At 42.3% G+C, this 72,089-nt stretch overlaps 1 protein-coding gene and 1 long non-coding RNA gene across 2 annotated transcripts in view; both read left to right on the top strand.

Moving 5' to 3' along the window:
- The window catches only part of LOC126267047 (uncharacterized), a 21,836-nt gene extending 6,580 nt beyond the window's left edge, over window positions 1–15,256 (top strand). Inside the window, exons 2-3 of the mRNA XM_049971876.1 lie at window positions 9,525–10,171; window positions 15,034–15,256. Of these exons, the coding sequence (XP_049827833.1) occupies window positions 9,525–10,171; window positions 15,034–15,057 (671 nt within the window). The 3' untranslated portion in view covers window positions 15,058–15,256. The remainder of the gene's footprint in view (window positions 1–9,524; window positions 10,172–15,033) is intronic.
- Window positions 15,257–32,070: 16,814 nt separating this feature from the next.
- On the top strand, window positions 32,071–59,409 carry LOC126267426 (uncharacterized). The gene is made up of 3 exons (XR_007549003.1): window positions 32,071–32,168; window positions 44,866–45,281; window positions 59,272–59,409. It is a non-coding gene; the product is annotated as an uncharacterized LOC126267426 (long non-coding RNA).
- Window positions 59,410–72,089: the final 12,680 nt, after the last annotated feature.

Raw genomic sequence — 72,089 nt, forward strand, 5'->3', positions numbered from 1 at the left:
GTAGCAGAATTTTTTAACATTAGTGATTCACAATTCTGACGTTAAGTTCCTCGCTGTTCTCATTTGTGCAGCTTTTCATTACTTTCACCTTTCTTCGATTTACTCTCAGTCTATATTCGGTACTTATTAATTGTTTATCTCATTCAGCAGATCATGTATTATTCTTCACGTTCACTGAGGAAAGCAAAGTCATGAGCGAATCTTATCTTTGATATCCTTCCATCTTGAATTTTAATTCCACTTTTGAACCTTTCCTTTTTTAATTTCAGTTACTGCTTCTTCGATGTATAAATTGAACAGTAGGGCCGAACGACTACGTCCCAGTCTCGGGCTCTTTTAATCCGAGCAATTCACGCATTGTCTAACACTCTCTTGTTTCGTCTTGGCTCCAGTACGTACTGCATATTACCCGTCTCTCCCTATAGCTTTCCGCTGTTCCCTGTAGCTTGCCCTATTTTTTCTCACCGAGTTTAATAACCTCCGCGAATATTTAACCGTTAAGCTAGTGTCTTGCAGTATTGAATCTAGATTTTCCACGCATAATTTTCAGCTTGTCCGCGACTTCAGTCACGCTTTGTTTCGTTGTTTCGCCTGTTAATCTTTGCTTCCACTCTTCTCAGAATAAGAAACGATAATTGATTGAAGGATCATGATGCTACTTCAGGTTGCGAAACCCGCGGCTTATATATATATATATATATATATATATATATATATGTATATATATATATATATATATGTGTGTGTGTGTGTGTGTGTGTGTGTGTGTGTGTGTGTAGTTAACTGTAGCTAAAGTAATCGTGACTCCGACACAAAGACCCAGTAGCTGCTGGTAAACGTTTCGGGACGTCCTCAGATACGCTCCTCCGCTGAATCTTGCCGACTGACCGGTCGGACGTCCGAGAGCGACATAAATACTATAGGAAAGGGGGCGTGGTCAAAGTAACACGTGATGGGCAGAGATAATCGTTGTCAGAGATAAAACTTAACTATCGATTGTCATCTTGTCAAAGATAAAACTGTCTAGCAATTCTGTAAAGCTACTGGCCATATGTCGCTAAGTTTCATTGCTTCCTCTTTCCTATTAAAATTATCCTGCTGCACATAAATTTCAATAGCTTAACTACATAGTCAGGGATAATAATTTGACGTTGTAGATAAAATTTCTGTTCCAAAGAGCTTCACTTCGTAGTTTCCTGACTGAAGATCATGCTCTGCTACAGCTGATGTGTCTATTTTTCCTAGTCGGCAAGGACTTTTGTGTTCTTTCAGCCGTGTATTTATGCTCCTCTTGGTAGTTCCAATATAAACTTTACTACACGTACACGGAATTTTGTATACACCACACGTCCACAGAGCAGTACCTGAATTATGTTTTTTTGGTCTAAAGACCGGTCTGATGTCATGTGTCTGGAAAATCTTACCGATCTGATCCATTACATTTTTAATAAAAGGGAGAGAAACTGTATTTTTCCGTCATTTTGGTCCATCCCTGTCCTTCGGTCTTCTGTTCCTTGGTCGCAAAATTCTCTTTACCTCTTTCCCTGAGTAGCTATTTTTCTCGAAAGCCTTCTTCAGATGTATTACTGCAGCGTCCAGGTGTTCCGATGTGCGTACCCGTTCGGCTCTATCGATAACACTTTTAATGACACCTCTGTTATGTTGTGGATGGCTATTGGAGCTTATATGCAAACATCTGTCTGTATGTGTTACTTTCTGAAAAACTTTGTTCCAAGCTTCCATCGGACTGTCACATAACTAAAGATTTTCCATTTTCATGGTGAACTGGATTTTTGGATTAATTTTATTTAGATGATCAAATCATTCGCTCAAAGCCTTCCTACCATGGGACCAAATCACAAATATCTACAAATCGGTACCAGCGAGATGGTTTCTTATTTGATTTGTCCAGTGCCGATTGTTCGAATTTTTCCGTATAGAAATTGGCGACTCCAGGACCTAATGGGGTACCCATTGCTACACCACCAAGTTGCTCATAAAATTCATCGTCCCATTGGAAATGACTCGAAGTAAGGCAATGTCTAAAAAATGCAGTCAAATCTCCTGGAGAAATACCCGTTATAAAAATCATAACTTCTTTAACTGAAATCATAGTGAATAAGGACACTATGTCAAAACTTACAAGAATATCTGCAGGGGCCAGATTATCCCTTCAAGTTTCTCAATAAAATGACGCGATTCCGTTATTACATGAGTCAGTTTTCCCAATATTTGGTTGTAAACGAGTTGCCAGATATCTGGTCATGTCATATATGGGTGAACTGATGGGTCTGAAACGAAAACCTGTTTCATGAATTTTGGGTACACCATCCAGTCCAGGACACATAGCTTAACTCTTCAGCAAAGCTCTTTTATCTTCTTTTTGAATAGAGGGAGATGACTTAACCAGATTATTTGTTTTCTCCAGTACGCTGGCTGTAGGGTTCTTCGTCAGTTTTTTGTTCTGTCCTTACGTTAAAAGGTTCAAAATTTTGCTGCGATAATCCTCTGTATTCATAAGAACAGTAGCATTCCCTCTATCAGCAGGAAGAACCACTGTCTCTTCATCTGCATGTAAACCTCTGAGAGCCTGCCTCTCGCCTTTCGTTAAATTGCTTTCCAGAGGTTTACTGTGGCTTAAGGCCCTGTTGATTTCACTTCGAATTGCATTTGCAGTTTCCTTGGGGATATTTCGAGTACCTGCTACTATATTCGTGATAATATTCTCAACTGGTATTCTCATAGGTGTCATAGCGTAATTTCCTCCTTTAGCAAGGACGGAAATCTAATCTTGAGATAATACTCTCTCCGACTTGTTAATAACAGTATCAGACATCACCGTATGGCTTATAGTTGCTACATTAGATTGTAAGCTTCCGAACTTTTTCTTATGTCTACTATCAGTCCTTTCCCTCATAGATTCCATAGATGTAAACGTAAGGTAATCTATTTTATTCCATAGATCTATCTGTACCTTACTAGCAAGGAATAAATGCAGTTTCAGTAACTTAGGGGCAACAGAATCCGTTTCTCGTCTTGTATGATGTATCCTTTCTCGGAGTAGTGCTCTTTTTATACAATTATAAATCCAATGCATCCGGAAGATCTTCTTCAGCTTTAAAAAGTTCAGTATGGAAGACGAGTCTCTACAACGTAACAAGAAGGTTAAAGTACAAATTAAATGTGCTCTCTTATTACGCAAGAATTCCAAACGTCTGACTGATTTTGAGAATCCTCCCCGTAGAGTCTTTCTTGGACTACGACCTGAGGTTAACCAGCAGTTACGTCATCCGGTCGTGAACCTCTTTATTCTATGGCAAATACACAGTTCTGGAATAAATGTAAGCAATGGAATGATTAAATCTCTGAAAGATCGCGGCTATGGCTGAGAAAGAGCAAGCATCTGAATGTGCAATGAAATGACGAAAATTACAAATGTGGAGTTGTGACAAGTAGATAAGTGAACTATCGGTTTGCAAAATTACTTGGTGCTTGTCGCAGTTAGGTACTAGGCATCTACATGAGTTTGTGAAATTTAACTGTACCTTTCTACACATCAGTTACAGTGATTGTTTGTCTGACCGGAGAAACCCAGACGTCCTTGCAACTGAGAATGCGCTGACGAACGTGGGAAAATGAACCCGAACAGGAGTCTGAATTTCTCGTTCGCATGGCCCTAACACGCCGAAGTTGCACGCTATGATAAGCATCATCGTCGGTGCAGTATGAGCAGATCGGTGGCACCACGTCTGGGTTCCATCACGTATGTCGATAGAACCACTCTGCTGAGAACTCAATCATTGGTCCCCACTCTGCTTCCAGTTGGCAGAGAGGGCAGCAGAGTTCTGACACGTTCAGCGCCAAGTACAGAAACGAAGTCCTTAATTTCTAGTCAGTAAAGAACTCACAGCTCACTTATTCCCACCAAGAATCTCGGCAATGATTCCTCTCACACTGGTCCGCCAATGGCGTAATTCTTTCCTTGTAACGAAATCGCCCATAAGAAGAGAAGAAACATTAAAAACCAGTAATCTCAATTTGCTCTCCACTTTTGCTTATTGCTATGCTGTATGTTACATGCTTCTGATGTCACACGAATCTCGCTAATTGATGCCCCTTCAAACAGTAGCTAGCCTCGCATCACAGTGCATGGGAAAAGCTGTGCTTTCAGTTCATTCTGCGGTATCTTCTGAACATGTAGTATGGCAGAGCTCTTTCGCCAATCTTTTTATTTGCTTGACTTATCACGGTCCGGACGCTCACCTCAGAGTTCCGTCGTCCAGGACTAATACTTTCAGCTAGGTCGTCCAAAGTGTATACGTGCAATAAGCTGCACAATAGGGTGAGCGGCTATACGACTAGCCGAGGCCACTTTTCGCAAGGCACACGTTTTTAGCTTTTCCCATAACCTGTGATGTGTGGCTAGCTGCTTATTGAAAGGGCACCAATTAGTGAAAGTCGTCTGACGTCAGATGGCCCTAATGCAAAGATAACATCTAGCGGTCGACCCCAGCTAGCAGTTGTGCAAAGGACGTACTCTGTTGGCCTGAAGGGGGTCAGTTTTGGTATCCCACTTCTGCAGTTATCCTGTCTCCTGTCCTGTATCTCCTGCTCATCTCAATGCTAAAGATCACCCACAAAAACAGCTGATATAGCCAGCACTAGGATAAATTAAAGTATGATAAAAAGAGGAGATAAAATCAGCGCATACGAATACTTTAATGGCACGGTTTTATCAGACTCCGTCTAATTCAACTCGAGTGCACTCGAAATATTTATCGCCCAACAATTTCTAAATTTATGTTACCCCCAAAATCAGCCTGATAGCACCACAGATTATACGGAGTGACGTGGTGTCTGACTCAAATTTATCCCAGCTTTATTGGTGGAGATTCCTGTTTTACCCACTGTCATGTCACTAGGTACTGAATTTACAAAATGTGGATTGCTTTAACAACTTATATAAATCACGTAAAATATAGCACTTCATTTATTTCGTGCACGGTTCCAGATATGCAAATGTGGTTTTTGGAAAATTTGACAGTGCAATAAGAAGGCTGATAAAGCGTCTTAACTCTTGAGCAAGTACGGTTTTTTAAATAGAATGATGTACTTTCTTTAACAGCATTACCGGCTTATGTGGCCGAGCTGTTCTAGGCGCTACTGTCTGGAACCACGCGACCGCTACGGTCTCAGGTTCGAATCCTGCCTCTGGCACGGATGTGTGTGATGTCCTTAGTTAGGTTAGGTTTAAGTAGTTCTAAGTTCAAGGGGACTGATGACCTCAGATGTTAAGTCCCATAGTGTTCAGAGCCATTTGAACCATTTTTAACCTCATGCAGTAATATAATGCTTGTTATTTTTGAGGTTGATGGTCCTCGAGGACGAGCCCGAGAAATATTCTGAAACTGAAAGGCATCTCAGATGGAATCGGTTATTGCTTATAAATACGCACCTACCAGGCTACGTTGTTGTGTCAAGCGTTTCGACTGTCTACTTGCCTGCACAACAGAACTAGCAAAAACAATACCGTCTGTCAGCAGGTAATTAGTGCTACAATATTCTCTGCGTGCGGACGTGAACACCAAAGAGGAGAAGTTAGAGAAGCTACTTTTGTATAGGGAATGTCAAAGGAATGCTACGGTCGCAGGTTCAAATCCTGCCTTGGGCATGGATGTGTGTGATGTCCTTAGGTTAGGTAGATTTAAGTAGTTCTAAGCTCTAGGCGACGGATGACCTCAGAAGTCAAGTCCCATAGTGCTCAGAGCCATTTGAACCTTCTTCGCACTGGACACTTGATAGAATTATTATGTCACTATAAGTTTGAATTTCTTTAATAGCAGTAAGAGGAAGTATTCTACCTCAGGATTCAAGACCGTTTGATATCATTCTGCACTACCGTTAGTTGAAGTATATACGGCTGAAATGGAAGAACTTTCAGTATATTCTTTTTCTCTTCTCTTGTGCATTACAGGTAACAAATATGTCAAACCTGAATTACAAATAAAAACGGTCAAATTAAAATCTAATTTACTCTTAGTTTTTTTTTTTCAAACATTTCAGAGAAATATTCTGAAGTTGAACGGCAGGTCGGCTGGAATCGTGCTGTCCCAAGACGTCGACATCTAGCACAATAAATTTGATCAGCTTGATCGTGTTCACACGGGTGGTCAACCTTTCTTACCTACAGTCTACTTTGGCGTCTGTGTTAACCCTAAAATTCCGTAACTCCCCACCGATTCTTCAGTAATGATGATTTTTAAAGTAGGGAAGTAACTTTACTTCACAAAATTTATAAAGCAGTTCAAAGCATGCAATAATAATTACTTAGCTTGCACTTTATGCCAAACTTTTATGAAAACATACTGACAATGTTTTAATAACGTTACAGCCTACCGGCTACAATGAAAGCTGGAACCCCCACTAGCGGGCGGTAGGTGAGAGGTTGACTACAGCTGACGTTCACTATCTGTTCAAAAGTATCCGGACTCCACTTAGAGGACATTAATATGGCGTGTGTCCGTCCTTTACCTTTATGACGTACTGAACTCTACAGGGGACACTTCCAGTGAGGTATCCGAATGTCTGTGTGATGAATGACAGCCCATCCTTCCTCAAGAGCCGAAGCCAGTGAAGTTAATGATCCTGGACGCTGGAGTCTGGGGTGAAGTCAATGTAGTGACTCATCCCCAGGGTTTACCATTGTGTACAACTACACAGGCCAGTTGCTATGACTCTAATGCAGTTGGTCATAGAGGCGAGCTGAGCATCGACCTCCTCCAGTTCTGTACCACATGTATCAATAACAGTGACTAGCAAATGGTGATGTGCCACTCAGACTACAGCTGATCACCATATATTTTCAGTGGGCGAGAGATTTGGAGTTCTTGGCCTGGCAAATAGTCGAATATCTTCTGTTTCGATTTAGTTCAGGAAAGAAGGAACATTTGATCTTGCGTTATTTTGTTGAAACATAACATGATGAAGAGCTCGAAGAGCACATGGCTCCCGGCCTATACATGTCAGAAATACGGGGAGCAGGTGTATACGGCCAGATTTTTTTAAATGGTGAACTAAGAGCAGTGTACTGAACAACATTACATCAGTATTTGCTTCGTTTGCAGCTTAATAATTGTAGCTATTAGGAGTAGAATGCTTTTAGGTTGGTTAGTACCTCCAATGGCCGACGGCCTTGCCACAGTGGTAACGCCGGTTCCCGTCAGATCACCGAAGTTAAACGCTGTCGGGCCGGGATGGGTGATCACCAGGTCTGCTGGGCGGGGGTGCATTCAGCCCTTGTGAGGTAAACTGAGGAGCTACTTGACTGAGAAGTTGCGGATCCGGGTTAGTGTTGTGCTGTCCACATGCCCCTCCATATCTGCATCCAGTGACGCCTATGGGCTGAGAATGACACGGCGGCCGGTCAGTACTTTGGGCCTTCATGGCCTGTTCGGGAGGAGGAGAGTTAGTACCTCCTAGTAGATGTGGCAACAGCAAGCCATTAATGCTTATTTTCCCCTGGGAAGGAGGTGAGGTGTTGAATTGTGGACACAAAACTGTTAGCCTGTAGTGACAGGCACAGTCCACTTAGTGGTGAAGTTGCGACAGTGCAGCAAACATCATGTTGTAAAGTGTGTGAAGTATTTGTCGGAAGAATGTTCGGCAGAGAGAAAAAAAACAACCAACATACTGATGTGTGTACCACATATAATAACGTCTGCACTTACATCCGTTACACCCCATGCAATGCCGGCTGCCAGATTACCAGCTAAGCATACCAGAGGTAATCTTATTCTGTATCCACGCCATCATGCCAATTGGTGGGTCGTTGAGATCCAGCACGGCGTTGAGTATCCTCCTCCTGGGCCCACCGAATATGCACATGATGTCTCAACCAGCGTGAGCAGTAATATGGTGGAACGAAAGACACTGCAGTCTCCATACGTTGTAATGCTGCTGCTATCGAATTCTGACACATTCTGGAAGACGTTTCTCCTTCTTACACGAGGCGTAAAGACATCTGACAGACGACTAACGTTAAACTGCGGCTTCTGAATGGTTGTGCGTGCGTAGTCGCTGGAATAGCATCATAGCAGGTTCTCCTTCTACTTCTGCCACAATAATCCTGTTTTCTGCTTGAAAACTATTTTGCAAGTTCATTGGGACTATTTATGGGACTGCATTGCACATGATGTGTTATGCCCTTTCTTCGACCTGTGGTTCTTTGTCACCGTCCTCAAGGTCGAACCTGATGCTGTGGTAATGCAGCTTTCACTTGGTGTGGCGCTATTATCCTGGTTGCACACGCACATTCTTCAACACAGCGGACATGTTTACATATTTCACGATGACTAGGGCGTCATTATTCACTACCAAGCTGCTATGGTGATACTGTGCGCGACAGGAGGTATTTTGTAATTTTCACATCCTGGCGGATTTATCTTTTTCGTGCTGGAAAATGGTGTTTGCGACATTATCTACAACGCCTCCATCATTAGTAATTTTTTACAAATTCTTAGGCTGGTTGGTTCCCTAATTCTGTTGCTGGCGTCGTATCCGTAGAAACTTCCTGGCAAATTAAAACTGTGTGCCGGCCAAGACTCAAACTCGGGACCTTTGCCTTTCGAGGGCAAGAGCTCTGCCAACTGAGCTACCCAAGCACGACACACGTCCCATCCTCACAGCTTTACTTCCGCCAGTTCTGCAAGGTTGGCAGGAGAGCTGTGAAGTTTGGAAAGTAGGAGACGAGGTACTGCTGGAAGTAAAGTTTTGAGGACGGGGAGTGAGTCGTACTTGGGTAGCTCAGTTGGTAGAGCACTTGCCCCCAAAAGGCAGAGGTCCCGAGTTAGAGTCTCGGTCCGACACGCAGTTTTAATCTGGCAAGAAGTTTCATATCAGCGCACACTCCACTGCAGAGTGAAAATCTCATTCTGGTATCGTGTCTGTTGATGATATGACTGCATGTCCACATTGTCACACTGACAGATGTAATTGTCTTTCTCATTGAACCTGTACAGGTAAAAAATATTACGATGGTAATAAACCGTCCCAAATTAAATTTACTTCCTAGCAGCTAAATGAGTGTTGTCGGCAACATAGGCATCATCAAAACATTTGGTAACACCAACTAACGAACCATGTAATTAATTACAAATACTACTACACATTTGGTTTATCTTTTGCAGCCTATGTTAAAATTAGACCCAAAATGATCACATAAAAAATAAAAATGTTTCCTTATAAGTTTAAGCAGATCTGCCACCAAAAACTGTCTAGAACCGTTCACGCTGTTCATTTTACTTACAAGCTTAAAGCACAGCCAATTTACCAGCATGTTCACGACAGGGAAATGTCCCTGTAGCGCACTTTCCTAATACAGTACTTATCTGACATGCAGAGTTAGCTACTTACGAATTGATATTCGATGTGTAACAACAGGTGATAAGAGAGGCTGACTGGTGCTATTGCTTGACATTCACTACAATTAAAGTGAAAGCTGATGCACACACTTATTTCTGTTTCAGCGCTGGTAGCTTCAGTGCTGCTCACAAGCGGCTACAGCTTGCCAGTGGACCATTATGTAGCGGAAGGCTTGCGTCCAGGCTACGGCGTAGACTGGGCCGACGTTCCGTACAAAGGTCTGGAACGTAAGGGCTGGGGGACAGACTACGGCAGAAAGATTGGCGACTGGGAGTCAAAACGGGTGTGGGACAAAGAGCCAGAAAAAATCTGGCGCGGAGAGGCTCTCTCAGAAGTTAAAGGATTCCTGTCAGACTACGGGACAAAGGGAGCAGACTGGGCCCATAAAGGCTGGGATCGCAAAGAGTGGGACCGAAAAGACTGGGATGGAAAAGACTGGGATGGAAAAGACTGGGACAGAAAAGACTGGGAAAGAAAAGACTGGGACGGAAAAGACTGGGAAAGAAAAGACTGGGACAGAAAAGACTGGGACAGAAAAGACTGGGACAGAAAAGACTGGGAAAGAAAAGGCTGGGACAGAAAAGATTGGGATCCAAAGGACTGGGATCGAAAGGACTGGGATCGAAAGGACTGGGATAGAAAAGACTGGGGTAGAAAAGACTCGTGGAGCAAGTCACCGCTGGACAACTGGCATAAGGATGGTATATTGAAAGATGGATGGAACAACCCAGGATTTGACGTGTGGGATGAGGTAAGTCAACAGACCTAAAGCATTAAAAGACAACATGTAAAATGCCATTTAAATTTAATATTACAGACGAAATGCCACAATATCAGAAATTTAACTGGTCTCGTACAGATATGATTTTATGTATACATACTGAGGTGGTGAATGAAAATTTTCAACCAAGGGCGGGAATCGAATGTGTGTCTCCTGCTTACTGCGAAAATTCGCTAGCGAACCACTCTGGCATGCCCCACTTCTCAATTCAAAATCTCTGTGAAGTTGTTCGGACTGCTCTGCCAAGGTGGATTGGTGGCTAGAGCACATGCCTAGCAAGCAGGAGACCCGGGTACGATTCTTGGCCTTGGTATAAAATTTCACTCTCCTCTTCAGTGCATAAACAAAGAAATTTACTATTCGTCATAAATTAAAATTGCGGGTTGTCGCGTGATGTGCTTTTTGTAGGATGTACTGGCACTGATGTACAGGCAGAAGCACATTAACTGCGCACATGGTGTGCCCCACAGGTTCCAGTGGTAGAGAACATTTTTAACTCCTCAAAAATGACCAGTTCAACGTGTATTCTGCCAGGAGTGAAAAAGTATTACCTTCCAGTTATTTAATACTTACATCAACGTTGTTACACGAGTTGTTTCATTGTTTTTTAATTTGTTCACTTTCAGGCCGTACCCACACAATCAACTCAAACGTGGAATGACAGTTATAACGATACAAACTTAAGGACAACTTAACACCCACTCACCGAGTAGAGAAAATATTCGAACTAACTGGGAATCGAAACAGGCCCCATTGATTTACAGTACACCACACTGAACGCTCAACTTCCGACGCGGGCGAGTTGTTTCATTAACTGACCAAAGTGTCATTGTGGTACCTTAAGCTGATAATCACTTACTCGCTTCTACAAATGTGGACAGAGTTCGTATAGAGTGAAACCCAGAACTACACCGACAAAATTTTAAAGATTGTTCACAGATTTTTTTATGAGTAAATATAAAAGGTACTACTGGTCACCAGTGACTCGTTACGAAATAATAATATAACTGTGATTTATTCTGTTTACCAATGCAGTTACCTTCGTTTACGTGAAAATACTTTGTCAGTAGTGGAAATGACCAAAATAAGAAATCAGTAAGACATATGACAAAAAATACATAGTAAGGCAACGACCATCGTACAGTGATGTGGAAACAGCTCAACATGCCATTGTTTCACCGCTCTTTGATTGCGGTCGGTGAAGCTAACTCTTCAACAGTAAACCTATCCAGAGTACTGCTGTGTATCACTGTTAACGTATAAGTAACACTGCTGTAAATGCTAGTCAGGGACAGACAGAACATTACTGAACGCAATTTTGAGGGCTAAGAGTAAAGTGGCTCTTACTGTTGTCAGTAGCGAGTGCTGTGAGTGAAAGGAGTACGTTTCGAAATATGTGCGGTACCTGACAAGTCCGAAAGAACACACAAAATTCGAGATACCACAGCCTTATACAGGGTGTATCATAATTAATGGCGTAAGCGCATATAGTTGAATGTACGAGTACATGACACTAGAAACAGAAAAGGCTCAGTAAACATAGGGTCGAAAATGCATACCTTAAGAGGTACGATCAATTTTTCATCTTCGATACTGTGAAGTAAATCCCTTCTACTGCAAGCTCTTTGCTTTCCATATTTAGGGAAATGGTAATGTGGACAAAAACAAGAACAAAATGTCCAGTAAACATGTGCTCTAAAATGCATACTTTAAGAATTATGAGCACGTGCTCATCTTCGTTACTTGGAAACTCAACTCTTTTAATGAACAATTGCTCATAACTTTTCAGGCATGCACTTTGGAGCAAATGTTTACTGGACATTTTTTCTTCTTTTGGTCCACACTACAACTTCCCAAAACGTGGAAAGCAAAGAGGCTGAACTAGAAGACATTTGCTTCACGGTACAGAAGATGAAAAATTGCTCGTAACTCTTAAGATATGAATTTTAGACCCTATGTTTAATGAGACTTTTTTGCTTCTAGTATTGTGTACTTTCAACTGTATGCGTTTACGCCATTAATTATGATACATCCTGTATATACATAACGAAGGGAAAATTCCAACATCGGCTTCAGTCGGTCATTGAAATAAATCCAGTTGCTACAAGTGCCGGACAAGGACTTAAACCTAGATTTCTCGTTTATCGCGAGCGGACGCCTTAAGCACTTTGGACAGGTGTAGAAGAGAAACGCACTGAGGAGTTGGTGCTGAAATGCAGTTCCATGTGTCGCCAATATTTCGGCACAAGTCTCCCAGACATAGAGACATACAAGGTGAGCCAGCTACCACTGCCGCTTTCGTATTGTGGAGCCCGCAGTGTAATATCTGGCCTTGAAAAACCACGAACGACATTTTCATATTCTCTCACTCGCTACACGCAAACTACTAGTCCTACAGAAGACAACTAACAGGACCCTTTTGTAGGAAATTTAATCTAGTTAAATTTTGTACTGTTTTTCTTTTTCGCTGGAGGCTACTGTTTTCGAATTATTCACGAACAAAAGTGACCTTCAAACGCACCTCCACCCCCACTTCAGTCAGGTTTTCTAGTATGTTGTTTCTGACACTCCGTCCTACCACAGTACAGAATCTTCGGACTGCTCGAACTATTTCCGACATTCGACCTTTCTTTAGTCACTGTTGACTGGGTTATTACGCCACTAACATAGTCGGCTAATTCGTTAACATTACTAATTAGAGCCTTCTGATGAGGGTAATAAATGACTTAACGTTACGCTAACACAAATTTCACTGACATCTCGATCCATACTTAATCCTTAGAAGCACAGTAGTTTCGTAGCCAGAAAGTCTGACGAATACAGCGATGTAATTGTTTATTTTATGCGGTGAAAATTCACTAAATTGTTCGGTAAAATTTACACAAATGTCTGTTTTACAATTTATAGTTGTTCGACGAAGCCGGTGACGAAATAAAGTCAGTTCAAATAGCTCTGAGCACTATGGGACTTAACATCCGAGGTCATCAGTCCCCTAGAACTTAGAACTACTTAAACCTAACTAACCTAAGGACATCACACACATCCATGCCCGAGGCAGGATTCAAACCTGCGACCGTAGCGGTCACGCGGTTTCAGACTGTAGCGCCTAGAACCGCTCCCCCACACCGGCCGGCAATAAAGTCAGTCAGTGAAGACTAAAAAAGGTCGAATGTGGGAAATAATTCCTGCAGTCGCATATATTTGTACAGTAGTTGCAGGGAGTGCCATGAACAACAAACTAGAAATCCTGGCCGTTGTGTGTGGAGTGTGGGAGTGGCGGTGCGTTTGAAGTTCAGTTTTGTGCTTTTTTTTCTTGAAAATCTAAGAAAGGACTGGCTCTAGAAAAAAAAAAGTTTCCCAATACACCATTTAACTAGATTAAATTTCCTACAAAAAGGTCTTGTTAATTTTTTCTCGTGTAGCGAGCAAGAGAGTATGAATATCAAGTTTATGAAGGACGGCTGTAACATTGCGCGTTGCATAAAACGATAGCGATAGGGGCAGCTGAATCACCCTCTATTTGCGCGTGCAGCACTTGGGAAGACGTTGAGTTTCCGGCGGGAGCTATGTCATTCTGTCATGTCGGTGACTTAGTATTTGAACTGCTTACAACTGATAGGTTCCCGTGTTGTATTATCAACTGTACCCTTAGGTTCCACAGCGTTCGTGAGTCACTGATGGTGAGTGGTTACGAAACCAACTGCCCAAATTCACGGAGCATCAACAGTGTTCAGTCGACACACTTAACCCCACAACAGAAATACGTGAACAGTGAAAACACGGTTGTCGGAGAGTATCCAGTTTATCTTATACCCTGTGTCTAAGCCCCGTGTTGCCGCAGTACGAATTGTGGTGCGGATCCAAACCGTTTCTACGGACATACAACCCACAAACGCTGTCCAAACACTAAGCCACGCTCAGTTTTTACGGTTTTCACACTCACCTCGTGATGTTTCCAGTCGATAGGACGCTGTAATACCGGCACACCACTTGCCTTGTTGGCGACGACGGGAACAGAGGGTGTGCGTCTGAACAACGATTAATCAACAATACAATCTGCTGGACTACTTTACGAAAATGAGCACATATACGTAGTACTGCATTTTTATAATAGTACTGATTGCTATTGAACGTCTCATTATTGACGCAACAGTTTACAGGCACCACAAAATTGCACGTATGCGATTCGAAATGAATGACCAGTCATCGGAACCACTGCCTAATGTCAAGTTGGAAATGAGTGATCTATCATCAGAACCATCGCCTACAGTAATTTGTGATATTACAAGAAGTAATAATGCTGTCTTTACGTAAAAGAGGTGCATAAAATGCCAGTAGAGTGCACGTTAGTAAACGTACAGTTACTTACTACGAAAACACCCACTGCATTATGAAATTGTCCACTAACGTAGGCTGAATAGAGGATCAAACAGTGTTCAAATTTAATGTGATAGTAAAATACTAGATGTGGTGGCAAGGCTTATCTTTTCACTGTCTAGAATTTATACTTCGCCGTAAATTCTACAAGTGAGAATCGTAATAAAGTCCATATTTGTGATATCTTATTCTGCAGAGATGTATCACTAACAATGAGCATCTAGACAAAATACGACTAATGGAAATTTGTCTGTAATGATGACACCATACATCATTCGTAAACGATGGATGTTCTACCATTTGACTGCATAAGATTGATGAGTTTCACGTAAAATTATTTTCTATTCTTACTTTTACGTGGTTATATTGCTTGCATGCATACTTCAAATATTTTTTGTTTCCTATTTTTGTGACATTTTTGAATGACAGTAACGACTAAGATGTTTCTGTTTCAGCATGGCTACGCGGAGCACTACTAACTCATGGAACCCTCTAAAAGATGGCAATCTTTCCCTGGAATGCTGATGTCCAGGCAACAGCCTTACAATTTGTAATTATCCAAACAGAACAGCAGCCTAATAAAAAAAATTAAGCAAATACGTTTTATTCTCCTGCCCCACAGCTCCGTGTAATTCTGTCTCTCCAAACATAAGAAAGGAATAAACAGTAACTACTAAAGCCCGTTGTGCACTCATTTTGACAAAAATAACACTTCTTTTCCTCATCTTCCTCTGCCTACATTTCACCAAAAGTTGTGGTCAACATGCTGTTCTAAAGAAGTCCTGGAAGATAGCTATTAAAATGTTTGGTGATCTATTTCTCTCAAATTACTTTATAAATTATAGTATTGTGGAGCGTAGAGTTCTACATCAGAATAATTGTGGGTGTGTACTGTTCCCTTTTTGCACAGGTAAGGCAGCCCGCTCCAAAAATACCTAAGGGGTAATTATATCGAGGTGATATTTTAGCTAAGTTGTGGGAGATAATATGCCGAGGTATAGAAGTAATTTTTGACGTTTATAGCTGCCGAATTATGACATCGAATTTTATATACCTGCTTAAGTGGCACTAGAAAGATTGTTCGTAGAATACTTTGTAGCGTGCGCGTGGGACACACAATACTCCGTAAAGCCTGTACTATCTTAAGTGAACGGGCTTCACCTTATGAGAATAGATTTTCGTATAGATATCGACCGCGTGTACCTGAATGGTGGCAAATCAAACTTACACCCACTCTGTAATAACAATGATACGTCACGTAAGTTCGAAATGCAACTACACGTCTGGATGGACCGAAAGCAACACAGAAGATGCTACCAATTTGTTAATAATACGGTCGCCAGCCTAATTAGGCATTAACTGAGTTTCTTCCCTGTACAAGTTGGCAGATATTCGTGCAAAGCAACAAGTAGTAACACTGCATAATATAGTAGAATTTTAGAACCAGAAAATCTATTGAACTGATTGTTTCACGTTCTGTAGTGATATGGAAAAACCATGAATACATAACACTACACCATAATGTATACTATAAAACTTCGTACTGTCTATTGATCTGATTAAAACCCGGCATAGATTACCCTAGAAATAGCACTTTCGAGCCACACACAAAGTGTCAATTTTGATAAAGATAAAACACTGATAAATTTTGACTTATATATTGACTTTAATTTTTGCTGGTCAAACCAATGTGGAACACTTCAGAATTCAAGTGAGTAAAGGGGGGGGGGGGCCTGAAACTGTTATGATCACCATATAAAAAATTGATTACTGACATTATCATGCATTCAAGATTTCCAGTATATGAGTTACTACTCATTTTATCATATTTACTTCTCATTTAAATATCTTTATATATCTGTCTCGAAATAATTAAACTTCATTATTATATCAATATTAAAGTTAACTAACTTCTAACTTCGTTAGACCTTCGTTATTCATTTACTGGTTCATTAACAAAACAGTTCTTTAAACACCATTCTAACATAACTAGGTCTGCAAGTAATTATTATTAACACAAAATTTAATTTTTCATTTCGGGACACTCGGATTGCACAACATTTGAAAAGAACCTTCTCTAGGTTAGTTGTGAGGATAATTAAATGAGGGGAAAGTTCTGGTAAAATTTAGGTTATTATTGAACAGTTCACTCTATGGTCCATACGAATACAGTACTAAAAGTTTCAACCGGCTTGTGTAGATGCGGCTGTTGGCGGGCAGCGAGATGGCGAGGCACAGAGCAAACATATAACCACAGCTATGGCTCTTGACGTATCGGCACTTTAATTCTTCTTTGCGTCGCAATACTTTTCCATTTAGTGCCTATGGACTTTTGCCATGCTGTGTGGGCTTTGGAACGGCAGACCCGAGGCTCAATGAAACTACATCTTCCAGGAGAGACTCCTCGCTCCAGAAGGTGTTGCTCACACCAATGCCAAACTCCAACTACTACTGCTGAGCCCGTTGTGCCGTGCAGTGACCGTGTGCATTTTCCCGCGCTCGCCTGCCCTCCACCTTTTACCGCTCCCTTAGGGTATTCACGCGAGGTTTTACATTCTACATATCCTAACGCATTGCCTACGTATGGACCAGACGCACAGTTACAATTTTAAACATCTTACAACAGTTTCAAAATTTGTTACATTTCAATTCTATCACAATATTACTTGATATTTGACATAAACATTAATCTCCACATTGAAACTTGTTTACAGTTTTCTTAACACAATGACATGGAACAAAAAACAAATGAAATCAGAACATCAATTACACTAGTTTATCGAAAAATCAGATGGAAAAAAATTACTTCTATGTACAATAGTAGAGCGTCGTTGTTGTTACAACTTCAGTGACATAACATGTCTAAATCTTAATCAAATAGCAACAGGACACAGCAAACTAGATAAAGAGGTGTTACGGTCCTGCCTCAATGAGGAACTTCGAACCTTCAGCTCTGGGCAAGATCATGTAGAGTGTAGATGAAATACAGAATAATAATTGACTAAGTACGGGGTGGATATGTCCCTAGTAGTACAGTTAATAATGAGAGGGACCCTCCATGATAAACAGTCTATATAAAACAGCCTGCAAAGTAACAGCGACTATAGCGAAATAGGTGTACGACAAAGGATAGAGCTGTAGGCAGACAAACGCTAAAAGAAATGCGTTTGAAAGGGACTGAATTTGGGGGTAGCAAAGGTAAAGCTAAAATGCTATATTATGTTTTCAAATGTTCCCTTACAAAAGAAATTCGACTAATGCAGCAGTGTAATCGGCGGAGCACTGAATCCGTCAGTGAGATATACGAGTATATTAGTCACAACTGCGTTGAGTAGCTGCTGAAGTACCTAAAAATGAACAAATCTCTATTTCCTGACGCAATCCCTATCAGATTCTATGCCGAATTTTAAGCTGAGGTGGCGCCTCTTTTAATCATAAAATGTCGTAGACCCGTAAACTGTTCCCAGAGGTTAGTGAAAAGTGCAAGCCGTAGCTGTCTACAAGAAGGTTTGGAGAAGTGATCCACAAAACTACCGTCTAATACCAGTGGCACCCATCTGTCGTAGAATCTTAGTACATATTCTCCGCTCCCACGTTATGAGATATCACAAACAAGAAGGAACTTCCCAACGCTAATGGATATGAAGTGAAAACCAATCACGATCAAGTAAAAAGCTGAATATGTACCACTTATCGTGCTCATTCGGATCACGAAGAAGCGCTCAAAGTATCATTAACGCGATCATTATTTCCGGTGTCCATTCGCGAATGGAACGGGTAGGATCTCCCATAAGTATTAAAAAGGTAGGTACCCACTGCAGAACGTGGAGCCAGATGCATACAACAGCCCCGCAAACAACAGTCCCTCTGGCAAGAGGTGTTCCCTAGACACCTACCCTGCCCCACTGTACAAATCATAAGCAGACACGTAAATCAAGTGTAGTTCGTGAATTTACCTGCGCACTTGAATCCCATACGATTACGTTCTGCTCTTCCAGCGATCGCTCAACTTCGAGCCCTCATGATCAGTCCTTGGAAACACTACACAAACATTTCATGACAAAGGAGGCTTGAGGAATGAAATACAACAACGAAGCAGAACATCAGATGATGAGAGAAACGCAACCAGCACTTTAGTTGCTTTAATACACATATCACATGCCACAATGAGGCAGCTTTACTGTCTTGATCGGATCAACCATCGGATTATTCTGCTAATACACCCCAGCGAATTTCATCCATTCCACATTTTGTTTACAAATGAAACGTTCTTTACAATGTTCGCAATATGCACTGATGGTCAGTAAACAATCCACGCTGGTTGGCAGAAGAGGACAATTTCCTCAGTATGACAAAGTATGATGTGAGCTCTTTAAAAAAAAAAAAAAATAAAAAAAAGTTATGTGGGCCAAACTGCTGAAGTCATCGGTCCCTAAGATTACACACTACTTAATCTAACTTAAACTAACTTACGCTAAGGGCAACACACACACCCATGCCCGACGGAGGACTCGAACCTTTGTAGGGGGAGCCGCGCGGACCGTTACAAGAGCCAATAGACTGCGCGGCTATTCCGCGCGGCTGCGAGCTCTTTAAGAATATCATCATCGGTCCCCACTTTTGTTACTGAAACTCTAAATAGCCACAAGTATCTACAGGTCGCAACAGATATGCTGCTACAGTTGTTGGAAGATATCCAGCTGAAGGTAAGGGAATTTATGCGGTACCAAACGACCGACGTCCCGACCATTCTGCACAGACACTTACAGAGCTTCAGAACAAAATACGTGGAGATTGTAGGACCGATAGTTCAGGAAAAACTAAACAGCCTGCAAACACGTTATGAATAACAGCAATGAACTTCTGTATACGGGAAAAATTAGAATAAGAGGTCTACAACGAAGCGCCGACAACTCGCGAAAACATCTAATGCCGTATTAACACGGCCTGCGCTGTGATAAGTCCAGATGAATTTCAACATCCATCAGCGTGTGCCCAGAATCGCTTTATGGCATGTAGCAATACTCAGGACCAACTTTTCGAGAACTTGATATGACATTCATAATACACTGCTCGCATAACAAGTGAAGCACCTTGAGAAGAGGAGGAAACGAAATAGAATTTCACTGGTTGAGAACAAGTGTAATGTTCCCACAATGAGTTTTTCACTCTGCAGCGGAGTGTGCGCTGATATTAAACTTGCCCGCGAAAGGCAAAGGTCCCGAGTTCGAGTCTCGGTCCGGCACACAGTTTTAATCTGCCAGGAAGTTTAAAATGTAATGTTATTTCAGAAAATAAAGTATCGAGTCAAATGTACGACGGCAGATCGGAAAGTCTTTGTCCCTATTTTTTTCACCTAAATTACTGCTGTAAATGCGAAGTCGTCATATCCAGTCGAAGCGTTGGACCCTTCCTGGTTCGTGCAGACCTTATTATCCGGTAGCTCCGCCGCATGGCGCTGCTGTTAACTGTTAAAGATGGCGGTTGTGGTTCACAACGCCTGTGGCCTTGAAGCAACGAAGTGCGATACGTTTTCTATGGAACAGGCGACTAACGCCAATCGAGATCTTCAGGGAAGTGCAGTCCTCATTTGGGAAAATCTGTCTCACACCACCACAAGTTTGTGTGAGTCTTGTGTGACAACGAGCGGCCCTTGCTGACTGACGACAACATTTCCCGCGTGGATGCAGATCGGCACGTGCGCATCACAATCATTTCCCAGTAACCTGGCATATCATACAGGAGCGGTTATGACATCGTTCACGGTTAGGGTACCGGAAGGTATGATGTCTGTTGGTGCTTAAGCGGTTGGATGAAAGATGGAAGGCAAGAAAATGATGTCTTCACTGAATCATTTGGAACGGTACTCTAAATGGAAGGGAAGGTGTGAAGGTTTCCCAGACTGCATTGTTACTGGTGATGGAACGTGGCTACTGCAATCCAAGCCGGAATCCAAACAGCAGAGCGTGGTGTGGAAACATCTGGCTTCGTCTGTGACAAAAAAATCCATTCAGTACCATTTATTGGAAAAGTAATGTTAACGGCTCTGTGATAGCCGTGGTCCGCTCCTGCCGGATTTCATGCCACGAGGTTAAACCAGCAATGTCGACAGTTATTGTTCCACACTGTCGCGTCTGAAGGTTGACATCAGGCGAAGGCGGCGAGGGATTCCCGATGTGGACAATGTGATTCTGCTCCACGAGAATGTGAGGGTATATGTTCCATCAGAACAGCCGTAAAGCTCTGGCCATTTCACTGGGAAATTCTGGACTACCCACCATACACTCCAGACCATGCCCCTCCTGATTGCCACGTTTTCTGACAGCTGAAGAAGTTTTGGCAGCACAACGATTCACAAGTAACGACGAAGACAAAAGTCCGACGGTGTCGACGGTGGTTCGATAGTCAGCTGGACGAACTCTACCGCAGGAGCATCTCATTTAGAGCTGTTATGAGACAAATGAGTGAACCAGTGTTGGGACTACGTGGAAAAATAGTGTAAGGTACGAAGAATAGGACGTATATTTGTCATTACCTCTATGCACTTACTTTGGCTTATAAAAAATTGGAGCAAAGACTTTCTGATTTCCCCTCGTACAAATAACATTACGAGACCGCTTGTCAGTGTGCCATTGCACTGATGCATGCAGTGCTCTCCCGCAACAAGCTGGCTCACAAATGTGGTTACCGGTCCATGATACCTGGATACTGGAAATGGGGTTGTGTTGACGTCCGAGCTGGTGTCACATAGGTCCTATCTCGGACAGATAGGGGAGTGTTGCTGGTCACCAGATCACCTTAGTGTCATGCAGGCAGTTCATAGAAAGATTTGCATTGTCCTACTAAAGAGAGACACCAGGATACAGTCGCATTAGAGGAATACCTGAGGATGCAGGACGCCCGTGACGTACCATTATGACGTCAGCGTCTCCCCAGTCGCTACCATACGTGAACTGAACTCATACCCGATTACTTCCCAAACCATGATACCTGAAGTAACACCGCTGTGCCTCTCCAAGACACTGGAAGAATGGGGCCTCTCCCCAGGTCGCTGCCGTTCCGCCGACGATGGTCATCCAGGACAGTGCTGAACCGGAATTCATCACAATGAGGCACCATTCATTAGCAACCCATACATCCCGGTTTATGGAATCATTCCAGACGCCATTGTTTGTGTTGTGATGTTAACAACAACCTTCGAATGCAACGATAATTCCCTTAATCGGCTACTGTTAGTCTCTGACCAATGCTGCAGGATGGCACCAAATATTTACGTTTATACCATTTGTAGATTTAGAAACAGTTTTTGATGATGTTGACTGGAATATAGACTTCGAATTTTTCTTGTCTTTTCTTTTTTTTGTTTTTTGTTTTTTGGTATCAGGAGAGACATGAAACACAACCATTAGTTACGAAAATAGTGAGACTCGCTTGTAATCTACCTCCTCTTGTTATTCAAGTTGTACACAAGCACGTAGTAAAGGAAAGTAAACAGAAATGTGGGAAGCGAATCAAGATTCAGGGAGAAGGAATAAAAGCTTCGAGTTTTGTCAATGAGATAGTAATGGTGTCAGAGAGGGCAACGGGAATGGAAGAGGAATTGGAAGGAATTAATAATTTCTTGAAAAGAGGTTGTATGATGAATATCGACAAAATAAAAGAAGCGTGATTGAATTTAGACAGATTAGATCAAGCCATAGTGACACAATTAGGTTAGGAAATGCAACACTAAAAGAAGTAGATCAGTTTAGCTATTTGGGTAACAAATAACTGATGATGGCCGAATTTGAGAAGACTTAAATGCAGATTGTTAGGAAGTATTTTTCTGAAGGTATTTGCATGGAGTGAAATGCAGATGATAACCAGTTCAGAGCAAAAGAGAAAGTAAACTTTTGAAAAGCAGAATTCCGAAAAATAGGTAGGTAGAGCGAATAATTGGTGAGGAGCAACCGAATGGAATCGCAGAGAAAAGAAACTGATGGCACAATTTGATTAAAAGAAGAGATTATTTGGTAGAACACATCCTGAGGTATCGGGAAATAGTCAATTTGGTAACGGAAGGAAGTGTAGGGAGTAAAAATTGTAGAGAGAGATCTAGACATGAATACAGTAAGCATTGTAGATGGATGTTCGTTGCAATAGTTATTCAAAGATGAAGGTGTCTGCACAGTATAGACTAGCATGGAAAGTGCTTGAAACTTGTCTTCTGTCTGAGACCACAACCACGACAGTACAGCTATGTCATTTTTATTGTCCTCTCACAAGAAATTCCAAACAGCGAAGGTATAGTACTTCATAATCATTTAGGAGCAACGACTTTTAACTTTAAAAGCAAACTACAAACATAATGTGAATGGAACGTTGCTTTGCTTTGAGCATCTGTGGAAAGTAAGGGGTTCAGAAAGAGCCTCTGATATGACTGAAGTTACTGGGGATAACGCAACAAAGTGATACGAAGTAGAACGAACACGTGAATTCAGTAGGACGGAAAACGAACGAAAGATAGTTTGGTTAAGAGAACTGTGCAAAAGCGTAGCGCATGTGTTAGGGAAGTCATGTAAAGACCGTAGTGCGACCTATTCCAGAGTACTGCTCTAGTATTTGTGCCCTTGCTGAGTTTGTAGTACAGCAGACGTCGATGTAAATCAGATGTGTACTGTTATGTTGTGAACAATTTGCTTTGTGCCCATAGAAAACCAACCTGGGATGCACAGAAACTTAAATGAGAATTTTGAAATAAGCCGGTCGGTGTGGCCGTCCTGTTCTAGGCGCGTCAGTAAGGTACCACGTGACCGCTACGGCCGCAGGTTCGAATCCTGCCTCGGGCTGTCCTTAGGTTAGTTAGGTTTAAGTAGTTCTAAGTTCTAGGGGACTGATGACCACAGATCTTAAGTTCCATCGTGCTCAGAGCCATTTGAACCATTTCGAAATAAGATCTTTCATTTATTGTAGCCACACAGTTGTGTATAAATTTAGATTACTGGTATTCTGAGTAAAATTTGCTACAATTCTTTTTTATTCCTTGTATATCACGCAAAGGGATCATGAGAATAAAGTCAGGCAAAATTACCACATATTCTAAGGCATACAGTCAGTTATACGTGGTTTTGTCTCGACTACACTATTTGAAATTCTGAGCGTAGCAGGGATAAAATACAGGGAGCGAAAAGTTACATACATTATGCACGGAAACTAGACTGCTGTTACAGATACCTAAAGCCTCAAACGAGGACCAGAAATTGGGACAGGAGTGTGATAGGTGTGTTTTCTATACCTTATGTTCACTACTGTACACTGAGAAAGGAAACCAGTTTGGAAAAGGAATCTAAGTTCATGGAGAAGAAGTAAAAATTTTGAGGTTCATCGGCGATGTAGTTCTGTCACGGACGACAAAGGACTTGTAAAAGAAGATGAACGGAGGGGATAAGGTACTGAAAAGACGTTATAAGTCTAATTTTAACAAACTTAAAAGAAAGCTAATGATTGTAGTCGAATTAAATCAGGTGATGTTGGTACAATTACATAAGGATACTACACAGTAAGTAGTATTCAAGTTTTGCTATCGAGCCGACCAAATAACTTATGATTTGAGTAGAGAGGACACAAAACGTGGAATGGCAGTAGCGACAAACCCTTAGTATGAAGCAGAAATTTATTAGCATCTAATTTAAATGTAAATATTAGAAAGTCTTTTCTGCAAATAATTATCAGTAGTGCAGCTTTGTACGCAAGTGAAAGACGGACGATAATCAGTTGAGACAAGAAGAGAATAGAGGCTTTTGAAATGTCGAACTATAGAAGAATTCTGAAGGTTAAATCAGTGGATCAAATAACTAACGAAGTGGTACTGAATCTAAGTACAGAAAAAAATAATTTAAGCCACAACTTTACTAATGGAAGGGGTAGGTTGGTAGGACATTCCTGAGGCAACAGGGAATCGTCACTTAAGAAAGGGAAGGAATTGTGTGGGGCAAAAGCTGTAGAGAAAGACCAAGGCTCGAATACAGTAAATAGGTTGAGACAGACGTAGGTGGCAGCACGTATGTAGAGATGAAGAAACTTGCACAGGGTAGGCTAGCAAGGAGACCAGTATCAAATCAGTCATTAGACTGACGATAACAACAAAAGATAGACAATAAAATTTGATTGAGGGAGACTAATTGTGAAACAAAGTATCCTCCACAATGTGGCTACTGGAGTTCATGTGAACATACAGAAGTGGTGTTCATAGTTCGTTTGAAAACTACATTTACACTATGTGATCAAAAGTATGCGGACACCCCTAAAAGCATACGTTTTTCATATTAGGTGCGTTATGCTGCCATCCACAGTCAGGTACTCCATATCACCGACCTCAGTAGTCATTAGACATCGTGAGACAGCAGAATGGGGCGCTACGCGGAATTCAAGGACTTAGAACGTCGTCAGAAGACAGGGTGTCACTTGTGTCATACGTCTGTACGCGAGATTTCCGCACTCCTAAGCATCCCTAGATCTACTACTTCCGGTGTGATAGTGAAGTGGAAACGTGAAGGGACACGAACAGCACAAAAGCGTACAGGCCGACTTCCTCTGTTGACTGACAGAGACCGCCGACAGTTGGAGAAGGCCGTAATGTGTAGTAGGTAGACATTTATCCAGACCATCACATAGGAATTCCAAATTGCATCAGGATCCACTGCAAATACTATGACAATTAGGCAAGAGATGAGAAAACTTGGATTTCATGGTCGAGCGGCTGTTCATAACCACATCACGCCGGTAAATGCCAAACGACGCCTCGCTTGGTGTAAGAAACGTAACCATTGGATGATTGAACTTTTGAACAACGTACAGAGTTACAAATCACGGTACACAATATGGCGATCCGACGGTAGGGTGTGGGTATGGTGAATGGCCAGTGAACGTCATCTGCCAGCGTGTGTAGTGCCACCAGTAAAATTCGGAGGCGGTGGTGTTAAAATGTGGTCGTGTTGTCCATGGAGGGGGCTTGTACACGCTTTTGTTTTGCGTCTCACTACCACAGCACAGGCCTACATTGATGTTTTAAACACTTTTTTGCTTCCCATGTTGAAGAGCAATTCGGGGATGGCGATTGCACCTTTCAACGCGATCGAGTCGAGCACCTATTCATAATGCACGGCCTGTGGCGGAGTGGTTACACGACAATAACATCCCTCTAATAGACGGGCCTGCACAGAATCCTGACCTACAGAATACCTTTGGGATGTTTTGGAACATCGACTTCGTGCCAGGCCTCACCGACCGACATCGATACCTCTCCTCAGTGCAGCACTCCGTGAAGAATGGGCTGCCATTCCTCAAGAAACCTTCCAGCACCTGATTGACGTATGCCTGCGAGAGTGGAAGCTGTCATCATGGCTGAGGGTGGGGGAACACTATATTGAATTCCAGTATTACCGATGGAGGGCGCTATGAGCTTGTAAGTCATTTTCAGCGAGGTGTCCAGATACTTTTGATCACGCAGTGTATTTTCTTGAGTTGTTCACACTGCATGTGGAATCACTCTGTTTTCCTTGTGATAGAACCTCTGTTTTAATGAATCCATGTTGCTGTTCTCCAGTTTATCACAAAATTGTGTACTGTTTCAACTTTTGTCCACTAAATATTGGAGGCTTAACATATAAGTGTGTACAGATATGATTAGGCTATCTCAAATGCTCTATGTAAGAAAGGATTTGTCACAATAGCTAAATAACGAGCTGGTTGGCTGTTAAAAAGAAACTCTGTTTAAAACGAAGCGTAGAGACTCCATAAAGCCACTCGATACTTAAAATCAGTTCCACTACAGCAGTTATGCGTTCCAATAAATCAGAGAAATCTAAATCGACCATAATAACGCCTTGGCAAGAAGGCAGTTTTCTGCACATGCTTTTTTCAACACTACTAAGGCACCATAAATTCATGTATCTTGTTAAACGATTTACAGACCAAATGTGCTGTAGATAATGAAGTGTTTATCTGCTATTCAAGGCCTTCTCATTGGCTGCAGATAAGAACTTTCTGCAACTAGTTAAAAGCATTGAACATCGTTTCTCGCAAAATAAATCTCAACTTGAAGCACTTATTTTCTGAAGATACTAACAGCAATCACTCGGCGATTATCGATCGGAAATTGTCATCAAGACGACGCAAACTCTAAGCGTTAGCTCGTTGAAGGGTTATTTGTGAGCTGCATAGGTCTTGCTGCATAGCTGTGAATACCTTTATGTCATCAAGGTGAGGGATCTTTACGTCGACAGCAACTTATATCCCGCCCTCGTCGTGAAGCCATGTACCAGATACCCATACAGTTATTTCTCGCCTCACAATAATTTTTACGCTAATAGTATTTTAATTATTTAACCTGATGGTGTTAGAGCCTTTCGGAACTCCCGAATGTCGGACGAGAGTTTTACATGTTTACTTGTACTGAAAACTCATAATATGCTCTCTCTCTCTCTCTCTCTCTCTCTCTCTCTCTCTCTCTCTCTCTCTCTCTCTCTCTTGGTATATATAATGTCCAGCCTCTCCTCTCGATCGATTTCAGGGGAGAGGTGAGGAGGAGGAGAAAAAGGAGGAGGAGTTGAGTAAGCAGAGGATGGATGCAGGAGATGGACAGAGGGACAAAGAGATGGGGATGGAAAGAGAGGGGGAGGATGCTAGGAAGAGGGAGTAGGGAGAGGAAATGGACAGAGAGAGTGGGGAGAAGAAAATGGACGGATTGAGGGGGGAGGAAGGACAGATGAGGGAGGCAAGTGGAAGGTGCAGAGAGGTAGTGGGTTGGGGGAAAAGGAAAACAGGAACGAGGAGATGGACAGGGGTTGATTGTGGACAGATGGAATCGAAATCAAGATATGCTGAGAGGGAGAGACCAGAAGAGATGGAAAAAGAGAGAGGGAGGAAGAGATGGAGAGACAAAGAGAATGGGGATGAGGTAATGACCAGATAGTAGTGGGATCAAGCGGTGGCCAGAGAGAAAGGGACTACAAAGTTTATCTGGAAAAACAAAATTAGTGATTGATTTGAAATAGACACTAGGGAAGGTCAAAACTGCCAATAACAAAATGTTCTATCTTAAATAACTTTAACATTTAGGGGAAAGGTTTACTGAAAATAAGACTGGGGAAACCCAACTCCTGGAAATACAAACGGCATTTCAGTTAACAAAAAGATGTTTATAACAAGCCGATGGCAGTTCCAACAAAGAACATCAAAAGACGGACAATTTGTGAGGACTTGAATTAATATCACTGTAGTATTTCTGCGAGGTGGCCTTGCAGTCTTTCAGCACATGTCAAGGCCGGCGTGTGGTACACTGGTGGTCAGCTGCTGGCTGCATTCTAACACTCAGCAACGATGATCAATGAGTGCCCCGGTTAATGTGCTGTGTAACTACAGCATGAAGAAGGATCGTGACTGGTTTCATTGTAGATATCTGCAAATAATTCAGATGACTGAAAAAAAGTGTGTGTGTGTGTGTGTGTGTGTGTGTGTGTGTGTGCGTGCGTGTGTGTGTGTATGTGTTTGTATGTGTGTGTGTGTGTGTGTGTTTGTGTGTGTGCGAAAAATGTAAATTGTGCCTTGTAACTGTAAATGAGCCGGCCGGAGTGGCCTAGCGGTTCTGGGCGCTTCAGTCTGGAACCGCGTGACCGCTACGGTCGTAGGTTCGAATCCTGCTTCAGGCATGGATGTAGGTGATGTCCTTAGGATTAAGTAGTTCTCAGTTCTAGGAGACTGATGGCTTCAGATGTTAAATCCCATAGTGCTCAGAACCATTTGAATCATTTGAACTCCAAATGATGTGCTCTCACACAATCCTTTCTTGTTGACTAGATTAAAATCGTAATCGCGTGGAAAATATGTGATTTCGTGTGTTATGTATGCTTTTCAATAGAAATTTACGCCATTTAGCTTATTTATATCCAAGAGACGCCCATCGCAACTGGTCAGATAGAGAAAATATAAAAAATTGAGTGTAAAAACATTTTATGTAAAAAGTTTGTATGAAAATGTAATGACGTTGAATGCAGAATCTCCGAATGAAAACGCCAAGAAAAGTTTTTTATAAGAAAATTGATACTTAGAGCATTTTCGTTTGAGTATTTTCTACTCCAATTCTCTCTGTAAAATACTGTTCGTGCTTCATGCAAGAGAGCAGGTGTTTGGTTGTCTTATCAGACACCTCTGCCACTGAGACGTTACGAGCTGTCTTTTTCTCTCTACTAGCATCCTCGATATCTCATCACGCCAGTATGTGGTTGCACTGATATCCAAAATATGTTTTTCAGATATGTGTTTGTTCTGTGCCTCTTGAATACATAACATGCAAAGAAGTATGTTCGAAATAGATGTACATCATTATTTTGAGGTAAGCTGCATAAAATCGAGTTTCCACATCTAAAATTCTAAGTTATTCCTCAGCTGCTTACGTCGTAGGTGGTCTCATTGTCTCCCGTAGGAAGTCATGTTGATCACGGATCCTATTATAACACAAAGAAATATTAACTGATCAAAAAATTGCGATATTCAGGTGGTTCCCAGAAGTTACTGAATGAAATGCAATTTCTGAACTGTGAAATAAACGCTTTCAGCAATATTTTCATTGTGAACTAGTAACACAAAATACAGCTGCCTTCAGCAGTTCTATAAAAACACAGCAGCTTCATTTACAACAAGATTGTTCGTTTCCAACTACGCTTCGTCAAGACTGTGCACAACAAATATATAACATATAAACCAAGAGTTTACATCTATGACACTGGGAGAGCCATTAAAAGTTTTTTTGGACATGGAACAAAAAGGTGAGACTCATCAAGAATTGAAATCATAATCCAAGTGGCCTCAGCTCCGGAGGGGGGAGGGGGCATGTCAGCTGTTAGAGTATGAATGTGTGTAGGGGGTAGGGTCTTGTCAGCTATTGGGGGGCATCTACTGAAAAAGATGATATTTCTTTCATTACCTCTGTCATGTACTACAATGTTGATGCCTCGTTAAAATAAACACGAAACACGGGGGGAGGAGGGGAGGAGGGGAGGAGGGTAGGAAACTTACGAGATGGATTTATTGTAGAGATAATAATAAAACAGATGTGGAAATATTATGGGCACACATGTGAGATAAAATTTAATATTATTGCTTACGCATACAAGTTTGAATATGACATCCAGTTCAAATGAAGCTTACTTATTTTTTTCAGAAATTCTGTATATCTTCGAAACATTTTCACACATTGTGAATGAAGCTTGCGTAATTCCACAGCTACATTGAGACTGGCTGCCTCATTTTAATATCAAATGAAATAGTACACTGTGAATGGCTGCTTCATTTTAATGCCCGCTACAATACTGCGTTAAGATTGGCGTGAGAGGGAGGTGGAGTGGAGCGAAAGGGGGAAGAGGAGGAGGGGAGGCTCGTCATGTGATAATAGTGACCACATACATACGGGGCGTGTGGCTTGCGACGTTGTGGGCAGCAGGTCTATGGATCACTCGTTCTACCCTCCCTTGAAACTGGTGTGACGTATTCTTTCTTCCAATTACTGGAAATGGTTTTCTGTTTGAGGGATGTATGACTCATTATGGTTAAAAGAGGGGTTGTAAAAACCTAAAATTTGGTGTAGAGTCTGATAAAGTTTCCATCAGATCTGAGAGCTTTGCTCAATTTTAGCTATTTCAACTGTTTCTCTACATCACAGACATTAATATCTAGATCACTCATCTTTACAGTGAAGCTATAATTATACTTGGGGAAATTCTCCAAGGCTTCTCTTTGTAATGGAACGTCTCTAAAACGGAGATCACCATTTATGCTTTCGTACTGCTACCCGAACTTTAGTTCCTGTCTCTTCTACGAACATGTGACATCTGGAAATTAGCTTTGGTACCATTAACAGCATTTACATATCACCAGTCCAATACACTTTTGTTACCTCCGAAAAGGTAAAGTTAGTTAATAAATTTCTTGTCTGTCTTGTACCAGTGGCGTGCTACTGCACTGTGGTGGCAAAGTTTCAGTGAAAATAAGGGCTGTACGCATGGACATACAGACATACAAAAATTTGTTACGTTTCTCGAGAGGGTAATTAAGATTTTACGACAAATCCCTTGTAAAGAGTGAAGCTATGATGTTGTCTGTTCGTCGGTGGCCGCAGGTCGAGTCCCTGCCCGTTAGTGATAGTTGATACGACAAGGCTTCTTGTGATTTGGTGACCACGTTGTTTAGTGGGTTATGATACTCACTACAGTACGATTTGCTGGTGCCGGCTGTGCCACCAGTAAGAAAAATATCTGCTTATTCGTCGCTGCTCAGGCTCGCTCACCTCGGCCATTTCTGCAATTCAAAAAGAGATTAAGGCTCTATTTATACTTCACCTTTGTTTTGCTTTTCAAGAACGCAAAGAACATTTTGAACCCTTGTCATTAAAACGAATCTGTTTATGATTATTTGTTGGACACATTGTACAATGCAAGATTTCGGATCCTGTTGTCGCAATCAAATTTAGAATGTGTCCAAAGCCTCAGTCTGCCCTTTTAGCAGCAGTGGGGCACAAGAAGCATAGCGTGTTACGCAGTAGTTCAAATGGTTCAAATGGTTCTGAGCACTATGGGACTTAACATCTGAGGTCATCAGTCCTCTAGAATTTGGAACTACTTAAACGAAACTAACCTAAGGACATCACACACATCCATGACCGAGGCAGGATTCGAACCTGCGACCGTAGCAGTAGCGCGGTTCCGGACTGAAGCGCCTAGAACCGCTCGGCCACCCTGCCCGGCGCTCAAGCGTCATATTGATTTGAATGTCGGTTATGTCGGCAAAGCCGGCCCGCCGGCTACGCAGTAGTGCAGAGGGTCTTTCAGGAATGCTTCCATCCGACAACATTCTGTACGACGGGTCCCTGGTTTTGTAGCAGAACAATTATATTCTTGAGTGCACAGGTTTCCCTTCGTATTGGTGTGCAACGAGCCAAGGAAGTCACGTTTTCAAGACAGATTCATTTACTGTGTCGTACCGTTGGATCTATTTCCTCGTTATCCTCCAAGATGGTGTATTCCTGTGCGAGCCCTCGTATCTAATTCTGACTTCACAAAGAAAGAACCTTCCACGAAGTTCTCTAAAGTTTGTTGCTGCAATCTATGTATTATTTGTTTAGTCCTCAGAGAATCTTGGTGACTCGGATTTCGAAAAGTCTAACTTTTACGATTCACATACATGAAGCTGTTTCAGCGAAGGATGTGAGGTACATTTCAGATGATGCAACTTCTGACAACGCGTAAACTGCCTATTGTTTCCGTTGCACTCGAACGGAAAACAATTAGCAAAAACCAAACAAAATGTGCTATCAATATGAATGGCCAGGTATTTGGAAAAGTAAAGCACCTGTCGTGACACGATCCCTAAAACCTGGAATGTTTTTCTTTGCAGCACGTGTCGGAACATACCACTGTTCGTCAGAGAGATGTGGCAACTGCACGGGATATCTATGGCTCACGGCTTTTTCCTTACACAAAAAGGGAGACGACTTGTGGAAGCAGCTCAGTCCCAACAAGTTTCAGCATGCATAGCTTCCACTACTTGATATCCATTGGTGAGTCCACATCATGTTTCTATGACTACAGGAAAATATTTGGTGCCAGTAACAATATGTGCATGACAATCCTACAGACGATGTGATAAATTTCGTACTTTCGGAAACGCACAACTTGAATACTAGGAATTTCCAATGGGAAAATAATACAGACAACGCCCTTTGTGGTTGTCTTCTCATTTATGTCTTGCACTATTATTAAATGGCTTCGTTACATCTAAAGTTACAAGATTGCAATCAGTATAAATATGTCATTCTAGAACAACTACTGAATATTTCACTGCCTCTCCGACGAACTTTCAGCAACAGTAAGTGCACTCCCTTTAAACAGAGTCAATATTATCCACACAAGTTGACAACTTCCCAATGTGCTGGGACTGCGGTACGTTGTAACCACAGTTCGCTCTGACAGGAAGTGGTGCAGTTGCATAATAGCGATATGCACGAACTCTTGGTAAACGGTTCCACTTAAGAGTGATGGCAGAAGTACAACATTTGTTAATGAAAATTCAATATTCCTTCTAACTTGTCGTTTGTGAGTTCTACCCATGAGTGACACCCATTTCTTTTAGATTTCGAGTAGGAGATGCCCACATCATAGTACCTTATTCTAGTGTACGAGGATGGGGGAATGTTCATAGCTTGTTACTTTCTTGTCCCCTCCATACACCTTTCCGGCAGCCACCTCCCAATTTTAACTTACCTAGAAGCACAACAATAATATTAACTAAACAACAATATGTTTTAATAAAATAATAATAATTTGGTTACATCAGAGTACACTACAATAGCATAACTTCCAAGAAATTAGAATCAAGAGAAATACGAGAGCGTGGTAAAAAGTAATGTCTACGAATTTTTGTGAGAATGCTCTTATACGAGGGGTTTTCGTAAAGTAAGGAACGACCGGTCGCGAAATGGAAACCACAGTGAAAATCCGAATAAGTTTTGCACTTGTGTGTAGGGCAGTGTCTCTAGTATGCCTGTCGATCGCGTTACGTCGTTCTTTTTGGTTGTTAGCACACAGGAAGCACATAAAAATACCTATAACAATGGTGTCTCCCGCCCAGTGCGAGGGCCTGGAGAGAAATTTCGCCTGAAGCTATGCAGCCAACATTACATAACTGTCGTGCGGTTTCTTCTTCAAGACAATTCTCAGCTGCATTCTACAGGGGCAACGAAGATGCTTCTGCATCGTTTTCAATTGGAACTGTTCGATTATCCACAATACAGTCCGTAATTGTCTCCCTCTGATTTTCATCTCTGCTCACATGAACAGCTGACTATAAGGACATTTTGGCACAGACAACGAGCTGTAGGGTAGCGTAGAGAATTGGCGGAAAGCACTGGCGGCTGGCTCCTATAACGAGGGTACTGGAAAGTTGGTACAACGCACGACAAACGTCTAAGGCGGATTGGGGACTGTGGAGATAAGTAGCTGGAAGTTGTTGCTAACTGTTGCAAATAAAACAGTTTTGATTTTCACTGTGATTTCCATTTCCTTACTTTCCGATTAGCCCTCATAGAATATAAAATAAAACAAATTTCTTTACCTCTACTAATTAATTTCTCAACGTAGTGACCCTGGCGACGAACACATTTCACCCAAAAAGAGACCAGTTTACTGATAGCGTCACCGTAGAATGTTAAATTTTGTTGACGGAGCCACTACATCACCTTTTTTTCAACCGCTTTATCACTACCAAAGGCCGGCCGTTGTGGCCGAGCGGTTCTAGGCCCTTCAGTCCGGAACCGCGCTGCTGATACGGTCGCAGGTTCGAATCCTGCCTCGGGCATAGCTGTGTGTGATGTCCGTAGGTTAGTTAGGTTTAAGTAGTTCTGCGTTCTAGGGAACTAATAACCTCAGATGTTAAGTCCCATAGTGCTCAGAGCCATTTGAACCATTTCACTACCAAAGTGAAGTCCTCGAAGGTGCTGGTAACAGATGAAAATCGGATGGGGCCAAATCGGGACTTCATCGAGTATAATCGATGATGTTGAAACCAAGGCGTCGGATTTGTTGCAGATCTCGTAGGGCTCGCGTGTGTGGCCTGGCATTTCCCTATAGAAGGAGAGATTGCTGCATGGGTGGAGGAACTCATCAAATACGAAACTCGATTACATCGTGCTGTTTCACACGCACCGATATAGCTACATTACGCACACCATGTTATAGACTACTTCTCGGGGCCCTCTAGCGCAGGGAGCTGCTGATATCTAGATATGAATAATAAAGATGCAGAAAGTTAATAACGTTGTTTCATTTATAACAGTTTTCACATAAAAAATTCGGCGGAATTATTTTTCAGCATGCGCTCATACATCATTTGCACGGAAATTGAGAAGCACGTGTATCATTTAATAGTTATAATAGCAACGAACTCTAGAAACTTTGACAATCTCTTATTTTACATAACATATAACCGAAGTGAGCACTCAGCAATGTGTTTCAATTACCACATATGAGAACGATTTTGTACACAAGTCTGTAGGCTACGCTAGAAAGCAAATGGGAGGAATGGTGTTTCTTCCAATCGTTTCCGCCTTTGTTGAGGAAAGACAGTCTCTGTAATATCATTTTGTTAGAGTTTGAGCTTCGTCTCTTTCTCTTGCCTTACTTAGTTTCCGTGCGCTGCCGGTTCTACTTGCGTACGATAACGAACGTGCAGTGGTTGTTATTGGCAGCGACTGTGGTCAAGTCCGTGACTGGGGCCCTTTCTTCAGAGCGAATGTTCATCTTAGAGTGAACCCTACCAGACTACAAGCTAATCCACGTGGACCAGTCCTCAGACAATCAATTGCTGAATACAACTCGTAATTTTCCAAAATACACTCCTAGAAAGTGAAATAAGAACACCGTGAATTCATTGTCCCAGGAAGGGGAAACTTTATTGACACATTCCTGGGGTCAGATACATCACATGATCACACTGACAGAACCACAGGCACATAGACACAGGCAACAGAGCATGCACAATGTCGGCACTAGTACAGTGTATATCCACCTTTCGCAGCAATGCAGGCTGCTATTCTCCCATGGAGGCGATCATAGAGATGCTGGATGTAGTCCTGTGGAACGGCTTGCCATGCCATTTCCACCTGGCGCCTCAGTTGGACCAGCGTTCGTGCTGGACGTGCAGACCGCGTGAGACGACGCTTAATCCAGTCCCAAACATGCTCAATGGGGGACAGATCCGGAGATCTTGCTGGCCAGGGTAGTTGACTTACCCCTTCTAGAGCACGTTGGGTGGCACTAGATACATGCGGACGTGCATTGTCCTGTTGGAACAGCAAGTTCCCTTGCCGGTCTACGAATGGTAGAACGATGGGTTCGATGACGGTTTGGATGTACCGTGCACTATTCAGTGTCCCCTCGACGATCACCAGAGGTGTACGGCCAGTGTAGGAGATCGCTCCCCACACCATGATGCCGGGTGTTGGCCCTGTGTGCCTCGGTCGTATGCAGTCCTGATTGTGGCGCTCACCTGCACGGCGCCAAACTCGCATACGACCATCATTGGCACCAAGGCAGAAGCGACTCTCATCGCTGAAGACGACACGTCTCCATTCGTCCCTCCATTCACGCCTGTCGCGACACCACTGGAGGCGGGCTGCACGATGTTGGGGCGTGAGCGGAAGACGGCCTAACGGTGTGCGGGACCGTAGCCCAGCTTCATGGAGACGGTTGCGAATGGTCCTCGCCGATACCCCAGGAGCAACAGTGTCCCTAATTTGCTGGGAAGTGGTGGTGCGGTCCCGTACGGCACTGCGTAGGATCCTACGGTCTTGGCGTGCATCCGTGCGTCGCTGCGGTCCGGTCCCAGGTCGACGGGCACGTGCACCTTCGGCCGACCACTGGCGACAACATCGATGTACTGTGGAGACCTCACGCCCCACGTGTTGAGCAATTCGGCGGTACGTCCACCCGGCCGCCCGCATGCCCACTATACGCCCTCGCTCAAAGTCCGTCAACTGCACATACGGTTCATGTCCACGCTGTCGCGGCATGCTACCAGTGTTAAAGACTGCGATGGAGCTCCGTATGCCACGGCAAACTGGCTGACACTGACGGCGGCGGTGCACAAATGCTGCGCAGCTAGCGCCATTCGACGGCCAACACCGCGGTTCCTGGTGTGTCCGCTGTGCCGTGCGTGTGATCATTGCTTGTACAGCCCTCTCGCAGTGTCCGGAGCAAGTATGGCGGGTCTGACACACCGGTGTCAATGTGTTCTTTTTTCCATTTCCAGGAGTGTATATATATATATTTATATATACCGGGCTAGTCCCAACATTCAGCGTCAGTTACACGACTCGCAGACATCTGAACACGTTCGCACTTTTCCCTGACTTACAATAGTCGCAGACACCTGGGGTACACTAATTCCGTCCCGGTGTTTACGGGGTGGCGGCAGGAAGGCATCCGGCCACCCCTTTCCACTAACCTTGCCAAATCCGTTCCTAACAAGGCCAACCCTGCGTCAGTGGGGACATGGCACCAGTGAAAGAAAGAAAGGAATAACTTACGACTACTTTTTACAATATTTAAAGGGAAGGACCTCAGCTTATCTTCGATGTCAGCCGCTTAAGGCGTGTTCAAAAAGAAACGACCTAGAGGCCTAATTACAGAAACCAGTACCTGTATGTTAGAAGTACTGACCTTGGGTGTTGAGACACTTGTCCCACTGTGACACAAGGTGGTGAATGGCTGTCTCATAAAATTCCTGGGGCTGTGATGTTGACCAGTTCCGCACATACATCTGGACGTCGTCGTCTGGGGTGTGTCGGAAAGGTTATGCTGACGTTGATCTTTGACCAAGATGGCCCCATTCTGTTTCACTTCCTCCAGCACAGGACAACAGTGAATGCCCAGCATTACGCGCAACCCTTGACCACTCTTCGCTAAGGGATCAATTCAAAACGACCAGGCAATCTCAGTCTTGGGGTCATTCTGCTCCACTACAATGCAAAGCCTCATACGGCCAACACAGTTGCGGCACTACTGCAGAAATTCAAATGGAAGATTCGCGGCCACCTTCCATACAGTCCGGACCTCTCCCTGTGATTACCCCAGTTTTGGTCCACTTGAAAAGGCTCTGAGGGGCAAACGATTCACCTCGGACGACGACGTACAGCTGTACGTGTGGAACTGGTTAACATCGCAGCCCCGGGTATTTTATGAGACAGCCATTCACCGCCTTCTGTACAGTGGGACAAGTGTCTCAACAGCCAGGATCAATACTTCAAACATAGAGGTACTCGTTTCTCTAATTATGTCTCCGGTTCGTTTCTTTTTGAACGCTCTTTATACATCGTAGATTACAAGAAGAAAGAAAAATTACACAGACAATACAATGCCAATACATTCTTTTAGTGCTATTATTTTTTGTTATATCATTATTCTTTGTAGAAAACTGGTTATAAGAATAATAAAACATATTGTTGTTGGAAATTATTTACGTTTCAGAATATAACAATAAGTCACAATATAATACGCAATAAGACGTTTCTCAGTTTTCACTTAAAGGCTTAAAAATCATTTTTGGAAAAATATTCATCTCTTCACAAATCTCGAGCACTGTCGCATTCACTGGTGACACAAACTACTGGCATTGACATTACATTCGATAGCCAAGAAAAAATAACAGCACGTTGGTCCTGTTTGGATACGTTTGGTAATAACTTCGCCATAGTCCATGTTTCTGCATTTATCGCATGCAAGTCGGAAAGACACGGATGACCTAGTAATCTTTTGCTTACATGTCAGTGCCTCTATACCCGTATAGGAGTTGCGCAAGGTTGCATATACGATGTTGTAACACCCTAGGATGGAAACTTTTTGATCCTCCCTTCTATGGAATGTCAAGGTCTGGAGGATTTCCTCAGTCTTCACCGTCAGGAGTTTCTTGTAGGTCACGTGATACTTTATTTAGTTGGCCGAATGGACGCCGACACGTAGAGATGGAAGGTGGAGGGCTAACTCTTCAACATTTCGCGGGAGAGAAAAAAACAGTGCCGTATCTCGCTAAGTTAACACTAAACCAAGAGTGAAATATCGTAGACAACCAAACTGTAAAGGTGCACTGTGCATCAGCTGAAAATTAATTAAAGAGAGGTTAGATAGCATCCCAGAAATAGGTCTGAGTAAGCTAGATTAGCACCAACCTCAACTCAAATTAATAGTGGTCAGACTTTGATGGGCTGGTGTACCCCAATAAGAGTACGTATCAAACCATCTCCATCGTAGATATAAGGGGTGATTCAGCTGCCCTCACTGATGTCGTTTTATGCCGTCCGCAAATCTATAACTGACCTTCAAAAACCACGTGCGATATTTTCATATTCTCTCATTCGCTACCCGCAAACTCTTAATCCCAGATGAAAATAAACAGAACATTTTTCTAGGAAATTTATTATACATAAATTTCGTACTGGGATACGTTTCCGCTAGGCCCCATAATTTTCGAGTATTTCAAGAAAAAAAGCATCCTCCCACCCACACTCAGCCCCCAACCGGTCACAGGATTAAGTTTGTAAGGTTGGATCGAAATGTCAACGTAATTAGATTTAGCAAAACTTTTACAGAACTGATTATTCTTTCATTGTCCTAATAACGTTAGCAAAATACCCGACTATGCTGGTGGCACAATAGCCCATTCAACAGAGACCAAAAACGGTAAAATATCAGGAATAGTTAGTGCACCCGGAAATTTTTGTACAGTAGTGGGAGTGTGTACCACGAGGAGTATATTAGAAATTCTCACTGGTGAAGAAATGATCGTGGGGGTGGAGGAGCTTTGATCAATTCTATTCGGCTTTCCTGAGTAACTCGAAAACTGTAGCCTTGAGCGAAAACGTATCCCAGTACAAAATTTAGCTACATTAAATTTTTTATGTTAAGCCACTGTTATTTTTTTCTGAAGGACTAATAGTTTGCTCGTAGTGAGTGAGAGGATATGAAAATCTCTCTCGTAACGCATGGTATTTAGAAGCCAAATACAGAATTGCGGGCTGCATAAAACGACACAGGTGGGGGTCAACTGAATGACATTGTAAATTATGGCACGAATTTATAGTAGTCGCACCCTAGAGTAGCACATCATATTAAAAAACTCATATGTCAAACTGAAGTACTTAAATGTGGCGTAAGGGGAGTTAGAACGGACAATTTTTTTCCACATTTTAGGACTTTTATCTCATTATAATATTTGCAATTTTCCCCTTAAAAAATATAAATATCACTTATAAATTCACATGGGAGGCATTTTATTATATATAATCTACACCAGTTGAAAATGTTAAAATTTTTGCGTACATTACTACAAGATCTAATAAAATCGGTAATTTTTTATATAGGACGCTATGGATTGCTGTGTTATAAAGATCATGACCAGAAGAGGATGACCACCAGGTTGAGGAAGTTGAAACAAAGTTTGAGAGACAATAAACTTTCTAATGTAAAACCATACGAGGCAGCCTGTCAGACAAAATGACTGATGAACTATAGCAGTATCATGGGATGACCACTAGAAATAACACTGAGGATTTGTTAAAAATGAAGCAGGCAGTAAGGGCTTCCTTCTTCCACAGACTGTCAACTGATGAAAAACAGGTACACTACCTTTGCCCTCCTTGATCTGATTCATGGCGCAATTACCGCAATACCCAGTAATCAGATAGTTTATACAACCATAAACATCCCATACCAGCAGCAGTCACGGATAACATAAAACCTATTTACAGCTATTTACAGGGACCTGGCAAATTCTGAATTACTGAAGAAGTGTCTGCATGGTCAGACTCAAAATCCCAATCAGTCGTTCAGTAATATTATATGGACTCGTTTACCAAAAAATGTTTTTGTTGGAATGAAGACACTAAAGTGAGGGGGGGGGGGGGGTCAGTGATGCTGTTACTGCTTTTAATGATGGCAACATTGGTAGGGTGAATGTGATACAGCATATGGGAATTGATACTGGAGCCAACTGCATCAGAGAGCTTGAACGGATGGACAAGGTTCGCATTGATAAAGCAGAGTATGCAGCACAGTTGGCCGCTAAGGAGTCCAGAAAGAAGAAAAAAAAGAAAAAAATTTGGAAAAAGATCAAGAGGATGACATACAGCATGGCGCAGGGTGCTTCTGAGTGACTCACAATAAAAAAAAGCATATATTAAGTGAGTTACAGTCTTTTGAAACTTTAAAAGCTCTTCCTGAAAATGTACATTTTCTGTTGTATTTTTACCGAAATCTCAGAAACCACTTCTAGAAGAGTATTCAAATTTTCAGAGAATAATAACATATATGTCCTGATCCTACTGAACTATAAGAAGAACACAGTGTTATGTATAATTAAAATTATTTACGATAACGCACAAAAAGTACACAAAATTTTAACCGTGTAATTAAAAAATAGTATTTCCGAAAGCAGTGACTGAAATGCATTTATTGTATTTCAGTAGACTCAGAACATACAGTTTAATGTCCTGTAAAAGTTTCATGTCGATGGCTACAGTGGTTCTTGAAATACACCGAAGCCGTCACTAAACTTAACATTGTCGGGATAAGGTGTACCAACTCCCCTTAAAGAAAGAATTACGTTGATTGTATCCTTCAAGTTTTCAAAATGCACACAATTTTATGTCATTCAACTATTATTTTCAGTTCTGTAAAAAAAACTGGGCAGTCATGCCTACATAATCCTCATAAATGTTATTATTTTCTTTTCAAAACTGATAACGGTTAATTTCGCCCTGAAAAAATGGTATAATAGTGCAATGGGAGACGCTGAAAGCGGGAGACCACGTTCTCTGCCTCTGGTGTACACCTAGCCCAGCTGCCAGCACAGCTAAACTAACTTGCCGAGTCAACGGAGGGTAGCGCGACTTGAAACAGAATGCCGTCAAGCTCCACGGCGTAGTACAGTCGTTCCTGCGAAGCTGTCTAATGTGTAATGAAGTTCAGAGAAGACTCTCTCAACACCTACTATAAATCCTTCTAAAATTCGTGTACAGCTCTTTATTCATCCTCAGAACATTACGGCCGTCTCCTGCACGTAATTCATAAATTAAAAGTTACAAAGAATGCTTCTTAACAAAAAAGAGCTTTTTTGCGTCATCGATCTATCCTCAATATTTGTCGGAGCGACCCTAGAGAGATAAGTGATGAAGACGGCTGCCGACCGACACTGACCAGCAAAAATATTATTATCATCGACCTACTGTCGGTATAAACCCAACCAGGCGATATGTAGTATCAGTGAGTGTGCTTTCCGCATGTAGAATGGGACAGACTTTCGATGTATCTGAGTCTGACCTAGGGCAGACTTGATGCCTTGAGGCTCAGAAAACTGTTGCAGAAGCAACGAAAAATGCATGCCAAATTCAGAAGAACGCAAAATCCCCAAGATTGGCTAAGTTTCACGGAAGCTCGAAATTTAGTGCGGACGTCAATGCGAGAGCTTTTAATAGTTTCCACAATGAAACATTGTCTCAATTCAAAATATTGTAGAAAATCCCAAGAGATTCTGGTCGTATGTAAAGTACACCAGTGGCAAAAAACAGTCAATACCGTCACTGCGCGATAGCGATGGAAATGTTACCGATGATGGTGCCACTAAAGCGGAGTTACTAAATACAGTTTTCCGTAATTCCTTCACGAAAGAAGATGAAGTAAACACTCTAGAATTCGAAACCAGCACAGCTGTTAGCATGAGTTACATAAAAGTAGATATCTTAGGTGTTACGAAACAACTCAAATGACTTAAGAAATGCAAGTCTTCCGATCCAGACGGTATACCAACTGGGTTCCTTTCAGAGTATGCAGACACAGTAGCGTCTTTCTTAGCAATCATATACAACCGCTCACTTGACAAAGGTCTGTTCCTAAGGACGAGAAAGTAACACAGGTCACACCAATATTCAGGAAAGGAAAGAGGAATAACCCATTGAATTACAGACCCATATTACTGACCCCAATTTGCAGTAGGATCTTTGAGCATATACTGTACTCTAACATGTGAATCACCTTGAAGAAAATTACTTATTGATACATAACCAAGACGGATTCAGAAAACATAGATCTTGCGCAACAGAGCTAGCTCTTTATTCCGATGAAATAATGGGTGCCGTCGACAAGAAATCTCAGATCGATTCCATATTTCTATATTTCCAGAAGGCTTTTGATACCGTTCCTCACAAGCGACTATTAATCAAATTGCGTGCATATGGAGTATCGTCTCAGTTGTGTGACTGGATTCGTGATTCCCTCTCGGGGAGGTAACAGTTCGTAGTGACAGACGGTTAATCATCGAGTAGAAGAGAAGTGATATCTGGCGTCCAGCAATGTAGTGTTCCTGATTTATATAAATGATCTAGGTGATAATCTGAGCAGCCCGCTTATATTGTTTTGCAGATGATGCTGTAATTTACCGTCTAGTAAAATCATGAAACGATCAATTCCAAGTAAAAAATTATCTAGAGAGAATTTCTGTATTGTGCGAAAAGTGGCAATTGGCACTAAACAAAGAATAGTCCGAGGTCATCCACATGTGTACTAAAAGAAATCCTATAAATTTGGGGTATGCGATAAATAGCGCAAATCTAAGGGCTGTCATTTCTAGTAAATACCTAAGAATTACAATTAGGAGCAATTTAAATTGGAAAGACCACATAGATAATATTGTGAGGGAGGCGAAAAAAAACTGCGCTTTGTGGACAGAACACTTAGAAGATGCGACAAACCCACTAAAGAGACAGCCTACATTACACTTGTCTGTCCTCTGCTGGAATATTCCTGCGCGGTGTGGGATCCCTACCAGGTAGAATTGACGGAGGTCATCGAAAAAGTGCAATGAAGGGCAGCCCGTTTCGTGTTATAGCGCAATAGGGGTGAGAGTGTCACTGATATGATACGCGAGTTGGGGTGGCAGTCACTGAAACAAAAGCGGTTTCCTTTGCGGCGAGATCTGTTTACTAAATTTCAATCATCAACTTTCTCTTCCGAATGCGAAAATATTTTGTTGACACCCACCTACGTAGGGAGAAATGATCATCATAATAAAATAAGAGACATCAGAGCTCGAACGGAAAGATTTAGGTGTTCCTTTTTCCCACGAGCCATTTGAGAGTGGAATGGTAGAGAAGTAGTGCGAAAAAGGTTCGATGAACACTCTTCCAAGCACTGAATTGCACAGTAACCATGTAGATGTAGATGTAGATGTAGACGAGCATTTAGGAAACTGCACGACTTGTTGGGTGTTCGAGAATTGCTGTGGTGAGTGTCTTTAAAATGTGACGAAACCAGTGTGAAACCACTTACAGATGTCGTGGGGTTGTTGGGCGGCCATCCCCTCATTACAGATACCGGGCCTCGTTTGCTGTGCAGGCTGTTAAAATATATAGGCGCTACAGTGTGGAACCGCTCATCCGCTCGGGTCGCAGATTCGTATCCTGCCTCGGGCATAGATATGTGAGATGTCCTTAGGTTAGTTAGGTTTAAGTAGTTCTAAGTTCTAGGGGACTGATGACCTCAGAAGTTAAGTCCCATAGTGCTCAGAGCCATTTGAACCAACCAATCTCTTAAAGCAGCATAGGCGGAGAACTGTGGCGGAACTAACATCAGCCTTTAATGCTGGGCGGGGTACAAGCGTACAATGCACTGAACACTACTAACGAACGTCCTCCGCAGCCGACGACCCTTGCTTGTACCAATGTTACCGTCACGACATCGGAAACAACGATTGGAATGAGCACGTCAACACCGGAACTGGACATGGATGCAGTAGCAGAGCATTGCCTGATCTGATGATCCCCGATACCTTCTTCATCAGGCCGATGGGAGGACGCCAATCCGTCGTCTTCCAGGGAAACAGCTCCTTGACAGTTCATTGCGGGACGGAAAAAAACTGGCGGCGGCTCCATTACGCTCTAGGGAACATTCACGTGTGCAAGCATGAGTTCAGTGGAGCTCGTGCAAGGTGCCATGAGGGCCAAGGAGTATCATACACTGATTGCAGACCACATACACCCCTTCATGACGATCATGCTTCCGGCCGGCAGTGACATTTTTCAACAAGATAATGCTCCATGTCGCAAGGCCAGGAGTGTGATGGAGTGGTTCGAGGAACACAGTGGTGAATTCCAATTGATGTCCTGGTCGCCAGATATGAACCTGATTGAATACATCTGGGATGTGATACAAGGTGGCGTCAGAGCTCATTGTCCACTCCCGCTCCTCCCCAGAATTTACAGGGATTAGGTGACTTGTGTGTGTCAGCACCCTCCAGTAACCTACCAAGGCCTCATTGTTTCCATGCCACTACACGTCGCCGCTACTACTATCCATGTAAAAGGTGGACATACAGCTATTATCTAGGTAGTCGCAATGTTCTGGCCGATCAGTGTGTTCCATCCGTACTGGACGCAGTTCAAAATGGTTCAAATGGCTCTAAGCAATATGGAACAACATCTGAGGTCATCAGTCCCCTAGACTTAAAACTACTTAAAGCTAACTAACCTAAGGACAACACACACATCCATGCCCAAGGCAGGGTTCGAACCTGCGACCGTAGCAGCAGCGCCGTTCCAGAATGAACGATTAGAACCGCTCGGCCACAGGGGCCGGCTGGACGCAGTTAAAAGCATTCGTGCATGCACCGCAAATTAGCTTCAAACTGAGGCTGTGTGTCTGTCTTTGTTTCAGTTCTCTTCGTTGCCGTCCTGTTTCCAGGAGGTGACGGGTTGCCGGCCGAAATAATTGAAGAGGACGTGTACAGTCAGCCGATTTCAGACACTAAAGATTGCATCGGAAAGGATCCAGTAGAACTGCCAGTACCACAGCCTAAAGAGTGGCGGACTGAGGGTAAAATCGATGACGACTGGGATCCAGAAAAGAAGGTGGACGTGGTAGATGTAACATACAAAGAGGTCGTACCAGGTAGCGGCGACTGGGATAGCAGAGACGACAAAAACAGTGGCGCATGGGAGTCTGGTGAGAAAGGATGGAAGAAACATGGCAGACGAGGGAGGAAGAAAGGTCACGGTTTGGGTAGAACTGTGTCGCGACTGGCGCACGGTTATTGAGCGAACTGACAACATCGTCGTTCAAGAGCTGCACTGGTAAGTCGAACTAGCAACTAAGTCTTTAAGGCACGATATGATGTAGCATAGAAAATTAAGAAGCATAGTAGTAAGACTTTCACCCATAGTCCAGAGATAGCGCCTTTGGTTAGTAATTAAAAAGAATTCGGTTCCGGATTCAAGAACCACCACTGCTTGTATTTTGAATAAAAATCATCATGCAATGGCGGCCGAAGACGTTCGGCATCGGAAAAGAAGTCAGGCTGATTCTGCCAACGGCCTTGACCATGAGGATGGAGAAGCCTATAGACGTTCAGGGGGTGGGAAAGTTCCCCTAAAGGTGGAAGAATAAACAATGATCAATAGTATGAGGATGAAGTAGGAAATGGAAACCACTACATTAAAGACACATAATGTGTAGTCACAGGACATGTGGCCTGTAATTAAAAGTGTGTCATGATGATTTCTCGGATCTCCAGGAGGGACTGCCGAAACGAGGGTGACCATGAGAAAAAAACTGAATAACCAACGAGAGGATAATTTTCTACAAGTCGGGGCATGGAGTATCTGAAGCGTGAACCTAACAGAGAAACTAGAAAGTCTGAAAAGAGAAATGCTAAGGCTAAGTCTAGATACAGTGGCGGTCAGTGAAGTCAGATGCAAAGAAGACAAAGATTTCTGGTCAGATGATTGTAGAGTAATGTCAACAGCACCAGAAAATGGTATAACTGGACTAGGACAAGTTATGAATAGGAAGGTAAGGTAGAGAATGAGTTACTGTGAACAGTTCAATGATAGCTTGCTCTATTCAGAATCTACAGCAAACTATTCTATCGCTTGAGCTTTGTCCCACAGATACGCAGGGTCAGGCATCGTTAATCTGATTTGGCATGTTAATAGTTGAGGGGCGGGTGGATGCCCTTCCTGCCGCCACCCCGTACCCATGGGACGGAATTAGTGTACCCCAACTGTCTGCATCGAGTGTAATCCATGATATAGTGCGAATGTGTTCAGATGTCTGCGAGCCGTGTAACTGAGGCGGAACATGGGGACCAGCCCGGAATTCACCTAGCTGGATGTGGAAAACCGCCTAAAAACCACATCCAGGCTGGCCGGCACATCGGCCCTCGTCGTTAATCCGCCGAGCGAATTCGATGCAGGGCCAGCGCGCCTACCCGAGTCCAGGAAGCCGCGCGTGAGCGCTCTCGGCTATCCTGGCGGGTTATCTGAATCTACACCGATAAAAATAGTTCAGGTGTACACGCCGAGGTCGAAAGCTGAAGATCAAGAGATAGAGAAAGTATTTGAGGATACGGAACTGGTAATTTAGTATGTAAATGTAGAAGTTAAACTAATCGTCATAGATGATTGCAATGCGGTTGTAGGGCAAGGAGTAGAAAAAAAAGTTTGCGAGAGAATATGGGTTTGGTACTAGGAATCATGGAGGAGAAAGACTGACATCTGCAAACATTTCAGCTCTTAATAGTGAATACTCTGTTCAAGAATCACAAAAGCAGGAGATATACTTGGAAATGGGGGTCATGGGAAGATTTCAGTTAGATTACCTCATGGTCAGACAGAGATTCCGAAATGAGATAGTGGATTGTAAGGCGTACCCAGGACCACATATGGACTCATATCATAGCAGTGGTGAAGAGTAGGCTGAAGTCTAAGAGACTAGTTATGAAGGCTGACGTCTAGAGTAACTGTTGAAAATATCAAAACGAAAGCCGAAGTTCTAAATTTCACATTCAAGAAATCGTTAACACAGGAGACTCGTCCCTCATTTCCAAGTATTTCAAAAATACCCCCTTTTTACCATTGGACAGACTTCCGTACGGACAACATAGTAATAATCGTCCCTGGCGTGGAGAAATACTGAAAGATTTGAAAACAAATAAATCACCAGGTTCAGATGGAATCAAAATCTGATTTTACAAATAGTACTCCACGGCATTGGCCCATCACCTAGCGTGCATTTATCGTGAACTTCTCACCCAGCACAAAGTCCCAAGCGAATGAATAAAACGCAGGTGACTCCAGTATATAAGAAAGGTAAAAGAACGGACTCGCAAACTTACGCACAAGTATCCCCAACTTCGATTTGCTGCGGAATCCTTGGGAATGAGAAGCTTATGTCTATGAATCAACATGGATTTAGAAAGCATCACTCGTGCGAAACTCAATTTGCCCTTTTCTCATATGATATACTGCGGACTTTAGATGGAGGGCAACAGGCAGATTCCATATTCTTAGATTTCAAGAAAGTATCTGACACGATGCTCCATTCCGGGCTGTTAACGAACGTACAAGCATATGGAATAACTTCACAGATATGTCAGTGGCTCGAAGAAGTAAAAGAACTCAGTATGTTCTCCTCGACAGCGAGAGTTTGTCAAAGACCAAAGTATCGTCAGGAGTGTCCCAGGAAAGTGAAGTAGGGCCTCTCTTGTTCTCCATAAACATCTGTCAGACAGGTTAGGTAGCAATCTGCGGTTGGCTGCTGATGATGCTCTGGTGTACGGTAAGGTGTCGAATTTGAGTGATTTAGACAAAATATCTAATTGGTAATACTGACCCTACGACTTATCTTAGAAGCTAGATTAAGGAAGGGAAAACCTACGTTTGTAGACTTAGAGAAAGCTTTTGACAACGTTGACTGGAATACTCTCTTTCAAATTCTAAAGGTGGCAGGGGTAAAATACAGGGAGCGAAAGGCTATTTACAATTTGTACAGAAACCAGATGGCAGTTGTAAGAGTCGAGGGACATGAAAGGGAAGCAGTGGTTGGGAAGGGAGTGAGACAGGGTTGTAGTCTCTCCCCGATGTTATTCAATCTGTATATTGAGCAAGCAGTGAAGGAAGCAAAAGAAAAATTCGGAGTAGGTATTAAAATCCATGGAGAAGAAATATAAACTTTGAGGTTTGCCGATGACATCGTAATCCTGTCAGAGACAGCAAATGACTTGGAAGAGCAGTTGAACGGAATGGACAGTGTCTTGAAAGGAGGGTATAAGATGAGCATCAACAAAAGCAAAACGAGGATAATGGAATGTAGTCGAATTAAGTCGGGTGATGCTGGGGGAATTAGATTAGGAAATGAGACACTTAAAGTAGTAAATGAGTTTTGCTATTTGGGGAGCAAAATAACTGATGGTGGTCGAAGTAGAGAGGATATAAAATGTAGACTGGCAATGGCAAGGAAAGCGTTTCTGAAGAAGAGAAATTTGTTAACACCGAGCATAGATTTAAGTGTCAGGAAGTCGTTTCTGAAAGTATTTGTATGGAGTGTAGCCATGTATGGAAGTGAAACATGGACGATAAATAGTTTGGACAAGAAGAGAATGGAAGCTTTCGAAATGTGGTGCTACAGAAGAATGCTGAAGATTAGATGGGTGGATCACATAACTAATGAGGAAGTATTGAATAGGATTGGGGAGAAGAGAAGTTTGTGGCACAACTTGATCAGAAGAAGGGATCGGTTGGTAGGGCATGTACTGAGGCATCAAGGGATCACCAATTTTGCTTTGCAGGGCAGCGTGGAGGGTAAAAATCGTAGAGGGACACCAAGAGATGAATACACTAAGCAGATTCAGAAGGATGTAGGCTGCAGTAGGTACTGGGAGATGAAGAAGCTTGCACAGGATAGAGTAGCATGGAGAACTGAATCAAACCAGTCTCAGGACTGAAGACCACAACAACAACAACATCTAATGGGTGTGATGTATGGAAGCTAGCTCTAAATGTGGAAAAATGCGAGTTAACGCGGATGAGTAGGAAGAATAAACCTGTACGGTTCAGATGCAGTATTACTATGGACATACTTGACACAGTCAAGTCGTTTAAAAACCTGGGCGTAGCGTTAAAAAGCGATCTGAAATGGAACGAGCATGTGAGAACTGTGGTAGTGAAGGCGAATGGTCGACTTCGAGTTCTTCGGAGAATTTTTGGAAACAGTGGCTAACATATAATGGGGATGGCATTTAGGACGCTGGTGAGGTCTGCTCTTGAGTACTTCGCTAGTTTTTGGGATCCGTACCAGGTCGGACTGAAGAAAGAAAGTGAAGCATTTCAGAGGTGGGTTGCTAGATTTATTACCAGTAAGTTCCAACAACACGTAAGCGTTAGAAGATCCTTCTGATTCTTCTTTTCTAGAAACACCATTGAGAAAATATGCAGAACAGGTGTTTGAAGCTGACCGTCAAACGATTTTACTGCCGCCAACGTACATTATCCGTAAGACCACCAAGATAAGATCTGAGAAATTAGAGCTCATACGGAGGCATCTTGGGCACGTTTTCCCTCTCTCTGTTAGCGAGTGGAACTGGAAACGAAATGACTAATAGTGGTACAGCGTACCCTCCACCACGCACCGTACAGTAGCTTTCGTATTATCTATGTAGACGTAGATGCAAACTGAATACGCAAAGAAGCGGGACACGGAAGAACTAAGGAATGAAGAGATATGCTTGAAGTTACTTGAGTATACTGACACTACGATAAGGAGTAGCTCAGTAGGCACTTCAGTTGAAGAGAAACGGACATCTCTCAAATGGATAATCACAAAAGGTGGATATAAAAACCACGGGGAAAAGAGAAAAAATACTTCACCTGGTCGATGAAAAATTGAAGTACAAAAATGGTCAGGGAAATCCAAGGTTACAGAAATATAAGTCACTTACCAATGAAATAAATAAGAAGTGCAGAAAAGCTAACACGAAATGACTGCAGAAAGAATTTTAAGAAATCGAAAAAGAAATGATTGTCGGAAGGACTGACACAGCATACAGAAACTTCAAAACAACCTTTGGTGAAATTAAAAGCAAGGGTCCAAGAGTTCAGTGGGTATTCTTCTGTTAAATGCACAGGAGAGAGTAGATAGGTGGATAGAGTACGTTGAAGGCCTCTATGAGAGGGAAGACTTTCCTGATGAATTGATAGAAGAAGAAACAGGAGTTGATGTAGAAGGTTGGGGATACAGTATTAGAGAGAATTTGAAAGAGCTTTGGAAAACTTAATATCGAACAATATCTGCAGAATTTCTAAGATCGTTAGAATTTCTAAAATCGTTGAGAGAAGTGCCAACAAAACGATCATTCAGGTTGGTGTGTAGACTGTATGAGTCTGGCGATATACCATTTGTCTTTCGGGTAATCATCGTCCACACAATTTCGAAGACTACAAGAGCCGGCAAGTGTGAGAACTACCACAGAATCCGATTAACAGCTCATGCATCCAAGGTGCTGAGAACAATAATATCCAGGAGAATGGAAAAGAAAGCTGATTATGCGTCAGGTGATGATCTGTTTGGCTTTAAAAAAGGAAAAAACCAGAGAGGTAATTCTGACGCCTCTGATAGTGCAAGCAAGACAAAAGAAAAAATGAAGGTACGCTCATAGGATTTGCCGAACTCGAAAAAGCGTTAGACAATGTCAAATAGTGTAGGATGTTCGAAATTCTGAGAAAAATTAGGGTAAGTTATATGGAAAGACGGGTAATATTCAATATGTTCAAGATCCAAGAGGGAATAACAAAGGTGTAAACGCAAGACAAAAGTGTCCGGATTTAATGTCAAGATGAAAGGATTTCAATTAGAAGATTCGCTGATAACACACTTATCCTTGGTGAAACTGAAGAGGAATTACAGGATCGGCTGACTTGATTGAACAGTTTAATGTACAGAATATGGACTGAGAGTAAATCGAAGAAAGTAATGAGAAGTAACAGAAATGACAACAGCGAGAAACTAAACATCAGAATTGATAGTAACGAAGAAGATGAAGTTACAGAATTTTGCTACCTAGGCAGCAAAATAACCCTCGACGGATGGAGCAAGGAGGACATAAAAAGCACAGGCAATGTAAACGTTTCTGGCGAAGAGAAGTCTGCTACGTAAGAAATTTCTGAGAATGTACGTTGGAGCACAGCATTGTACGGCAGTGGGACTTGGATGAAGGAAAACCGGAACAGAAGAGAATCGAAGAATTTGAAATGTGGTACTACAGAAGAATCTTGAGAGTAAGGTGGACTGATAAGGTGAGAAATGAGAAGGTTCTCCGCAGAACTGACGAGGAAATGTACACTGCTGGCGATTAAAATTACTACATCACGAAGATGACGTGCTACAGATGCGCAATTTAACCGACAGGAAGAAGATGCTGTGATATTCAAATGATTAGGTTTTCAGAGCATTCACCCAAGGTTGGCGCCAGTGGCGACACCTACAACGTGCTGACATGAGGAAAGTTTCCAACCGATTTCTCATACACAAACAGCAGTTGACCGGCGTTGCCTGGTGAAACGTTGTTGTGATGTAAGCAGGAGAAATGCGTACCATCACGTTTCCGACTTTGATAAAGGTCGAATTGTAGCCTATCTAGATTGCGGTTTATCGTATCGCTGCTCGCGTTGGTCGAGATCCAATGACTGTTAGCAGCATATGGAATCGGTGGGTTCAGGAGGGTAATACGGAACACCTTGCTGGATCCCAACGGCCATGTATCACTAGCAGTCGAGATGACGGATCGTGCAGGCACGTCTCCATCCCTGAGTCAACAGATGGGGACGTTTGCAAGACAAGAACCATCTGCACGAACAGTTCGACGACCTTTGCAGCAGCATGGACAATCAGCTCGGAGACCATGGTTGCGATTACCCTTGACGCTGCATCACAGACAGAAGCGCCTGCGATGGTGTACTCAACGACGAATCTGGGTCCACGAATTGCAAAACTTCATTTTTTCGGATGAACCTGGGTACTGTTTACAGCATCATGATGGTCGCATCCGTGTTTGGCGACATCGCAGTGAACGCATATTGGATGCGTGTATTCGTCATCGCCATACTGGCGTATCACCCGGCGTGATGGTATAGGGTGCCATTGGTTACACGTCTCGGTTACCTCTTGTTCGCATTGACGGCACTTTGAACAGTGGACGTTACATTTCGGATGTGTTACGACCCGGGGCTCTACCCTTCATTCGCTCCCTGCGAAACCCTACATTTCAGCAGGAAAATGCACGACCGCACGTTGCAGGTCCTGTACGGGCCTTTCTGGACACAGAAAATATTCGACTGCTGGCCTGGCCAGCACATTCTCCAGATCTCTCACCAATTAGAAACGTCTGGTCAGTGGTCGTCGAGAAACTGGCTCGTCACAATACGCTCTTGATGAACTGTTGTAAATTGTTGAAGCTGCATGGTCAGCTGTACCTGTACACGCCATCCAAGCTCTGTTTGATTCAATGCCCGGCGTACCAAGGCCGTTATTACGGCCAGAGATGGTTGTTCTGGATACTGATTTCTCAGGATCTATGTCCCAAACTGCGTGAAAATGTAATCACATGTCAGTTCTAGTATAATGTATTTGTCCGGTTAATATCAGTTTATCATGTGCATTTCTTTTTGGTGTGGCAATTTTAATGGCCAGTAGTGTATATATGGGAATTCGTGATCCACTGGAAAAAATAGTAGAAGACGGATGACCAAAAAGAAAAAGTTCCCTAGTTCTTCTTCCATTTATATTAACCCAACCAACTGTTTTCTGTGACGGTGTTTAGGAATAATAATGATAGTAGTTCCTTTATTAGCAGCGTGCTATTTTCATCTAAGAAGAAACACTTTTTTGGAGCTACGTGGAATAACAGTCGTGTGGTAGTGACAAAACAAACTAGCATTAATCCATTAATACTGCGTCGACAAACATATTCTTTTAAATAGCCGAATGGATCAAATTGTTTTAACCCACTTAAAGTTACTGCGGCTGTGTATCAGTGCACCTGTGAAACGCGAGAACCATAAATACCTGTAACTTTTACTCCATTTTTTCCTTTCAAATACATATTCAACTTGTAAGGGCTTGAGGAAATTCTGTTTCTTGAGCAAAGGGAAAGTGTCAGTCCGCAACGCAGATTACGGGCAAGAAGTTCCGAGATTGATTTTATTCCTGGCGTCTAAGAGAGATCGGCGCATTAAGTACACTGAAAACGTAAACTAACAATTCTAAACAAAATATGTGTATTCGTATTGTGAGTTGTGAGCGATTACTGTTAAAGAGTACATCTTCGGCCGCAGTGCGTCAAGATATTGTGTAACAAATCGCAGTGGAGGAACAAACTGAACATCTGCAAATCGTGTATTAAAGACATTCTCCAAAATGTTTTGGAGGGGAAAGGGGACTGCAAAGTTCGTGCCACACATGTTGATTCCCGAACAAAAACAACGGCGAGTATACTGGCTGCCGCGAATTGATTAAAATGTAAAGTTAAATAAATAGGAAGGTCAGCGTTGGCTCAGACACTGGTCTGACTTTAATTTGTACAGCACTGAAGGAGATCACTATGTGATCGAAAATCGATTCTGATATCAATAAAACCTCAATATTACGGCCAACGCTGAACTTTCTTTTAATTTAACATACATGGTCGTTGTGCACACAGCACTCCATGGAGTGGCCAATCAATAAAATGCAAAACGTGGACTCTTCTTCGCTCGAAAAAATGATCACTGGTAACGAGACTTGGTGTTATCAGAACGAAGCTACCACAAAACGACAAAGTGCAGAAATACATATGAAGGATCAACGCTTTGACGACATAACGGACATTCAAATCAATCTGACGCTTGAGCTGAAATGCATCGGAAAGAGGACTTTTCTGACAGTTTCTCATGGTTGAGTGAGCGTTCTGTGCATTGTACTCAAGAAAGGGGACATCATGTAGATTATCTGAAACATTAAAAAGGCTACCTTTTTTATTGATCTAGTCTCGAAACTTTTTGGACTGACAGTATACACTTGAAGATAAGAACGAAGCTGTTTGTAGAAATTTCATTTCTGAAAGTAAGAAAAGGCCTTGAAAAGCCAATAATTAAGAAATCTGAAAGTTAACGTCTACAAACAGAAATTTCCTTACACAGATAGAAAAAAATCGCAACAGCAAGAAAGAGTTACGCAACATAAATGAAAGTTGGTAGGCGTGTTTCTAAATACACTCCTGGAAATGGAAAAAAGAACACATTGACACCGGTGTGTCAGACCCACCATACTTGCTCCGGACACTGCGAGAGGGCTGTACAAGCAATGATCACACGCACGGCACAGCGGACACACCAGGAACCGCGGTGTTGGCCGTCGAATGGCGCTAGCTGCGCAGCATTTGTGCACCGCCGCCGTCAGTGTCAGCCAGTTTGCCGTGGCATACGGAGCTCCATCGCAGTCTTTAACACTGGTAGCATGCCGCGACAGCGTGGACGTGAACCGTATGTGCAGTTGACGGACTTTGAGCGAGGGCGTATAGTGGGCATGCGGGAGGCCGGGTGGACGTACCGCCGAATTGCTCAACACGTGGGGCGTGAGGTCTCCACAGTACATCGATGTTGTCGCCAGTAGTCGGCGGAAGGTGCACGTGCCCGTCGACCTGGGACCGGACCGCAGCAACGCACGGATGCACGCCAAGACCGTAGGATCCTACGCAGTGCCGTAGGGGACCGCACCGCCACTTCCCAGCAAATTAGGGACACTGTTTCACCTGGGGTATCGGCGAGGACCATTCGCAACCGTCTCCATGAAGCTGGGCTACGGTCCCGCACACCGTTAGGCCGTCTTCCGCTCACGCCCCAACATCGTGCAGCCCGCCTCCAGTGGTGTCGCGGCAGGCGTGAATGGAGGGACGAATGGAGACGTGTCGTCTTCAGCGATGAGAGTCGCTTCTGCCTTGGTGCCAATGATGGTCGTATGCGTGTTTTTCACCGTGCAGGTGAGCGCCACAATCAGGACTGCATACGACCGAGGCACACAGAGCCAACACCCGGCATCATGGTGTGGGGAGCGATCTCCTACACTGGCCGTACACCTCTGGTGATCGTCGAGGGGCACTGAATAGTGCACGGTACATCCAAACCGTCATCGAACCCATCGTTCTACCATTCCTAGACCGGCAAGGGAACTTGCTGTTCCAACAGGACAATGCACGTCCGCATGTATCCCGTGCCGCCCAACGTGCTCTAGAAGGTGTAAGTCAACTACCCTGGCCAGCAAGATCTCCGGATCTGTCCCCCATTGAGCATGTTTGGGACTGGATGAAGCGTCGTCTCACGCGGTCTGCACGTCCAGCACGAACACTGGTTCAATTGAGGCGCCAGGTGGAAATGGCATGGCAAGCCGTTCCACAGGACTACATCCAGCATCTCTACGATCGTCTCCATGGGAGAATAGCAGCCTGCATTGCTGCTAAAGGTGGATATACACTGTACTAGTGCCGGCATTGTGCATGCTCTGTTGCCTGTGTCTATGTGCCTGTGGTTCTGTCAGTGTGATCTGATGTATCTGACCCCAGGAATGTGTCAATAAAGTTTCCCCTTCCTGGGACAATGAATTCACGGTGTTCTTATTTCAATTTCCAGGAGTGTACATATTAAAGGTGATGTCTATTCAAATCTCGCCCCAGCCTTTGAGATTGGATGTCAGAAGCAGATGTTAATCAAGAATGCCTTTAAGGCGACAAATGCTCCATTATCAGTACCTCACAGAGTTTGAACAAGGTCGTTTAAGAGGGCTACGAGAACATGGATGTCCCTTTTCCGAAACTGCATAAAGGCTTGGCAGGAATGTAGCCACTACACACGACTACTGGCAGTGGGGGTCACGAGATTATACGTACGCAAAGATGACCAGGCTCCTGGCTGCTACGTGGCTCAAAAATGGCTCTGAGCACTATGCGACTTAACTTCTGAGGTCATGAGTCGCCTAGAACTTAGAACTAATTAAACCTAACCTAAGGACATCACACAAATCCATGCCCGTGGCAGGATTCGAACCTGCGACCGCAGCGGTCGCTCGGCTCCAGACTGTAGCGCCTAGAACCGCACGGCCACTGCGGCCGGCTGCTACGTGGAATTATCACCCTGGGGTTCTGCTGCATCACACTCCATCTGCAGCAACAATTTGGGCAGCAGTTGACGCTACAGTGACGCAACCAACTGGTACGCGTACATTTCGATTTCTTCAACGAGAGCTCCGAACCAGACGCTCTGTTGCGTGCATTCCACTGATCCCAAACGACCGCCACTTGCGATTGCAGTAGTGTCATATGAAAGCCCATTGGAGGGCAGGGTGGAGGTCTCTTGTGTTTTCTGATGAAATGTGGTTCGGCCAGTGTGTGTGTTGGTTAGAGGGAGTAACTGACCCGTCTTCGTGCTAGACACACTGGCCGTGCACCTGGGCTTACGGTCCGGGCTGCACTTTCGTATGACAGCGGGATCACTCTCGTAGTTATCTGACGCAGTCTGATTGCAAGTTTGCATTTCAGTTTGGGGATTCGATCTGTTGCGCTGCCATTCATGGACAGCATTCAGGGCGTGTTTTCAAACAGGATAATGCTTGCCAACATATCGCTGTTGTAACCCAACATGCTGCACAGAGTGTCGACACGTTGCCTTGGCCTGCTGTATCACCAAATCTGTCTCCATTGGAGCATCATATTCAGCCAGCATTGACAATCCCTATATTGACCGACCAAGTGCAACAGACATGGAACTCCAGTCCCCAAACTAATATACCACACCTTGCTTTTATTTAACATTCAGGCGGTTAACACCAGTTTTATTGTACTAGCGTTTCACATTTGCAATGACTTATCTTGCACTTACGTTAACCTGTGGTCCTGCAATGTTAATCGCTTAAATATGTTACTTAGACATGCCAGAAATTTCATTATTCTACACTCATGCTCATAAATTAAGGATAATGCTGATACATGACGAAACAACGCTCTGGTGGACGGTTAGAGGGTTTAAATCACCTCGGGGTATGACACGCGGTGCATTTGACCTGCGGGCGTCGCACGGTGGCGCTGGCAGCGGTCCACATACGCAGAGGTGTGTTGGTGCATGCCAGAGTACGGCGCAGCGAGTAAGTGTACAGACGTTTGCAGACGTGCTAATGGTGACTGTGTGTTGAAAATGGCTCAAAGAACACATATTGAAGACGTTATGAGGGGTAGAATACCAGGGTGACTGGAGGCTGGTCAAACACAGCAGGTCGTAGTGCAGGCCTTCCGTGGGGCACAAAGTGTGATCTCAAGATTATGGCAACGATTCCAGCAGAGAGGAAACGTGTCCAGGCGCTGCAGTACGGGACGTCCACAGTGTACAACACCACAATAAGACCGATATCTCACCAGCGGTGCCCGCGGACGGCCACGGAGTACTGCTGGTAGCCTTGCTCGGGACCTTACCGCAGCCACTGCAACAGTTGTCTCCAGACACAGAGTCTACAGGCGACTGAACAGACATGGTTTATTCTCTCAAAGACCTGCAAGGTGCATTCCACTGACCCCTGGTCACAGGAGAGCCCGTAAAGCCTGGTGTCAAGAAACAGTACATGGTTATTGGAACAGTGGTCCCAGGTTATGTTCACAGACGAGTCCAGGTGTAGTCTGAACAGAGATTCTCGCCGGATTTTCATCTGACGTGAACCAGGAACCAGATACCAACCCCTTAATGTCCTTGAAAGGGACTTGCATGGAGGTCGTTTGAGACCTGTATGGAGGTCGTGGTTTGATGGTGTGGGGTGGGATTATGATTGGTGCACATACACTCTTGCATGTCTTTGACAATCTTAACAGGTCAGGTGTATAAGGACGTCATTTTGCACCAGTATGTCCGCCTTTTCAGGGGTGCAGTGGGTGCCACCTTCCTCCTGATGGGTGATAACCCACGGCCCCACCGAGCTGCCATCGTGGAGGAGTACCTCGAAACAGAAGATGTTGTGGTTGGCAGGAGAGCCAACACCGTGTTACTAGAGGAGGCCGAAAGGCACGCGATTTAGGTCACGCAGGCTGGCGTGAGGTCTGGAACAGGACAAGGAAATTAGAATTGAGAAATAACGGACGTAGCTGGTGGAATACTTAACTTTAATCCATTAATGACGAATGTCGGTCTTGACGGTACATGATTCAATATCAATAATAATTGATAATGGCGCCTTCCTACGTCGTAGCAAATAACGTAGCTGAAGGCTATGCTAACTATAGTCTCGGCAAATGAGAGCGTAAGTTGTCAGTGAAACATCGCTAGCAAAGTAGGCTGTACAACTGGGGCGAGTGCTAGGAAGTCCCTCTAGACGTGCCGTGTGGCGGCGCTCGGTCTGCAATCATTGATAGTGGCGACACGCGGGTCCGACGTATACTAACGGACCGTGGCCGATTTAAAGACTACCCCCTAGCAAGTGTGGCGTCTGGCGGTGACATCGCAGGAGATATCAGGCCAATGGAATGGCCTGCCTGTTCTACAGACCAAAATCCCATCGAGCATGTCTGGGATGCTCTCGGTCGACGTATCGCTGCACGTCTTCAAACCCCTACGACACTTCAGGAGCTCCGACAGGCACTGGTGCAAGAATGGGAGGCTATACCCCAGCAGCTGCTCGACCACCTGATCCAGAGTATGCCAACACGTTGTGTGGCCTGTGTACGTGTGCGTGGTGATCATATCCCATATTGATGTCGGGGCACATGCGCAGGAAACAGTGGCGTTTTGTAGCACATGTGTTTCGGGACGGTTTTCTCAACTTATCACCAATACCGTTGACTTACAGACCTATGTCGTGTATGTTCCCTATGTGCCTATGCTATTAGCGCCAGTTTTGTGTAGCTCCACGTTCTGCGACAGCACATTCTGCAAATATCCTTAATTTATGAGCACGAGTGTACTTTAATTAAAAGTATTTTTGGTGTTTCGATTTTTTCTGTTAGCGTATTTTAAATTGAATACAAGAACAAACAGATTTGCTTCTGCAATTTTACGGTATTTTGTAAACACACATACTTGATACTTCGTATCAGAAGATGCTAGCGACATGTGACATCAAATTATACATTGTCAAGTGATCGTAAAGTCAATATTCACACATATCTTCGATGATTATCTTTCAAAGTACTCTAATGAGATGTTGTTGTATTTGTTGCTTCTTTCAGTATGTTGCCTTTAAGAGTACCAATCAGCAGACTAAAACTATGGACTGTTGTTTCAGAATTCTTATCATCTACGTAACTGAATACGGAAGCTCATGGAGAAGCTCAACATCTACTTCAGGAAGACTGAGAACACAACGACAATTCCATTTGTCAACCATAATGGAAATTAATATAGTTGAATAAATACCTCTTAGTGGGAATCAATGGCTATTCTTTCAGCACTTTCATGTGACCATAAACAGAAAGTACGAACGGAGGATTAATAAGCAGCCTACATCAGTGGAGAACAGAAGTTACAAACTATAACAAAGCCCATGTTAATTTGTTCAAAACACCACACAGGGGCATTATTTTCACATTATTGTCTCCGACAATACGTATTTAGTTACAAATGTTGTTACTAGGTACTATCACAAATGAAATGTTTCCACATAATATGTTTCCTACGCTCCATAGTGACATAACAAGTTCAAAAATGGCTCTAAGCACTATAGGACTTAACATCTGAGGTCATCATTCCCGTAGACTAAGAACTACTTAAACCTAACTAACCTAAGGGCATCACACACATCCATGCCCCAGCAGGATTCGAACCTGCGACCGTAGCAGCAGCGCAGTTCCGGACTGAAGCGCCTAGGACCGCTCGGTCACAGCGGCCGGCTGATATAGCAATGTTTTCAGAAAACGATAACCGTAGAGAAACAGCATCAAAGATAACACATTCATTAAGTCACTGAGCCGTTGTGAGTTTCTATGTAGAGAAATGTTTATATGGGACGCAAAATGAAAATGACATACAATGCACTTGACTGTCTAAACTGAGTGTCGGAAATACCTCGAATTATTTTTTACTTGAAGTTCCTACGGCGCTAATTTAGTCTTCGCATAAGTTACATCCAGTGTTACGGACGAAACACTGTGTGCAGCACAAGTACATTGTTTTCATGGCCAGACCGCTGTCTAGATAGGACATCATAAGACTTTGATATTTTCATTCATTTATCACATATGGACGTCATCGGAAACACTCTGAATATTCCATGATGTATTGTAAATTATAGATTGCAGCAATCAGTCGTCCAATTATTGTGCAGGTCTAGATTTCGGTTAGAAGCTAGCCATTCTCAATGCACTATTACTTTCGTTCAAAGTAAGTCCCTGCTGATCGGGCTTCACCCACAGTATGAAATGAACTGTGGGTGAAGCCCAAACAACAGGGACTTACATACATTGAGCGAAAATAATAGTGCATTGAGAATGGCTAGCTTCTAGCCGAAATCTAGATCTGCACAATAAAATTTAAAATAGGACGACTGATTGCTGCAATCTATGACTTACAAGTCAATATAACAGTCCCTGAGTGCAACAGCTTTCTGAATGGAAGGTAACCTGATTTCCTGAAGTTCTCATGCTATACAGAAATTGATCGTCCAACATGTACAGAAACAACGTGGTTTGTGTACTGTTGATTCACTATGTTTGCAAAGAAGTGCAGAGTTCCACTGCACAACAAGCCACGCTGGATTAGCCAAGCGGTCTCAGGCGCTGCAGTCATGGACTGTGAGGCTGGTCCTGGCGGAGGTTCGAGACCTCCCTCGGACATGGGTCTGTGTGTTTGTCCTTAGGATAATTTAGGTTAAGTAATATGTAAGCTTAGGAACTTAGCAGTTAAGTCCCATAAGATTTCACACACATTTAAACTGGACAACCATTAACAACATCGAAAAGTAGTGAATAGGACATCACTCCATGAAATCACTATGAAGCTGACTCAATTACAGTACAATACAACCACACACTATTTTCCTTGACGTACTGTGATTCAATAAAGTGACTGCAAATTGGGAAGGAGAGATTGTTGCCTCCATGCCTGTGAGGAACGTTTGCAGATTTATAGATCAAACGTAAAGGGTTTCTGGACAGAACTACTACAGGATATAAAACGAGGGTGGATTATCACCAACCTTAAACGATAAGCTCGAGCAAGGAATGACGCCAAAGCTCTTCAGAAAAGAAGGAAAAAAGTGCACGAGTGAGGGGATAAGCGGTGACCAGTCATTGAAACTCCAATCTTCAATGAAGTCATCTTAGCCCTACAATGAGAACTAAATGACGTGGAATAATGACTGCAGGTGTGTTTCGTTGCAACATGAGAATGATCGTTCCCATACTGCCCGTTCAAACGTAGCAACAATACGTGATCCGGTATCTGTAAGTTTCGACGGCTAAATCAAACACTAGGAGGTGAGTATTTTGACGTCACTGGGCACTCTGTTACTAAACTTCATGTTGCTCTAGTGCTATGTGAAAGAAGACTGCTTGAGAGACGACATAACAATAACTGCTTCCGAAATAAAATTTTGAAACGCTGCAGGGTGTTTCAGTAGGAAATACTGAAAGATGGATAACACTAAGCATCCTCAAGGGAAGACGTCACACTTCAGTCTCGAACCGTACGACCATTACAGTCGTAAGTTCGAATCCTGTCTCGGGCATTCATGTGTGTAATGTCCTCAGGTTAGTTAGGTTTAAGTAGTTCTAAGTTCTAGGGGACTGATGACCTTAGATGTTAAGTCCCATAGTGCTCAGAGCCATTTGAACCATTTTTTTGGAAGACGTCACATCAACATTTTCTCTGTTCTCAATACATCCCGAGAAACTGTTATAAATTAATGAAGCACGAGTGTAATTTTTATTTTCAATTATTCTATAAAAGTTTCAGCACCTTTTTACATTTCGCATCTCATGTAGGTTCTTCGTGTGCTGCTAATTTACCACTCAGCTCCAGGTACACAAAAAGCCCTTGTTGCTACCAAATACATCAGCTATACAGAATGAAATTTTCACTCTGCAGCGGAGTGTGTGCTGATGTGAAACTTCCTTGCAGATTAAAACTGTGTGCCGGACCGAGACTCGAACTCTGGACCTTTGCCTTTCGCGGGCAAGTGCTCTACCAACTGAGCCACCCAAGCACGACTCACGGGCCATCCTCACAGCCTTACTTCCGCCAGTACCTCGCCTCCTACCTTCAAAACTTTACAGAAGCTCTCTTGCGAACCCTGCAGAACTAACACTCCTGAAAGAAAGGATACTGCAGAGACATTGTGTAGTGAAACCAAGATCGAAGACGCTATGAATTTCAAGTAGCTGTAAGATTAAAGTGCAGAATGATTCATATCATGCTCCCTACGTAAAGTAATTAATTGGCAGTGTTTTCAATGTTTTATCCAGTGTAAGTAACGAATTTAATATCTTGGCATCAAAATACTTTTCGTGGAAATTCACAGGGCAATTGTAAAATTGCGTCTGCTCTTCGATGATGTGTCAGAGCTCGAATATTGGAACTCATCTCTGACGGCTCATCATTACAGCTGAAATCCGTGCACATACGTTAGCAGTTAAGGGAACAGTGCAGAGTCAATATCATTCGTAGCCGACAAAATATTTAGAGGTATACAGCAATTTTGTTGAAGACTCTCAAAGCTAGTCTTGAAGCACACATTTTGAAAGGAAATTTGTGACATAGATAACATAAACCATACATATAATACGTTTTTACCCACTGTCATCACTTTTTGATAGTTTTCTCGTGTGAACTCCAAGTACCAAAGCATAACTGATGAACAAACAGGTTCAAGAACTACGCACATTACAGTAGTTGGAGGTATAAAAATATGGACAGTCAGAACCCAGTTATAGGATTTTACTACAGACAAATTAAAACTGCAAAAGAATGACCTCAGACAATCTAAAAAAATGCATTACAGGAAGATTTTAAGTAATTCAAAGAATATATTCAAATCTACCAGGGTTGGACAAAAATATGGAAACGCCGCGAGAAATGCAGGCTTGGACGCAAATGCAAGCTCTAGCCAAGCATTTGGATTGTGCTGTTGTATCTGACCGCACCCACGCAATATGCTGAATATATCGCAGGTGTGTGTCAGTTCTGGGCAGAACAGTGTTCTGCGTACTTGTGAGAGTATTACGTCAGAGGTAAGTTAATTCTAACGTGGACAAATTCATGGTGCTCGCGTGGTGGGTGCTACCGCAACGATGGGAGCCGAGTGGTGGGTGATTCAAGAAGCACCGTGTCGAAGATTTATACAGCATACAGCGGAGGACCATCATCTGCTAAATCACAGCGCGGACGACAGTGTGTGTTATGTGATCATGACAGACGTTTATTGAAGAGGATTTTGACGGAACGAATGTCGCACTCTCGAACCCCCTCAGCAACAAAACAAGATAGAGGAAATATTTGCTATTAAAAACAGTCTTGATCACAATTTATTTAGTACAGTGACCGGTTTCGACCACTACTGTGGTCATCTTCAGACCTACAAGTCGTATACAAACCTTTAATTAGAAGGCTACATACATTAAAGAAAATACATAAAGTTATAAAGCTATAATACGATGAATTACCAATGAGTAAGAACCTCCTTCTGCTAGAGAATCACTACTGGAGAAACCAGTGCACGTCTTACTATATGTAATGGAGGCTCCGCCCACTTCTGACGGTATTATGTCATTACTAACCAATGAGTTATAAGTCGAATAACAATATGAAATTTCTTAGTTAAAAGAACAATTGTCAAGAAATAAAAATAAAGACACACTAAATGTAGCTTATTTAACAGCTATTGTCAATTAAGAAGCGTTAAAATTATTTGAACATGTAGGATAAATAAACTTCGTTTTGACAGAACATGAGTTGCCCTCTCAAAGCCTGTTAGTGATCCATTTGGAACCACTGGTTGCCATGGTGAAGTTGGACGCCGTCCCAAAGATGAGGCAGCAGGCTTCTTTCCACTAAAGTTGTAAAGTCGATAGGCAAACTAGTGGTTGCCATGGTGAAGATAAAAGCCAGTGCGAAGATGTGGCAATAGACTTCTTTCTAAGGAAGTTGTTGCGGAAGTGGAATGGCAAAGACTGTCACGTCAGACGATGTACTATTGACCAGCAACATGTCTTTATTGAAACGATTTTCAATGAGTAAGCTGCAATAATCTTTAGCTGACATGCTGCACAGATACGATACGAAGAAGCTGTGCATATTTATGAAGTTCGTATCTAGATTGCATTTTTTTAATTACATGTGACAATTTTTAAAAAGGCATCGCTATTACTGAAGTTGTATGCCAGTCTTACAAACAAATAAAAACAATGAAAATGGAAGGAATTTAAAATTATAAAACTACGAGCTGTAGTGTCAAAAATAAAAGGATGTGAATTAGCAATATGCAATAGGCAATATGCATATAAGCAAACATTGTAAAACAGATAGTCAGTCATAAAATAATGTTTGGTGAAATAAAATTACAAAGAGGGATAAAATATTTCCTAAAGATCTTAATAATTTTAAAAACGAAGGACAGTAGGGTGAACGTTCTAAAGCAGATTATCGAAAAGCTCACAGAAATGTTTGTCTTTGAATTCAAGTTGTCGCTTAAAACAGATAACGGATTACTTTTGTGAAATGAAAAGATTTCAATTTCTTCTAAAGTATTTAGCAGTAGTCCTTTTGGCACAGTATGTAATATTTTCAAATTGTTAGAGATTCAACCATCAGAATGATTGTATCCATCAAGATGTTGACCAGATATTGATTTGGTACGTGCAGTACTAGCAGCATGTTATTTAAAAGGTGTTAGAAAGTTACGTCCAGTCTGGTCAATATACTGTTTCTCACAGTCATTACATAATATTTTGTAAACCCCTGACTTTTGGTATATATTTGATTCCCCAATTGTGTGTTTTAGTTTCATCTGTAGTGAGTTATTGGGTTTAAATGGTATTGTCACGCTTGTATTCTTAAATTATTTATTTATTTCATCTGAAATATGTCCCATGTAGGTCAATTTTGTAAATTTCTTCTTGGAATTTATAACAGCAACATTTGTTTCTTTAATTTTTGATATAATAGATCAACCTGATGGGACTTATAATTGTTAGCAACTGCTGTCTGTTTTAATGTATCAATTTCCTTCTGGATTGCATCAGGCTGAAAAGGTAATTTCAGTATCCTATGTATCACAGTTTTTAAAAATGCCATTTTGTATCTTAATGGATGGCATGATGTAGCATTTATTATTACGTCGGTTGATGTGGGTTTTCTATAAATAGAAATATTATGTTTTCCATCCCTGTTTGCAACTGTGAGGTCCAGGAAATTAATACTAATGTTACTTTGACGTTCTACTGTAAATACAAGTTTAGGATGTAAATCATTTAAGTTGTTAGTGACAGCATCAATTTCTTCCTTAGAACCGTTATATAGTAGTAATGTGTCGTCAACATATCTTTTGTAGTATGTAATTTTATTAGTTATTTCTGGATTATTTTTGAAAAATTGAATTTCAACATAATTGATATCTGCTACAGCGCTAGTCAGGGAATTCCCCAATGCAAGTCCATCTTCCTCAACATATATTTTATTATTAAAAGAAAAATAATTAAAATCTAGAGTAATTCTTAACAGTTCAATGAACTCTACTATTTCTTCAGGGCTCATGATTTTGTGATTCGTTAAGTTACCTTTAATAATAGAGATAGTCTCTTGAATTGATATATTTGTATAAAGATTTGTGATGTCCAACAATGTGACAAAGAAATGATTACAGTTTCAGAAAAATTGAGTGATTTATTCAAGAGATACATCTTTACGAATATAACAAGTCAATAACGCATTTGTCTGCCTTTGGGCCACATGAAAGTAAGACTGGATACGAACCTCACTGTCACGCGGCACACGGCCCGAATACTAGGATTGCTGGTTTGGGGCGACATTTCATTTTACAGCAGGACGCATTTGGTTGTCGTACACGGCTCCCTTGCAGCACAGACATATGTCGATCATATTCTACGCCCCATTTTAGAAATTTGGAAATTTGTGGTAAGGTCTAATGGGACCAAACTGCTGAGTCATCGGTCCCTAAGCCTACACGCTACTTAATCTAACTTACGCTAAGGACAACACACACACCCACGCTCGAATGATCTCTCGAACCTCCGACAGGGGGCACCGCACAGACCGTGACTAGGCGCTCTAGACAGCGCGGCTGCCTCGTTTTATTAACCTTCATGGCAACCCAACCTGGGCTTACATTCCACCAACAAAATGCCCACCTGTACATGGAGAGAGTTTCTATTGATTATATTCGTGCTTGTCTAAGTCTACATTGGCCAACAAGTTTGCTTGATCTCTCCCCAAATGAGAACGTTTGGAGCATTTTGGGCACGGCCCTTCAACCATCTAGGGATTTTGACAATCTAACGCACCAGTTAGGCAGAATCTGGCACGATATTCCTTAGGAGGACATCCAACAACTCTGTCAATTAATACGAAGCTATACAAGTTCATTCACAGCGGTGACGGACGGATCAACAGGTTCTTGATTTGCTCAACTTGTTAACCTTTGGGATTATATTAAAAAACAATGATAATGTACATTTCCTACTTTTGTGGCAGGGTGGAAGTTTTTTGTAACACAGTCTGACCTGTGAAACTTCAGTCCACCGACACAAGTACCTGGAACATACCTTGACAGCTGAAAACTGCCAGAAGCGCTCCACTCACGTGATGAACGAGAGGGAGAGAGAGAGAGAGAAAAAAAAAAGCAGCTATCTTTGTAGCACCAGCAAACGGTACCAGTCCAAATTCTCGCCAACGATATGGGGCATTTTCTCCACGCCTTGTTCGCTTTCTGGCTGTTAAAACGTGATAGTGACCTGTTGGAGTCAACAACAACGCTGACCTTTAGAATTATCAGTCGACCCCGGAAACTGTGAAATTCTATAAGGGAAATACAGATGTGCTAATCCCTTATTCTGCACTAAAAGCGCTGATTGTTAATCACACTTATCTCTAATTACTGAAAATATTTCCATCAACGAATCGTTATTAAAAGCACTACATCACAAGTGAGTAATCGTTATCAGTGTACTATTCCATCATTATTTTCCTGAAACTCATTCCATAGCTACGAAATTGGAGGACTCCTGTCATTTTCGCATGACAGTGCAGAACAGCTGACAGCTGTGACTGAATCGTTAAATTTAACGTTGTTGATGTATACAGTCGTTACTCATTATCAATGTATCTATATCAGCTGTCCAGTGATAAAACCACTGACCGTGAATCACATGTCCTGTTGCAAGACGTATCCACACGTTGGTTCCTATGATGTCTTGTCACATCTTGTTACCTATGGTAGGAGTTACAAAGAAAAACGGATGCCAAAATAAAAAAATTAAAAAATTTTGTGCTTCCCCTCATTAGAAAAAAATGATGGCCCTATTGAAAAAAGAGAAAGAGAGAGAGAGAAAAAAGTATGAACTGAAAGGCTGGGACATGAGTGCAGTGTTTGCGAGAATTTATGTGTTTCATAGTTTGGTGTGACAGTTGTTTTGACATGCATGTCTAACCCCCGGTCTGGTTTCTCATCTCCACAGTACAACTATCTTCCGTGAAAGAGTGACAATACAGTTCTCAAGAAACTCTGCAGGGTAAATTTTGGAAACATGCGATTAAGGTACACTGTGTGACAATTCTATAGAAGTTATATCCTCAAGGCAGGCAGATCTCGAAGCCCGAAATACTATTCAGCCAACCTGCGCAGCGCTCGTAACATGACCAGGTCTTATACTTACTGGCTCTCTTCGCAATTCTCAGCCTCAGATGAAAAAGGATGTGTCTTGGAGTCCACCTACTTAAGTCAAGAGCAAACGATTAGGTATGACATAGGATGAAAAAAGCTACGAGGAATGGAAGAGGTATTGGAGACTACTAAGTGGAGCTAGATCATAAATTAAGAGGTAAACAAACTGATATAGCTGTTATAACAGAAACAAAAAGAAGTTAAAAGGCACAATAGATCTTGACTGCTATATGACGACATATAGTGGAGTACCTCAAACAGGAGAATTTTCGGGTGGCAGATTAATGAAAGAACCATCGCACGCAAATTAAAAATTGTCAGAGGGTATTTAGTCATTGTAGGTGTATATGCATCTGGAGAAGGGAGAAAACTGAAAAAAAAATTCCTAAGATGAACTGCAAAGGGTCACGAATGAAGTAAATAAGAGGTATTTCGCACTCTTCCGTAGAGGTTTAATGCTGGAAGAGGCAACGTATCTATCTCAGGAGCCGCGGTACATTTGGAGAACAACAGATCGACAAAACTGGTAAAGAACTTAGACAGCTGGAAACCTTCAACCAGCTGAAGATCAATAACAGATCTTTTTTAGGAATTAAAAGATGCGTAAGATTACATGGAGCGTGGAGGGTTAGAGATCTTTAATAAACTGCTTAATCACAGATGACAGGGCATGCAATCAGGTTCAAGATGTACCGATACAACGAGGAAGAAATACCTGTTCTGACCATTATTGAGTCATCGCAACAATTACAAAGGTAACTAACCGAAGGAAACATAGGCCAGAAAGACAGAGATTGAGGATGGCTATAAGGTATACCTTCTGGAACAAGTAAGTATTAGAATTTTATTAAAGTTGGCTACAGAAATATCTGTTACACTCTTCAACTGTTAAGGATGTAGAGAAAGAATAGCAAAATATTAAAAATTGCATAGAAAACGAGGTGCACGAGGCATTGGGGGATTTTTGAAATAGATGGAAGGAACAATTCTGGGAATTATGGAAGGAGTAAACTCCTAAATTCACCCTGTAAAATATTTGCATAAATAATCAGTAACCGTATAAGAATCATAACAGAGATTTTCCTGTTAGAAGAACGAAATGGACTCTAGAAAGGCCTTTCATGCAGTGATAATATATTTATCATAAAAAGAGACGACGACAAGTCGATACTGAGTCACATACAGCTTTTACTGACTTTGGAAAATCTTCTGACAGTGGAACGGAAAGAAACGGGGGGACATAATGGCTAAAGCGGGGTATCCTATAAATGTTATCGAGGCTATAAAAAGCTTATGTATGAAGACAAAAACAACAGTAAAAGTTGGTAATAATAAAACTGAAGAAATCATTACCTGTAAGGAACTTAAACACGGGTGTTGCCTGTCACCAGTCTTATTTAATTTGTATATTTATGATTTGATTAAGAACAGGAGACAGGACATAAATCCATATACAGAGATTCACAGTAATAAATATGTTACTATCCTTATGTATGAAGAAGTTACGCCATTTTGAAAGAAAGTGAAGAAGAGCTACAACAAGCAGTGTATAAACTTCATCACTTAGGAAAAATGACCATAACCTTCGAATATGAAAATAGAAAACTATAACCAATGCCTTTCATGCGAAATAACCCATCCACTAAAAATAATAATAGATAATGTACCACATGAGCATGCCTCCAAGTTAAAATTTTTTGCTTGCAACATAAGATATAACATGGACAAAGACATTGAAAAAAGAAAAAAAGATTAAAAAGTTCCGATTAACACGTGGAACGATAAATAAAACATTCCAGAACAAAATACAGAAGAATACAACATTAAAATGGCATCCCTGAAAATTGCGATAAAAGTAAACTACAAATAGCAGTAATGAGGTTTTTTTATGAAAGTGAGAGGCGCCACCAGGGAAGACAATATAAGAAATGAGGAGACTAGTAATGAACTGGATATTTCTAATATGAACAGAAAAATAGAAAAAATAAAACATCATGGAAATGTGACCTACACGGAATGAGTGCTGAGAGAATCAAACATCAGACCATGCTGTACCAACCAAAAGGAAGTAAGAAGACCCAGAACGAAGTGAATGTGAAAAGTGAAGATGGAACAGACACAAGTGCCTAAATCTTGAATTACTGAAGGAAAAGAAGACTGTGCTTATTATAGCATGTGCATGATATCAGATTCCAGGTGGACTTAAGTATATTCCACCCACCACATGGATATTGCACGGTCTAGTCCCCTTAAGTTGCCTGTGCGATCTGTAAGAGTGTCCTGAAAGGTAGTTCCTCCGAATATTTTATGTACTAAAGACTTTTAACCCTTTCAGACCTGAATTTTTTCCAGAGGATGGAAATTTTTCCATGTGCGGTAATGCTCGAAGGTGTCTTTGTGTGATTTCAGTTTCTAGACTTATACAAAAATATGTACCAGTTCTCAAAACCTGCGTTGCACACTTGGGTAAGATAACTAATTACGAAGTATGTCTACAGTAGTAAATAGTAAAACTGTCATTCAGTAATTACCATGCAAAATATCATTAACAATATTCAATAATATAGTGGAAAATATCGAAAAAAATCCATGTTTCCTGGTAGTCACGAGCAGCCGTGCACTGCTACACCGATTAGCAGAGGTTAGAGGACAGCACTTGCGCTTGATGAATAGGTTAAGTATTCAGAAACGTGTACCTCAGCTTTCCACTAGGAAAAAATACTTTTGTTGCACTTAAGACACAGTAAAAGTTAATGTACTCAATTATAGCCAGAGGATCTGAAAGTGTTAAACAGAAAAAACGTTATTAACATTATACATCTTTATTCTTCGTATCTACATGTTTACTTCTCAGCATAGTCACTTGCTGACTAATACATTTCTCCCAGTCTGGTTTTGTTGGTGAAGCCACTAACGGAGCGACTAACTCACCTGTGCTCTCACTGTTCCATCGTTATTAAATGTAAGTCCTCGAAGTTGTTCTTTAACTTTTGGAACAGATGAAAATCGGATGGGGCGCAGTCAGTACTCTAGGAGGATGATCAATGAGAGTGAATCCGAAGTATTGCGTTGTTGAGAAGTCGCATACGTGTGGTATGCTGAAGGACAGAGGGCTCCATGTGTAAATGAATTCTTAGAATTTGAAACGCGATTACAGCATGCTGTTTCTCACACGTCGACATAACTTCACAATACATAGTAACTTAGCTACACATTTTTCACAGTATATACATATCACATATTTAGCGATACCTCGTGAAATTGTAGGAAACAGTTCTTTTTCTCTTTGCAGCAAAAAATACACTTTACATGTACTACATTATGAATGTGGTCTCGACTCAATTTTATTTTTCGCACACATTTCGCATCGTCCTCTTTTACAACTGAACACTACAAAATGGTTTCCTCAGTTCCCAAGACGTACATCCTTAGGAAGAGAAAATTTATCTTTCTTTCTCTTTGGGGGAGTTATTTCATCTTTACCAGAGTTTCTCTTTTTGAGATTTGGCACTTGCTTAGACAATTTCAGTACTACTCTCTCCCCTAAACTGTACCCTTCAAAGTCCTTCTCCAGTGTCTCATTTCTACCTTGATACACTTCAAAATTGAGTGTGTATTCATTAGCCCTAGTGCCACAGCACGTCTGAATTCCAGCAGTGGCAGTGCCCCATGTAGATCACTGAAAATTACGTAATCATTGACAAAAGCAATTTCTTTGGCTCCCCAGAAGAGACCGTTTCTCTGATCGCCTGTCAAGACCATATGTTGAGCGTAATCTGTGTGCATGATCCACACCACCCATGTTTTTATTGTACTCACATACAACAACTGGACATGGTACAGTCATACTAGTTCCATCTTTCTGTTTTCTTGACACTACGCTCTGTTCAGTGCCATGGAAGTTTGACGCAAAATACACTACTTTATTGCTCCTCCATTGAAATACTGTTAGGTCTAAAATGACACTCTGTGATTTGATCCCCCACGCTTTAGACATTTTTGTAGGTGAATTCGCTGGCAAACCTTTCCTGTTTCTTCTAATTGTTCCACAGGCAAATTTATTTACGGATTTTAATTTCTTCAAAAGTGGAATAGAAGTAAAAATATTGTCAAAGTACAATTTTCTGTACTTACCCCCTATACAGCTTAGACAATTTCAGTACTACTCTCTCCCCTAAACTGTACCCTTCAAAGTCCTTCTCCAGTGTCTC

This window comes from Schistocerca gregaria, chromosome 4, assembly GCF_023897955.1.
Source record: "Schistocerca gregaria isolate iqSchGreg1 chromosome 4, iqSchGreg1.2, whole genome shotgun sequence".
NCBI lineage: Eukaryota > Metazoa > Arthropoda > Insecta > Orthoptera > Acrididae > Schistocerca > Schistocerca gregaria.